Raw genomic sequence first — 72,089 nt, forward strand, 5'->3', positions numbered from 1 at the left:
ATTTGGAAAGCAGTATGGAGATTCCTGGGAAAGCTGGGAATGGAACCACCATTTGACCCAGCTATTGCCCTTCTCAGACTATTCCCTGAAGACCTTAAAAGAGCATACTACAGGGATACTGCTACATCGATGCTCATAGCAGCACAATTCACAATTGCTAGACTGTGGAACCAACCCAGATGCCCTTTAATAGATGAATGGATAAAAAAAATGTGGCATTTATACACCGTGGAGTATTATGCAGCACTAAAAAATGACAAAATCATGGAATTTGCAGGGAAATGGATGGCACTAGAGCAGATCATGCTTAGTGAAGCTAGCCAATCCCTAAATAACAAATACCAAATGTCTTCTTTGATATAATGAGAGCAACTAATAACAGAGCAGGGAGGAAGAGCAGGAAGAAAAGATCAACATTAAACAGATGCATGAGGTGGGAGGGAAAGGGAGAGAAAACGAAATTGCATGGTAATGGAGGGAGACCCTCATTGTAATACAAAATTACATATAAGAGGTTGTGAGGGGAATGGGAAAATAAACAAGGAGAGAAATGAATTACAGTAAGTGGGGTAGAGAGAGAAGATGGGAAGGGAGGGGAGGGGGGATAGTAGAGGATAGGAAAGGTAGCAGAATACAACAGTTACTAATAGGGCATTATGTAAAAATGTGGATGTGTAACTGATCTGATTCTGCAATCTGTATTTGGGGTAAAATTGGGAGTTCATAAACAACTTGAATCTAATGTATGAAATATGATATGTCAAGAGCTTTGTAATGTTTAGAACAACCAATAAAAAAAAAGGAATCAACTTTGGTAGAGAAAAGGGCTAACTGTAATTTGTCTCTCTGAGCAGTAGAGGGCAACAGAACATCAAAATGACAGCTTGAATAAGCATCGGTGGACCATGTTGTAGGCCTTTTTCTATAAAAGCAATTTATTCAACCAAGTGTTTTTTTTCCCCAGACTCAATAACATATTTAACTATGAATATACAAACTGCAGAAATTCATTCTGAATAAAATACATTCATGACTTGACAAAAACAACAATTTTGTGGGGCTGGGGTTGTAGCTCAGTGGTAGAACACTTGCCTAGCATGTGTGAGGCATCTGGCTCAACTCTCATCACCATATATAAATAAATAAAATAAAAGTTCATTGGCAACTAAAAAATATTTTTTAAAAATAATAATTTTAATTTATTCCTGTGGCATTTATCATTTTTTATATTTTTTCTCCATGTTATAAAATCATGAAAATTCATCATTCAAGAAAATACATTTAATCTGTTTTTTTTTCTCATAAGTATTGTAGATCACTTCTTTCTTATTGGTGTCTTCTCCAGATTAATTAATCAAACACCATGTGGGCACCAGCTGTGAGTTTTGACATAAGAATAAAAAAATATTCTTCAAATTACTTGTGAGTAGCATCTCTTTGCATCATAAAATTTGACAACCTTCATTTATGTCATCTCCTTTGACTATAATTCATATAAAAATATTCATGTGATCAAAGCTTTTTAAATTGCACTAAAGCATTTTATATTAATCCACAGTGTGTTTTCTATGAAAAAGAAGGGGAAATGGCTTTTCTTCATCATGTTTTAAGATTACTGTGGAAATGCTCCTCTAGGTACCAGTGAGTTAGTTAACTCTCATTTGGAAAGTTACCAGCTGGCAGTTATTTGTGGAGCTCCAGTACATGCTCAACTTATAAGTATTCACAGAAGAAGATGTTTTAAATTTGAGCTAGGGCAGTTTCCTAGGACTTCTGTAACAAATTACCAGAAACCTCATGACTCAAGACAATAGAAAATTACTCTGTCCTAGTTCAGGAGGCAGAAGATCAAAATAAAGGTGTTGGCAGAGTGTGTTCCTTCTAAAGGCTCAGAGGAGATTCTCTCCCTAGCCCCTTTTCTAACGTGTGGTGGCTGCCAGCAATCCTTAGTTTTCTTGGACTTTTAGCTGCATCACTTTAATCCCTGCCTTTGTCATAACAGGTATTCACCCTATACGTGTCTCTGGGTCTTCCCATGACCTTCTTACAAGGTCATCAATCATTGGATTTGAGGGCACATTCTAATCCTGTATGGCTTCATCTTAACTAATTACATTTGCAAAGACCTTATTTCTAAACAAGATCATATTCTGAGGTTCCAATGGACATGAATTTTGCAGATTCCTTTTTCAATCCACTACAAATAGTAATGATATTTTGTATGTCTTCAAAGAAATATTTAAAAGAAAGAAAAGTATTTTCTCTATGGAAATGAGTACCAAATATATTCTATCAAAATAGATACATACCAAAATTTACTCAACTAAATTTTTTTATTTACTTTATTTTCATATTCATGTTATTTATGTTATCTTGTACAGGAGTTTTGAAGTGTATAATAAAATAACCCATTTATTATACAATAAGTATAACATAAAATGTATGCTGATCATTGTCAACAAATAGTGTGTACATTTTATTAACCCTGTAGAATTAATAAATAAAGGAAGATATAGTAAAATTTTACTATAAGTAGAGTACAAAACGTTCTATTATGTAAGAATTATGGCCACATTATTGCAAGTTTAAAAAAAAACACAAATTTCTCAAGTAGATTTCCAGTTAATGTGTATTTTAATTTATGTTTACATTTATAAAATGTATAAGAAACAAATTATGTTAAAATTGTACCATATATTAAATTTAAAAAGCCTTAAATTACACAGAGCACTCTTCACCCTGCACACCTTTAGCCTGTCCCCATTTGAGAATTGCAGCTGGGTAAAGTATGAATTACCAACCCAGTTCTACCTCAATTTATATTATCTTCTTTTTTTTTTTTTAGTTGTAGATGGAGACAACACATTTATTTATTTATTTATTTATTTATTTATTTATTTATTTTTATGTGGTGCTGAGAATCAAACCCAGTGCCTCACATGTGCCAGGCAAGTTCTCTACCACTGAGCTACAACCACAGCCCTGAATTCACATGATCTTAGAGACACTTTTAGTGTTTTCAGAGAATAAAATCAAGACTAAAGAACTTTAAAAACATGATAAAGGGAAATGCCATCTTAGAGACACTTTTAGTGTTTTCAGAGAATAAAATCAAGACTAAAGAACTTTAAAAACATGATAAAGGGAAATGCCATCATGTTGCCTAATGACAGGGATGTATTTTAAAAAACAAATCCTTAGACAATGTTACCGAGTGAACACCAGAGTGCACATACACAAACCTAGGTGGCATAGCCCCACTACACACTAAGCTGTATCTTCTAGCTACCACGTATAAGGTTTGTCTTGTTGATCAAAGCATCTGCATTCAGCACATGACTCTACAATGAATTGTACAATTCTCATTATCAGAAAGGAGGGAATGCATCTGGGTTTTGAGAAAAGTCAAGTTTTTGTAGCAAAGAGTTGTTTGAAAAAATCTTTCTGAAAGATAAAGATAGCGGATAATGTCTCTTAAAAATTCCTAAAATAATCACAATAACAGGCTTAATAAGGGTACTATGTTGTGTTGTTTAAATGAAGGTCATAAAGCTAAATGACAACTCATTCAAAGCAGTTATGGCTAAGACTAGGCCAATGATTGTTCCAACTTATTTGAAGAATAGAGGTTAAATAATTGAAACAAATGTCCTCTAAACACATTTCAAATACCACCCTCCTGCTGGCCTTTTGGTAGGCAGAGAATGACAGACTCTTTGAGCCATGCTCCCTGATGAAAACCAAAAATTAGTAGTCTTAGCTGTTAGTTCTGAACATGCTTTAAAACAATTGAGCAGACAGAGAAGTGACCTTTTAAAGATAATATAGCCAAATCAAACTCTGGTTGAATACATGAAACATTCCTGCATGGAAACTTCTGGAGTTTCAAGACCCAGCAGAAGACTTCTTCCCTACCTTTCTAAAGCCTAATGATAAATGGGAATTTATTCAGAACACCAAGGAAAGCAGGAGGAGAATTGCCAGTGCAAGATGGAATATGCAGGAAGTGATTTTAGTGTAGGAGAGATAAGTGTCCATGGCAGAAACCCAAAGAAGCTTCAGGCTCAGTTTGCAGGTGCCTCTCAGGGCAGAGAGCTAAGAGGCAAAATGGAAGGATTGTTTGAAAGTGTGCCTAGCACATGATGGCACCAGATATCTGCCTACACTTCCTACCTTCCTCTGCCATTTTTAAATACATGAAATACCAACTAGCATTTCACCTCTGGGAAAAATAAAATAAGTTTTCTTCTTCTGAAAAACAGAATAAACTACGGAGAATTAGGTATGTTGAGGATGGACATCAATGTCCTCAGTAAAGCCCTCTACCCTTCTTTGGAGTTCCAAACCTCTCCCTGCAAAACTAAAAGTCATCAACATTCTAACCCCAAGATTAAGGCAACCAGTGGGTAAATCTGTTTATTGATGCTGTGGTTAGCTAGAGCTAGGGTTGTGGTTCAGTGGTAGCGCACATGTCAGGCATGTGTGAGGCACTGGGTTTGATCGTCAGTACCACATAAAAATCAACAAATTAATTAATTAAATAAAGGTATTTGTCCATCCACAATTTAAATATATATATATATTAAAAAGCTGTGGTTAGCTATGTAACAAGAACTTGACTTCCTCATTCCTTAACCTAATGCTTTTCTGGGAAGGGACTACCAGACTGGGTATTTCATTTTCTGGCCTCTCTTATATCCAAATGTAGCTATTTAACTACACAGAATGTGAGTAGAAGTGGTGTGTGTCACATTCAGGCCAGGGCTTTTAAGAAAGCAACTGCGGAGCTGGGATGTAGCACAATGGTACAGCACATGCTAAACACTTGTGAGGCCATGGGTTCTGTACCTAGTGGATGGTGGGGTGGTGGGGAGGAAGTGGGAAAGAAAGGAAGGAATAAAGAAAGAAAAAGTGCCTTTTCACATTCTCACTCACCCTGTGTCAGCCAGAAGCAGAAGCTACGAAGGTCAAAGATGGTTGTAGCATCAGTTGAAGGAGCCTGGGTCTCTGAGTCACTACATGAGGAAAATCCACCCATGAATCAGGAACATCTGAACTATGGTGCAGTTGAGAAACAAGCAAACATCATAGAAAACCAATGAAGTTTTAAGGCTTATTTTGGTAACCAGCATTACCATAATTAATTATCCTTCCCATGTACATGGAGCTCGCAGCACAGGCACTTAACTTGTAGGAGGAAAGACCTATATATTCAATAGTAAGAAACTCCAAAAAGCTATCTAGGACAGTTCCGTTCTTAAATATGATGGACAACTAAAGATCCACTTTAGTGGTAAAGTGTCCCTAGGTTCAATCCCCAGTAACTCCCCAAATAAAATTGAAGTGTTGAAAGACAAAGAAAATAAGCAGAATAAACAAACAAATCCAAGATTTACTAATCCAGAAAGAAGAACAGAGATTGTAGGCTTATAAAATAGAAAAAACTAAAATATTTGAATTTGTGTTCTTAGAGAAATTTGAAAATATAATTACTTCCAAAAAATTAGCCCTAGATAATCCTACTCCTCGCCCCCACACACATCAAAATAAAAATACAAAAGGAAAGTCTTGTAAACTAAGCATATGATTGCTAAAATTTTAAAAATCAATTGAAAGTTCATGGGACAGTGTGCCAGGTTTTGTGGCACATACGTGTAATCCCAGGGACTCAGGAGGCTCAGATAGGAGGATCACAAGTTTCGGACCACCTCCAGCAACTTAGTAAGACCATGTCTTAAAATAAAGACATAAAAAGGACTGGGTATGTAATTTAGTGGTAAAGTGCCCCTAGGTTCAATCCCCAGTAACCCCCCAAATAAAATTGAAGTGTTGAAAGACAAAGACTAGGACCTTTTCTAGAACATAAATCAAAAGATTAGAAAAAGAGAGCTTCAGAGAAGTTGAAACAAAGAAAATAAATCCTTAAGTTCCAACATCCAGCAAATAGAATAGAGAAAAAAAATAGCTGGGGATATAGCTCAGTTGGTAGAGGTGCTTGCCTCACATGCACAAGGCCCTGGCTTCAATCCCCAGCATCACACACACACACACACACACACACACACACACACACACACACACACAAAATGTTGGGCCTGGGGTTGTGGCGGTAGAGCGCTCGCCTAGCATGCACATGTGAGGCCCTGGATTTGATCCTCAGCACCACATAAGAATGAAATAAAGATAATGTGTCCAACTACAACTAAAAAATAATAAATACTTAAAAATTTTTTAAAAGAATAGAGAAAAAATAAAAATAAGGAAGAATGAAATGGTAAAAATTATAGAGAGATCTCCTCCAAAGTTAAAGACATAACTATTCTTAATAAGGGGGATAAATGAGTACCAAGGGAAAAAAAGACCATGTCATGTTACCATGAAATTTTAGAACACCAAATGATTAGAGAAAGTATTTTATTTTTATTTTTATATTTTACTGTAGTAAGAACATATAAGTTGAGGTCTACCTTTTTTACTACATTTTAAGTTTATGAAACAGTGTGTTCACTGCAAGCACAGTGTTGTACAGCAAATCTCTAGAACTTACTTATCCTGGTTACTGAAACTTTCTAGACTTGGAACAGCAACTGCCCATTCCCCCTCCCCCATTACCTGGCAGCCACCATTATATTTCTGCTTTTACAAATTTGTCTATTTTAGGAATCTCTTGGAAGCGGAATATTGCAGAATATGTCGTTCTGTCATGAACTCATTTCAATGAGCATAATGCCCTATACGCTCATCTCTGTTGTTGCAAATGGCAGGATTTTCTTCTTTTTATGCCTAAATAGAATCCCCATTGTGTACATACCACATTTTCTTGATCTATTCACCTCCTGATGGACATTTAGGTTGATTCCATATCTAGGCTATTGTGCACAGTGCTGCAATAAACATAGGAAAAGTAGATTTTTTTTTTTAATTGTTGGTCGTTCAAAACCTTACACAGTTCTTAATACATCATATTTCACAGTTTGATTCAAGCGGGTTATGAACTCCCAACTTTACCCCGTATACAGATTGCTGTATCACATCAGTTACCCTTCCATTGATTCACATATTGCCTTTCTAGTGTCTGATGTATTCTGCTGTCAGTCCTATTTTCTACTATCCCCCCTCCCCTCCCCTCCCCTCCCCTTTTCTCTCTACCCCTTCTACTGTAAATCATTTCTTCCATTTGTATTATCTTGTCTTACCCCTCCATTACATATTTCTTGATATATCATATTTCACATTTTGATTCAAGTGGGTTATGCACTCCCATATTGCCCCTTATACAGATTGCAGATTCACATCAGTTTCACTTCCATTGCTTTACATATTGCCATCCTAGTGTCTGTTGTATTCTGCTGCCTTTCCTATCCTCTACTATCCCCCCTCCCCTCCCCTCCCCTCCCCTCTTCTCTCTCTACCCCCACTACTGCAATTCATTCCTCCCCCTTGTATTATTTTTCCCTTTCCCCTCACTTCCTCTTGTATGTAATTTTGTATAAACCTGAGGGTCTCGTTCCATTTCCATGCTATTTCCCTTCTCTCTCCCTTTCCCTCCCACCTCTCAACCCTGTTTAATGATGGTCTTCTTCTTGTGCTCTTCTTCCCTAGTCTGTTCTTAATTACTCTCCTTATATTAAAGAAGACATTTGGCATTTGTTTTTTAGGGCTTGGCTCGCTTCACTGAGCATAATCTGCTCTAATGCCATCCATTTCCCTCCAAATTCTATGATTTTGTCATTTCTTAATGCAGAGTAATACTCCATTGTGTATAAATGCCACATTTTTTTTATCCATTCGTCTATTGAAGGGCATCTAGGTTGGTTCCACAGTCTTCCTATTGTGAATTGTGCTGCTATGAACATCGATGTAGCAGTGTCCCTGTAGCATGCTCTTTTTAGGTCTTTAGGGAATAGACCCAGAAGGGGGATAGCTGGGTCAAATGGTGGTTCCATTCCCAGCTTTCCAAGAAATCTCCATACTGCTTTCCAAATTGGCTGCACCAATTTGCAGCCAATTTTTTAAAAATTCTCTAGAGAAAAAGAGGAAAATGAGGTCACTTACCAAGAAATAATAATAAACTGGCATCAAATTTCTTATTAGGAACACTCTGTGCTAGAAGAGAATGAAACAATGTCTTCACCATTCTGAGGAGAGAAAAACTTTGAATATGCAATTTTGTGCTGCCCTTACTGTTCTTGGTTCCACTAGGGTGCCTCCTTCCCTTAGCAATTTACTTAACACCCTTTCCAGATTTTTGTAACAAAGACAATAAACAAACCAAGACAAAACAAGGCACAAACATACTGTATTAATCCTCTCCATTCTCTCAAAATGGCCATCCTTCCTCTCGTCCTATCTACTTCTAGGGATGAGCAGATTTGCTCCTGTCCTATCTCTAGGGAGGGCAGCTTTTCCTTGTCACTTACCCCCGAGTGTCCCAGGGCTCCCCATACAGGCCACCATCTGTTGAAGTCTGGCTGGGAAAAATAATGGGGGTGGGGTGGGGGGTGGATGGTTACAAGAAACTTGTGAAGGTTGATACATTGGGAGCCACCTTTATTATGGGACAGAGAAGTATATATACCCAACTAATTACACACAACTTAACTTAATAAACATAAACTCGATACAGCAGTCAACTAATAAGGAATCCTCATCATCTTAATGACTATACACAGCTTAACTTAATTAACTTCATTAGATACAGCAGTCAGTCATTAAGGAATCTGCATCATCTTAATGGCTTGCTGGTGTTACTTCTCAAACCACTCCCCCTGGCAAAGTGCCAGGTTCCATCTTGACTTGGTTGTGACTCTCAACATTGTGCTCTACCAAACTATAAAACAACATGAAGGCATATGAAAGACATTTTCAAATTGGCAAGTGCTCAGAAATTTCATCTCCCTTCTATGTGTTTCTTTGTTTCTGTTCAATATGCCTTTGGATATGTTCCAGAGAAGTGAGGTACAAACCAATAATGATGTAGAACATGAGGGAGTGGAACTAGGAGTGAAGTTTAATAAAAAACAATTCCAGGTTGAGAGTTGTGCATGGAGTTTGCTAAACAATCTAAATCAGAATAGGAAGCCAGTTGGCCCCCAAATACAATGTCTTCAAGAACAAAAAATGAAATGTGGTCTACATTAAAGATAGAATAATTATGGAAATGTGTGATATCCATGATGTAGTAAAGAAATGTTCTGTCAGTAAAAATAAAAGACAAATAGAAATTTCAGGAAACACAAACAACAAAAATTGTGTAAAATAAGTCATGATACAAATACAAAGCCCATAAAAATACAGCATCATCTTAAGTTATTTCTGAAATGACAAAAGAGAATTTATTTCATTTGGGCACTAGAACATTCTTCTCCAAGGATTCTAGAGATCATGACCTTAAACCTATATAAAGAAATGTAATTGTTGCACATTATTTGACTATGCAGTAAATGATAGTTAAAAAGACACAATAATATAAATTAGGGAAAGCACTAATTTTTAATTTTGAGGATCAACCTATAAGCAACATGTGAAAGATGGGTCTCAGGTAAAGAATGAATTTGGCATTGACCTTGAAATGCAAAAACAAAAATACAGCTGACAGAATATGTGAGGATTCAGGTACAAGCATGTGGAAGATGGAAGAAAGGAGAAAAGGTCCACTTGCCTCATCAAAGCATATCCAGAGGCTCAGGCAGGACTGCCTCTGAGGAGGCAGGAGGATTCTGGCCCTAGGGGGGCTGGCTGGGGGACAGCGGTGGGGGCTGCCAATGGGAGCCGGCATGATCGGCTCACCCCTGGAGCGCCATGGCAGGGCAGCCTCCACCTCACCCTCTTGGGCTGGGGAGCCGGCGCCCACAGGCTCCGAAGGGCAGAGGTGGGGGTCACTGGGGCCTCTGGCTAGAAGCCTGTCAGCTCCTGCTGTTGGGCCTCGACAGATGGTGTGAGGCCCCATGGGCTCAACTCCTACAGCGGCCCTGCCTGGGTCTCTGGCTCACAGGTCGAAAGCCTCCAGAAAAAGCAGCAGCTTTTTCCATGGTTTGGCTTGGATATTGATGGAACCCTTGTTAAGCTGGTTTATTTTGAACCCAAAGACATCACTGCTGAAGAAGAAGAGGAAGAAGTGGAGAGTCTTCAAAGCATTGGGAAGTACTTGACCTCCAATGTGGCTTATGGGTCCAGGGGCATTAGGGACTTGCACTTGGGCTGAAGGCCCTGATTCTGTGTGGATGCAAAGATAGGTGGTCTTCAGCTTTTCAAACTGCATGAACTAGACTGCTTAATCCAAGGAATTTTATGTATTGACTCAGTTGGTTTTAATGGACTATCACAGTGCTATTACTTTGAAAATCCTGCTGATTCTGAAAAATGTCAGAAGTTACCATTTGAGTTGAAAAACCCACATCCTCTGCTTCTGGTGAACATTGGCTCAGGGGTTAGCATTTTAGCAGTGTACTCCAAAGATAATTACAAGAGGGTCACAGGCACAAGTCTTAGAGGAGGAAATTTTTTTTACCAAAAAAATGTGTACCACACTTTTGAAGAAGCTCTTGAAATGGTATCTCGTGGAGGTAGCACCAAAGTGGATAAACTAGTGCAAGATATTTATGGAGGAGATTATAAGAGGTTTGGATTGCCAGGCTGTGCTGTAGCTTCGAGAACATTAACCAGGTCGTATTTGTTGGAAATTTCTTGAGAATTAATACCATCGCCATGCAGCTTTTGGCATATGCTTTGGATTATTGTTCCAAGAGACAGTTGAAAGCACTTTTTTTCAGAACATGAAGGTTATTTTGGAGCTGTTGGAACACTCCTGGAACTGTTGAAGATTCCCTGATTGTTACCTGGGAGGGTATCCTTAAATTTCTACAATGGGATCTGTAGAGTTTTGTTTTTTAAAAGACTTACTCAGTTTTATGATCATGCACTACCTGAATCAAGTTGATAAATGACATGTATTTTTCTAAGTCATCAAGATAAATCCTTAAAAAATTTCAGTCTAAACTAGCAACCAGTAAGGAAAGAAGCATTAAAAAACAAGTGGACCATGTTCAGGCAGCATGAGGATTGCTGTGTTTAAGTTGCCCTTCTAGTAGCACTGTTACACCTGTGGTGTTTTGGGAAATCTCAGCAGAACTCACTGCAGATGCCTTGGAAGAGCTGTACTGCCTTGAGCTGGCTGTGGTTGTGCATCCTGATTTAACTTGCTGTGTGCAGGACAGGCTGCTGTGTGTGATAATCTAGTCACTGTTTTCTCAGTACAGCCATAGAGATCACCTGTGCATTACTCTGGTTTGCATTTAGCCTTTGTGTGTATATATTGAAAAATGGTTTATTTTAAGCATCTGCAAACTTAATTGGGTGGGTTGATTCTGTTCCTGAACCTGAAAAAGCAACTTTTAGAAGGGAAGCTCTTGTGTTACTTCTCTAAATAATGGGAAGATCCATATGGAAGGAGAAAACTGCTGGCAGAATTCCCTAGGGTAAGGGGCATAATGACCTGACCAAAGTGGGTGAGCTAGTTGAAACAGCAGAGGCTGGCAGTGTGACACCAAAGAGCCTCTGGAATTGACAGTTCTTCAAGGAGCCATGTAGAGAGTATCATTTTAGACTGAGTAGTAATGGAGGATTTGAAGTGTCTGCTGATGAAACCTGGGAGCCTCTGGTGCTCATGGGTTTCAGGCTACTTGAGTGTCTTGCTAAGGGCTGGACCTTTTCTTTCTGCTGTGCAGAATAAGTTAAGAAGCCTCGCCTTGGAGACAGTGCAGCTTTTATATCTAATGTACCAACTGATGTGGGAATCACAGTTAAAGGCAAGAAAAGACCTGGTATAAAGCAGCCTTGTAACCAGAAGGAAGATCTTAAGACCTTCAATGTTCTGTGATCTCTACACGTAGCTCAGTTTCTTTCTGTGGTGGAAGAGAGGGGTGAGTAGATTGGGTGTTGGCTGTGTGATGGCAGCAGAGAGCCAGCTGCATGCAGGGCATCCCATAGCCTTTTCCCCGAGGAACACATGCCTTTATGCATGTGCCTTGACACATCCAGAGGGTGGGTCCAGCTGGGCTGGGGCCTCCTGCAGCAGAGTAAGAGGGATATTGCTGGGATGGCAGTCCACCCTTATTGCAGCCACTCATCTCTAGGCCTTCCACTCTCAGTTGTCTGTTGGCTGCACTTTCTCCTTGCTACCAAAAACACCACCACCATCTACCCACTTGTACTGGGACTAGAGGTAGGGATTTCTCAGCTCCTGTGCCCTTGGCTTTCCTGCTCCGCTGGGCAGATTATTCCCGTGAACTTCCATCTCATGGAGCACATGAGGTTATGACAGTGCTCCACATGAGCAGTCTTTTCAGTCCTGGCTATTCCTACAGTCTAGCCTAGAAGGAAATTGAAGCCCAGAAGAGCAAATATTCCCAAGGTCACACAGCTGCAAATGGGCAGAACTGGAATCAAGCCCAGATTTGTCTGGACCCAGAGCATGAATTGTGAATGTCTCGCTGGCCTTCCTTCAATCCACTGCTCTTCTCTTGAGAAGCTGTTTTTCCTCACTTTCTACCTTGTGTTCAGCCCACCCTGTCATTCCATGAGAGTGTTCTTGATAGGCCACCAGTGAACCTCAAGTTACAAATCTAATGGGTATTTCAGGATCTTAGCTGTGTCAGCTCTTAGCAGGCTCCTCTTGCTTCTCTGCCTTGTGGGATATTTTCATCTTTGCCAGCTTATTCTCTGATGACAGATGATGTCAGTTCTCAGACACAATCCTGGATCTCCTCAAGCCATCACCACAATCCTGGATCTTCTCAAGGCAGCACCCCACCCAGACATGGACCTTGAACTCGAGCCCTAGATGCTGTTTCCTCTCCACCTGTGGACTTCTAAGCTATCCCTGCAGATGTGCACATCCTCATCCAAGCTTCCTGCCATCTCACGACCTTCAGCCCATAAGGTGCACTCAGGATGGTCACCATGGCCAACACCCTGTCTGCTCTCAGTGGTTGTCCTAGTCTGCTTTCCATCTGGTGGCCTGAGTGTCTCACCTTATCCTACTCCCAGTAGAAGCAGTATGTGGGCTGTGCCTATGGTGCAGAGAAAAATATATGGAGGAAGGTGGCTGGTAATGGGTAGGAGGTGGCTGGGTGTAGGGAGATGAGGGCAGTAAGGGCACCTATGCTTGATTTTGGACTGTCAAATAGGCGGCTGAGTTTTTAAGACAGAGATACAGAGCTGGATAATGTTCATGCAGATGGGAAAAGCAAGGGATTTTGTGAATTCCAGAAGCATGAGAAAAATAATAATAATGAAATGGGCAGTGAAGGAATAAGAGACAAAACAAGCTATTCATAGGGGCCAGTGGCTCAGACTGAGTGTAGGTCTTCAGGCACCTGGTAGAGAATGGATGAGGCTGTCCAGATTCAACTACATGGTCATAGATGGCCTCACAACAAATTTTCCTGAAGCCATGGGACTGACACTGAGCTACAGATGTCCTAGTGAGGAGTGAGGAGTAGCACTGGCTTAGAGGACTTTGGACCAACACTTTTTCTCTTCAAGACAAATACTTTCAGGTCTGGGATATATAGCAAGAGGGTTGGTTTGGGGGTCATGAATCCTTGGGGTCATGTGGGCTGAACAGGGAAAAAGTCCAGTCCTGCTACTTCAGGCCACCCTGAGTTCACAGTTGGAGACTGTCAACATGCGCCTGTATAATTGAAGCCTAGGTATTTGGTAAGGCCTGGACTTCCACTGTAATCTCCATTTGAAGCCTAGCATTCTCATACTATGGCCTGTTACAGAAGTGGCTAAAGGCATCAGCACCTACCTCCTTTGCTTGAGCAGAACCTTTCCCTTTATATTTCCAAGTCTTGCTACCCAGGCAACTACTCTGAATTGAAATGCACACACTCAAACATTAAGTATTTTCAAAACCTGCTTTTTATTTACATGTGTTTCAGTTTTTAAACAAGTGATTAGCAAAAAAAAAATACATTAAAATTTCAAAATAGCAATTAAATATACAAAAATATACCTTACAAAAAAAGTATATCCAGAATGGGCTACTTCACTAACTCCAAGAGCCCTGCCTACTCAGAAGGAACCTCATCTTTCTGGGTTATTTAAGAGCTGCATGGTCAGTCCCCTGCCTCCACCAATGTCATCCTGCACCTATCAAAATGGAAGACACACACAGCCTTCTAAACACAGGTCAGACCATGTCAATTCTCTGCTCAAAACCTTGCAGTGGTTTTCCATTGAACTTAGAGTTAAAAAAAAATCCCTAAATTGATCCATGTGGCCCTCCACCATCTCACACTCCTGCTTTGAGGCTTTTGCTGTTGCCCCTGTCTGGAACTTTCTTCCAAAGATATTCACATGGAATACAGAAAGTGAATAGATAGTATTTTTCATGGTTTTGTTTTGTGTTCCTAGGGATAGAACCCAGGGTGTCCTGCATGCTAGGCAAGTACTTTACCACTGAGCTATACCCCTAGCCCTTATCTATTTTTATTTTGAGACACAGTCTCCCTACATTAGCCAGTCTGTTCCCAAACATGCAATCCTCCTTCCTCAACCTCCTGAATAGATGGGATTACAGATATTAACCACTGTACTCAGAAGACAGTAACTTTCAAATTGAGAAATAAAGAAATATCTGCAAAAGCATATTATTGAATGTCTGGAGGTCATTACCAGAATACTAAAAAGAAAAAAATAAATATTTTTTGCAGTACTGGCAATTAAAAAGTGGCCGCTGTTTCTACATATGTACAGTCATGTGCTGAATAACAGCAGTCCACAAACACAATGGTTGTCCTATTACGTGATATCTAGTGGTTATTGACATGGTAATTATTCCAGTTTGTATAAGTACATACTGTGGTGTCCATACAATGACAAATTGCCTAAAGATACATTTTTTCAGGACATAGCACAACCATAGGCAATGCATGACCGTATGTATGTTTGTGATGAGGTTAGAAATGAATTCTTGAAGGATATGCACCAGATAACTTGCAGATGTAACTTTTCAGGGATCAGTTGAAAGGAATACAGGGATAAAAATCAGTATTAAAGGTTTTAGTCTTTTTAACCTGCCAAAAAGGGGAGAATATTTGCCTGTGGCATGTGGGACTAGGAAAAAGGCAAAACACTTGTTTTTCTATAAAAACTCTCCAATAGTATTTTATTTTTACCTTGATGGAAATTAAAGAAAATCAATTTTAAAAAAGAAAAAGAATAAACAGTTCTTGGTTCAGTCTAGCACACACAATAATGTACACTAGAACCCCAAAGTACCATCACAACAGAGATGGTGCTAGATTTGGAAATTTTCAAAGTATTACCAGCTGCTCACTAATAAAATAAAATAACATGAAACATTTGGTTTTAAGCATTTTAACTTCTTGATATCAACCCACAAGGATTTCAAAATGTTCCTCTATTAACAACATAGTCACTATATGAACATCAGGCCCTCTTCTCTTATTCACCTGTCAGCTGCTGGGGAACTGGTCCAATATTTTAGAATTTGATTTTATTTTTCTCCCTCTGGATCACGTGGTTGGCTTGGCCAAATGCAAGTGTAACATGCCAAGCCAAACATCTGTCACTAGGCAGCAGGACATTTATTGGTCTTACCTAAAAGAGTGTTTTCTACACCACGAACACTGTAGTCATTAGGCAAAGATGAGGACCCAACCTTGGTGAATGGTGTGGCTGGACTTCAAGGTCTCAGGGAGCAGCCAGATTCTCTCCATGCTCACAGAGCCCTGGAGGGCCCAGCCTCTCCTTGTCAAGCAATGTCCAGAAAGAGAACAGGGAGGAAATTCTGATGAAGAAACAATAGGCAGGTCTACAAAGAGTTCTTTGAGTCACTTCTATAGCTTCTATCCAACTCAAGGGCTAAGACTGAAAGTGGCTTCTGCTGCTTATTCATGGGTCAGCCTTGGCATCTGATGCAAATGCTCTTCCAAACCCTAGCCGGCCAGGGGGGATAATAAACACAGTTTTGTCCAGACTCCAAGCAAAAGTAAAATTCTGGTCTCTACCCCTTATTTTATCCCAGACAGGAAGGGAAAAAAAAAACAAAGGTTCCTGTATCTCCTCAGCAGATCTTTAGCATGGGAATGAGTATGTTGCCCTGGTTACGAAGATCAATTGACTACAACATAGGTAAGTGCCAATACAAACTGGCCTGTGGTGCCATATGCCTGTAATCCCAGTGACTAGAGAGGCTGAGGCAGGAGAATAGCAAGTTGGGACCAACCTCAGCAACTTAGTGGGACCCTGTCTCAAAGAGAAAATGAAAAGTGCCGAGGAGGATATAGCTCAGTGGTAGAGATTTACCTAGCATATAGGAGGCTCTGTGTTCAATTCCCAGCACCAGGAAAAGGGGAGATAAGGGGTGGGGTGTGTGGGAGAAAAGCCATTTAAGGTGTTTAAGATAACAGGGCCCAAAAACTTTACCTGTGCATTTATGTGTGAACTTTTGAGAACAAAGGCCTGAAGTCTATATTACAGTCCACACAGGTAAATTTATTATGAAGTTTATTAAGTTTATAAGACATCTAACAATTACATTTTGGAAGTGGGTGTTTGGAGAGTAACATGTCGTTAGAGTGCATGATTAGAATGTACAATGCCCTAGAATTAGTCCCCAGCATCAAAAGATACAGTGTAAGTAAAATAAAAATTGGGAGAATGTATCAAATACGACATTCATTTTAGAATTATTAATATCATTCCATTTTTTCTGACAATGATATTACTCAAGAATTGATTGTCCTTTAAGATCGTTCTTGCTTCTTGAAAGAAAACCCCTATTATCACCTACTTACCTACTTCTCCCCCAATTCTCCAAAATAGTGGGCAGTGGTTTAGAAAGGAAACTTCCTTTTAGGGTACTTTTTTAAAAGTCTTCCCTCCAAGTACTAGGGATTAAAACCAGGGGCACTCTAACACTGAGCTACATCCTCAGTTCTTTTTTATTTTTATTTTGAGACAGGATCTCACTAAGATGCTGAGGCTGGCCTTGAACTTGCAATCCTCGTGCCTCAGCTTCTTCCACTGCTAGGATTATAGGCCTGAGCCACCTCATTCACCTCTCCCACTGCTTCTTGATTTCTTAGTTTTTAGGACTCTTAAGCATGATCCCAGGTATGCATTAAGACCAAGAGTTTTTTTGTTTACCTCATAACAAAAAATTTTTCTAAAATTGCTCCCTTCCCCCACCCTGTTCTTCTCATCTGAACATATTATTTTAATTTACAGCTTCTATCACAGGTTATAATCCTAAATTGTAACTATTTGCCAAAGTATTTCCACTTTCCTCATACAACTGAACTTTATTTCCTGATCTCACTTGCAGTTAGCTGCAGCCAGATGACTGTTCTAGCCAAGGGAATATAGGCAGCAAAAAGTAGCTTCCGGGTCTAGCTTGCAGAGTTCTGCCACATGTAATCCTCCATTCTCTTTTTCCATTCACTAATTTCATAGATAAGATTTAAAGACCCAGAGGAGTATAGAACTGCAAAGGAGAAGTAGGTTAGTGCTTATGGAGAAAGTCCAGGATCCTAAAGACATCAGCAGCAGCCTGGTTGGATCATTCCCTAACCAAAAGCAAGTTTTTATTGGATCTCACTAAGTTGCTGAAGGTCTTGCTAGATTGCTGACACTGGCCTTGAAATTTCATGCCTCCTGCCTCAGCCTCCCATGTCCCTGGAATTAAAGGTAAGCACCAGGGTACCCACAGGAGTTTTCTTCTTATAGAAGATTCTAGTTAATTAATTGAAGAAAAAATGATAGAATTAGATTACCACCATTTTAAACACTAATGAATTAATGAATCTAGACAATGATCATCAATGACTGTTATTATTGATGGAAAGAGGGATCTTTGAGATTATTCACAGAATACTAAGAACCCTTCATTGAGTTCTAGGGGTCTCTTTTCTATTTACATTCACTTCCAGATCATAATCAATCCCAGGTTTTTAATACATCTATACATTGATAACTTCCAAAATTATATCTCCTTCTCTAACAATCCAGCAAAGTTCTAGATTTCTATTTTGATCACCTTCTCAAAGTCTCTACTTGGCTGCTTACAAGGAATCTAAAGCATAACATGTCTTCCCCATTTGAGTAGATGAGTCTTGGCCACTATTGTCTATCACCCAGTGACAAGCTTCTAAGGGGCCCCCCTCTAGGAAGTTCTTCACACAACATCCAGAGCCAGTTACCTTTTGAAAAACACAAATCAGCGCTGTAGCAGGGCTTGCTGAGATCCTGGTAGAGAATCTCTCAGAGCTTCTGCCAGCAGCCCTAGGAGGCCATGGGGCCAGACTGGCAGCGTGTCCCAGGGGGTCCTACTCAATGGGCTCAATGTCAGTGTCACTTACTTCCCCACCTCCCAGCAGACACTGTTCCAGGACCAAAGTCCTTCCTGTACCGCTTGTGGTAGGCCCACTCCGACCTGGACTCAGACAAGGTGAGGGCCGCGCAGGACACCCCACAGAACAGCACTGCACCCTGGCAGCCACTGCTATCTCAGGGACCCCTGTCGCTGTGCCAGGGGCACCCCTTTGCCCATGCCTCCCGCCTCCAGTGGTGGAGGAGGAGGTCCCCCAGACCCCTGACTTGGCTGCACACCTACTTTTTCTCCCTGGACTCTGGCCCTGGGGTGAAAGGGGTGCCTATTTAATTGACAGGATCCCAGGGACTTTGGAGCTGTGTTGAACTCCTTGAGACATGGGAAGCTGGTCCTTAACAAAGACCTCGCTGAGGAAGAAGTGTGGGAAGAAGCAGAATTTTACAACATCACCTCACTCATAAAACTTGTAAAGGACAAAATTAGAGAAGGAGACAGCAAAACATCACAGGTGCCTGTGAAGCATGTATACCCTGTGTTCAGTGTCAGGAGGAGGGGCTCACACAGATGGTGTCCACCATGCCTGATGGCTGGAAATTGGAGCAGCTGGTCAGAATTGGCTCCTCTTACAACTATGAGAATGAAGACCAGGCCGAGCTCTTCTGTGTGGTTTCCAAGGAGCTGCCCAACACCCCATATGACACAACCAGTGAGCTCAGCGAGGAGGCCAAGATTTTACAAGAACGGGGCTCAAGGATGTGAGATGCCGCACTGACAGCCGAAGAAATGATATACTTTTGCCCAAGATTCAGTGAACCACCATGTCCAGGAAGTACATCTGTGAAAAGAAAACTGCTTTTGATCATTTCTCTAGAGATCTGGGTCTGCATCCTTTTTTGCCTCAGAGATGGCTGGTGAGAGACAGCCCAGCTGTCTAAGGCCAGGCATCCCCATAGACAGGAGGCACAGGGGCCAGGGGGGCTCTCTGGGAGCCTGCTCTGTTCTTTCCCAGTTCTGCATGGGACGGAGGCAGGGTGCTCCCAACTAGCCTGCGCAGTCCTGAAGACCATCTGAAGGGCAGGGCCTTGGTGCTACATTCACAGTCTGTGATAGCAGTTCAGGCCTCACCAGGAGGAAGGGGCAGCAGCCATGTGGATTGTCCATCACACCGTGGCTCAGGTCCAGATGCCTGGGTGATCACTGCTTAAGCACCTGAACATCATCCTCAGGTCAGAAAGGATGCTGTGCCTTAAGTGTGATCAGTTGACAGTTTCTCAACCTCGGCGAAGACCCCTGACAATGGTGGACTCCACATCATCACTACTTTCTGAGCACCTACCCTGAGGACCGGCCTCCTTCAGAGCCAGGCTCTTATTCCAGCCTGCACAGCCAGACAGTAAAGGCTTCTTGATTTGTCTTTTCCAGGAAAGAGATTTTTGTATTCCTTGTTTTAAGTGTGAATAGATTACCCAATGTTTATACTCTTTAGAAATGACTAAAAGTGTTGCTATGTTTTAGATGGATCTGTCAAATAGTTAAAAGAGAAGTAGAAGTTTTGCATCATGGGTTTCACCTGAGGGCTCATCGGGGAGCTGGTGCCCACCAGTACCTTTGTCACACCTGGGATGGAGGCTAGGTGGAGGCCTGTCCCCTAGATTCTGGAGCTGACACTCCTAGTCACATTGAAGAGTTGGGATATTTTTAGTGCATCATGTGTCTCTTCCACTCTGGCTCTGTTTTCTCTGTAAAACTATGCAGTCCTTCTTTCTAATACTCCTGGAGCATTTGAGACTTGACACAACTTACATGATCCAGCCCGTGTGCCATCCATGCTGCTGGGGTTACCGTAGAGGCTACCCCCTGCAGGCTCTAAGACTCTTGAGTGGGGGCTGGGGGCCTGACCCCAGTAAGCAAGCTTTGCCTCTTGAACTCTGCTTCCCAGTGGGGCTGTGCAGACTGACCACTGGAGTTGCCTGTGTGAGATCAGAAGCTCTGATGCTGTCCAATGTCAATGCTTCCAGAAACTTCTTGTCTAGGTCCTCTTTTTTTTCTTCTTTGCCAATAACCTGATTAACCAAGTTTTTCAGCATCTAGGATTTACCTCCTCCTTTTGTAAGGCCTCTTGTATGTTGTTGAAGTTTCAGCTTAAACAATTTATAAAACCTTTCTATAGGGCAGATTTAGTCACTGGCTGAACTAGTCCTCCCCAGCAGAATTCCAAGGGAAGGTGTTTCTGTTGGCCCTGGGGAGCTGCTGGGTACTTCACATTTTTGATTTTGACATTGACATAATTGGTAGGCTTGTGGATTGCTTTATTTTTGTAACTTAAATATATTAAGCCTAATTCATTAAAATTTATTCTAAGGTGATATTTATACTTTTGTACTTTTTTCAGTACCCATATTATATCTGCTTACCATTTAATGCCTAAGTTTCTCCTGAAAATAGCAAATAAAATTGTGTATTTATAAATGAAAAAAAAAACACAAATCAGATAATGCCACACCCTTATGCAGAATCCTCATACATTCTCCTTTCACACTCAATAAAATTCAAACTTTTTTTCATGGCCTCTTCCTTCCTGGATACCTCTCTGACTTAACTTTATACCACTCTCCTGATTTTTTACTCTTCTTTACTTTTGTGATTGTTCCTTGAAGGCAATAGCTTCTTCCTGCCTCTGGGCCTTTGTATCTGCTCTTCTTCTGCCTGGTATACTCTTCTACCATGTGTGCTCATGACTTTGTCACTCACATCATTCAGAAATTCTAAAGAAGCCTTTATGGACAATCTATCAAAAAATAGCACCTTAGCCAGGCACAGTGGTGCACATTTGTAATCATCAAAGTTTGCAAAGCTGAGGCACGAGAATCTAAAGTTCAAAGTCAGCCTCTGCAACTTAGCAAGACTTGTCTCATAATAAAAAATAAAAGACAAAGGGGGCTGGGGATGTAGCTCAGTGGTTAAGCAACCCTGGGTTCAATCCCTGATAATCCTCCCAAAATAGCATCTTGCCTCTCCCATGGCCACCACCCACTTTCACCATCTTCTTCCCCTGTTTACTCTTTTCCATTGCCCTATTACTACTGGATATTACATATTCGCTTGCATGTTATGTGTCCATTTAAAGCCTGAGGAAGTTCATGAGCACAGGAATTTTGTGTGCCTTGTCCACTGCTGTTTCTACGGTGCATAGAAGAAGTGCTCTCAATGCATAGGAATGCAATATATATATATATATATATATATATATATATATATATATATATATATGAACAAACAAATGTATTAATAGATTCTAAACAAATGTTCCAGTTTCACTCAATTAGAGTTGTGAATCTAATTTAGCAAACCCTATATATTGCTTACTGATTGGGTAATCTTAGGAGAGTTGTTTAATATCCCTGTGCCTCAATTTCTTCATCTGTGAAATCTAAGAAAATGTCACCTATTTCATTAAATATGAGGTTTGAATAAATGAATACATAAAGTGCTTATTCTGGAATAATACCTAATAATAATAAGTATTCTATTAGTGCTTGCTGATATTGTTGGGGTTTGTTTATTTATTTATTTATTTTTTGGGTGGTGCTTGGATTGAACCCAGGGCCTTGTGCATGTGAGGCAAGCACCCTACCAACTGAGCTATATCCAGCCTCCTGATATTGTTATTGTTACAGAAATCTAGATTTTCAAAGTTTAAATTAAGGAGGTAGAAGAAAGGGCCATTTTTCACATTATAAAGGATATTTGAAAATCATAACAAATGAATGTGTATTAGGATTTACAAAGAACAGGTTAAAAATAGTAGAGAAACTTGAAATAAAAGTCTTAGAAACTTCTGCCAATTAAAAATCAATCAGCAGCTGGGTGTGGTGGTACATGCCTGTAATCACAGCAGTTTAGGAGGCTGAGGCAGAAGCACCTCAAGTTCAAAGCCAGCCTCAGGAAAAGCAATGTGCTGAGCAACTCAGTGAGACCCTGTCCCTAAATAAAATACAAAAAAAAAAGCTGGGATGTGGCTCAGTGGTCAACTGTCCCTGAGATCAATCCCCAGTACTAAAAATAAAATAAAATCAGCAATAAAGACAAAGGAAATCTGAAACTATGATGGAGCAATTCAAATTTGATTAACAACCAAAAAAATTAGTTCATATACAACTTCACAGGATAACAATTGCAGTATATATCAAAGCACATCTGTATCTTTAAAACTAAATGCCACAATATCAGCAAAGAAGATAGAATCTTTTCCTACTATCTTTGTGTTCCTACACCACATAAGCACCATGTCTCTCTTTACTAACAGCTTTGATCTGGAGGAAGCAACATAATTTTTGCTCCAGCCCAGACTTATCACATTAGTGCAAATCCAATAAACTTGACCCACAAAAAGGGTTCTACAAATGAAGGTGATTGATTAGCTAAGTGTTAACTATCAATTGGGTAATAAAAAAGCCAAAAATTGAAGCAAAAATATAGATTTTTTTATAAAATTTGATTTTAAGCCAGTTGCTTATGCATTTATCTCACTTTCTTTTTCTACATGTAATTAGGGAAATAATGTTTTTTTTTCTATCTTTTTTGCTGTTGTTATCTGCATTGTTCCAGTGTTTTTACTTTGTATTAAAACCATCAGGATTCTGCTGTACTCTCCTTTGGCCAAACTGACTTGCCAAGCATGTAGCATTCTTCTGTTCTCACAAAACAACCTCCCACCTTTTCTCACAATTTCAAAATATGCCAATGAAAGGAAATTGTGCTTGGTGTCTCAACATACCTTGAGCCTCAGCCCTCCTGTCCCTCCAATAGCCAGACAAAAGAAGAGCTTCTCATAAAGACAGTTCTTAAGATTCGAGGGAGAACTGAAAATCAGTGAAGTTAACTATAGCACTATAAGTACCATTCTAGTTGAGTCTACCGCATAATCCTACTGTGATTTCAGATTGAAAATGCAAAGCCATAGATATGGAATAAAGTATTGCTTAGGACATTTTGTGTTATAAAATAACTCAAAAAATTTAAAAAATAAAAAAAATGACTCACTTGTAATAACAGATCTTCCCTCCCTATTTAGTACATTGTGAAGCAATTGGTTAAGCAATTATTATTATTATTATTATTATTATTATTATTATTATTATTATTATTATATCTTAACCAATTTGGAAATCTGAATACTCTTTCTCAGAGAGGTTGCCAACTGAGAAATTGTATTTCATTTCATGCCAGCAATTGTCTATGGGCTATTTATTTTAAATTTGTTAAGCATATCAGATTTAATCTGGAAAGTCCTTCATTTTAAGTGTTCAAAGAGCATGTGAGCTAAAAGCTTAAATCAAGTATTTCCAAGGATGGACACTTTTTGTTGTTGGTAAAATAAAGATCTTTTGTGCTATTTTAAGAATTCCCTTGGCTAAAGATTTTAAATGCAGTAAGAAAATCTATAGACCTCAGACACTTGGCTAACCATGAAGGTCAGCTTAAAGTTACAAGAAGAATTTTTTCAACTCTCAGTCTGAGAGAATAAATACACTTAAGTAATAAAGAAAATAGTATTAAATACAAGTAACCTGGACACTCATTACCTCAGTGCAAAATTTCAAGGTGTCCCCAGTGCCTTTCTCATTTTCATCATTGGCATCAGTTATATATATATATATATATATATATATATATATATATATATATATATATAGAGAGAGAGAGAGAGAGAGAGAGAGAGAGAGAGAGAGAGATGAATAGATGGATATAGATGCCTAAAATATATGTATTTTTTTTCTAAAATGTAGTTTGAATATATTTCTTTCTTACAAGAGCATATTTTCAACCTAAATCTGATTTCCCTCCTGCATTTCTTAAATTTTCTTGAAGTACCACCATCCTATGTATAATTATGAGAGTTGATTGATGGTTGTAGCAGGTTGATCATTATTTGTTAGTATTTTTATTGTAATTGAAATTACACATGGAAATAGAGTACAGTGATAATTGCTAGTAGTGTTGAGATTAAGAAGGATAGAAAACACAATTTGATGAGACCCTTTTGGTTTGAAGTTTTAACAGAGGCCGTTGAGTGAAGGTTGGCCATGAGTTTGAGGATGGCTTTTTCTAATCAGACTAGGTCTACCAGGGTTCATGAGAGTTTTTGACTCATAACAAGGTTAAGGTAGGGAACTGAGCAGTGAATAATAGTAGGGAGATAGCCTAATATTTTGGAAAATTTTGATGTGCTTGAGTACATTTTAGTTTTAAGATAGAGGGTTATTAAATTTAGTTCCATAGCAATTATAAATCCTAGAATGGTGATTAGTAGTGCTGAGATTTTTAGATACATAGGCATGGTTAGTACTGGAACATTTATAGGTGGGATGTGGTAGGAAAGGAGAAATCCTGCAAAGATACAGCTGATTAGAAAGTATTTAATTGAATTAAGTAGCTGGGGGTTGTTTTCATTGCTAGAGTTTAGTGTTGAAAATCGAGGCTGTCTTTTAAGAACATAGAAGATAATTCGTGTACTATATACAGCAGTTAGGGAAGTGGCAAGAAGTGTGATAGTAAGGGCTCAGGCATTGGTGGTATACGATGTGTTTGCAGACTCAATAATTAGGGCTTTGAAATAAAATCCAGTTAGATAAGGGGTCCCTGTTAGTGCTAGGCTTCCAATAATGAGTGAGGATGGAGTGAATGGAAGGGCTTTGAATAGGCCTCCTATTTTTCAAATATCTTGTTCATCATTTAGGTTATGAATTGATTGACCCAGAACATATAAATAGTATGGCTTTGAAGAATGCATGGGTGCAGATGTGGAGAAATGCTAAGTGGGGTTGGTTAATTCCAATAGTGACTATTATTAATCCTAGTTGGCTTACGGTAGAAAATGTGATAATTTTCTTAATATCATTTGGGGTGAGGGCACAGATGGCAGTGTATAAGGTGGTAATGTCTTCCAGGCAGAGAGTAAGTGTTTGGATAGTCTTACTCTGTTCTATTAGGGGATAAAAACAAATAAGAAGAAATACTCCTGCTACTACTCTAGTGCTGGAGTGAATTAGAGCTGATTAGGGAGTAGGGCCTTCCATGGCAGAGGGCAATCAGGGGTGTATGCCAAATTGGGCGGATCTTCCTGTTGCTGCTAAGAGTAAGCCTAGGAAGAGAAGTAGAGATACATCTATTATGAAGAGTTGTTTAGTTATCATGAGTTTGAGTTGAGTAGAAATCATGCTATGGCTGAAACAAATCCAATATCACCAATTCGGTTGTATAGAATAGCTTGGAGAGCTGCTGTATTAGCATCTGTGCGATCATATCATCAACCAATACATAAGAATGATATAATGCCTACTCCCTCTCAGCCAATGAACAGTTGGAATAGGTTGTTGGATGTGACTAAGATTATCATGGTAATGAGGAATATTAGTAGATATTTGAAAAAGAGGTTGATAAAGAAGTCTGAGTGTATATATCATATTGAGAATTCTATGATTGATCATTTAACAAATAGTACTTTAGGAATGAATAGCATAGAGAAGTAATCTAATTTGAAGCTTATGGAGGGAGTGAAAGTTTGAATTGTCATTCAGTGTCAGTTTGAAATAACAAGTTCATAATTTGAATTGATAAATATTAGGGTTGGAATTATACAAAATGAATATGCATAGATAACAGATGTTTTTACATAGTTTGTGTAGTTGCTGTGTTTATAGGAGTTGGTTATGGTAAGGAGAATGGGGAAAGTTAGTGTAACAAGTGACATAAGGATGAGTGAAGAAAATATATTAATTACTTTTATTTGGAGCAATTTTTTGCTCCTAAGACCAACAGATTACTTTTATCCTATATAAGTTAAGAAAGTCATGGGTGTAATCATGGAGAGCATGAATTAGCAGTTCTTGCATACTTTCTTGGTAAATAAGGGATTATGATTCTCTATTGTTAGATTCACAAGCTAAAGTTTTATTTAAACTATATTCACAGTATAAAAGTCCCTGGATGATAGTAGGATTTGCTGATAGAATGATAAGTGGGAAGAGGTGAAGTAACATGAGTGTGTTTTCTCACGTGAAAGAAGGATTAATGTTAGACGTGTGGTATGTAAATTTTCCCAGTTGTGTTGTGATTAATATATATATATATAGTGAGTAAAGTGCAGTGATTAATATATTAAGGCCAGTTAAAGTAATCGTAATATTTGATCAGGTGAATGATGATGTGATAATGAATAGTTCTCCAATCAAGTTAATTGTGGGGGGAAGAGCTAGATTAGTTAGACTAGCCAGAACTCATCATGTTGCCATAAGGGGAAGAATGGATTGTAAGCCTTTGGCTAGCCTTGTAGTTCGGCTATGAATTTACTCATAATTAGTGTTTGCGAGACAAAATAGTATGGAGGATGTTAATCCATGGTCAATTATTAGTGCTGTGGTTCCTATAAAGCTTCAGGGTGTTTGAATTACAATTGCTACAATAACTAATGCTAATGACTTACTGATGTGTAGACATGAGGATTTTAGGTCTTTTTGTTGTAAGCAGATTGAGCTTGTTATAATTATATTCCATAGCGATAACATAATAAAGAGATATGCCATATTACTTTCAATAGGGTGGAGTAGAGCTGAAATTTGGATTATTCTGTATCTGCCAAGTTTGAGTAGAATAGCTGCCAGGATCATGGAGCCAGCAACAGAGGCTTCAATATGGGCTTTGGGGAGTCAAAGGTGGAGACCATATAAGAGTATTTTTACTATAAAGGCTATAATACATGCTAGTCACAAGATATCACTAGTTCAGGAAGAAGAGAGTACAGATGACTGGTATATACAGATAATAAAGTTTATGGACCCAGTGGATTTTTTAACAGACTAATGCTACTAGAAGGGGAAGGGAGCCTACCAGAGCATAATATAGGAAGTACAGTACTGCATTTAGATGCTCACTTTGCTTTCCTAATCGAGTAATAATAATTAATGTGGGCATTAGTGTGGCTTTGAATAGAATATACAATATGATTAGTTTGGTGGCTGAAAAAGTTATAATTAAAAATGATTGGGGAGTCGGAAAAAGATGGCGGCGAAGGGAGTGCATCACCCCAGTGCGCTGCATCACTGAGCCAGTGAAAGAAGATATGAAACGGCTGAAGGATATCTTGTTGGGAATTTCCAGTGAAATTGAGGCGCTACAGAATCTAATAGACAGGTTTCCATTGTGCGAGGTTCGGCAGTGGGAGCTCCATTTCTCCGCACGGAGGGTCGCATAGCCTGATAGCTCCGCGGCGGGTTGTCTGCGGCTTGCGCTGGGGATCGGCAGGGAGCCGGAGCGGGAGAACAGCGAGGAGAGGGAGAACAGCGATACGGATTCGGAGGGCTCCTGCCAGCGATACATCGGCAGCGCTTGGTGCGGAGTTCCGGCTTGAGACAGAGGAGAGAAGCGGCGGTTCCAGTCACCGGTCTGACCACGGAGGACGGCGGCCTCCATCTTGGAGAGATGATGTAATCATCCCATTGTTCTGCTGATCTCAGCTCATTCAGCTACGGAACAGGTGAATTCAGGCTGGTATTTGCCTTCGTCTAGCAGACAGATTTCTTGCTCAGGATCGGGACTAGGGATCCTGTGGAGAATACTCTTGAAGGCTTGTGCCTGGCAAGGCGTGCGCCGGGCACTGAGCAGCGGGACTTGGGTTCCCAGGACTTGGGTTCCCAGGGCTAACCGGGCCCAGGTCTGAGGAATCTGTGGAGACTGCCTGTGAAGGCGAGCTCCGAGTGGAGCGTGCGCTGAGCTTGGGGCGACTGGGTTCTGACTCCCGAGACAGTTTTGGCCTGGGACTGGGGAACCCCGGGGGTCGCTCGCTGGGGCCAGCTCCCAGCGGAGAGAGTGTATCCGGATAGGAAAGGCGGGGTTCTTGCTACCTAAGCTGCTTTGGCCCAAGGCTAGGGAACCGGCGGTGACTGCTTCTCGGCCAGGGTCCTGCTGGGTGCTGTGGGGGCAGAGTGGAGCTTCCACCTGCGCCCAGAGCAGGCCAAGTGACCCGCCGGCGTGGTACCATGAAACCCCAAATGCAGCTGGTGCTGAAGAGAGAAGCCGCCCACGCTTAGAATAGGACCAGCGACCCACTGGCAAGACAGGCCAGGTAGCTTGCCAACGTGGTGGACACGTAACACTGAGGCAGTCGCGTCACACTGGTTGGAGTGGGGGTGGAGCAGGGTCGCCGCCCGGGTCCGGAGGGGGCTCAGCGACCCGTTGGAGAGGTAGTCAGGTACCCCCATTGGGAGTGGGGGCTGTGCAGAACTGCGACCCACCGGCCTAGAGGTCTGCCAGCGTGGTAGACACGTCACACCAATTGGAGTGGGGGCACAGCAGAGCCGCCACCCACATCCAGATCAGGACCAACGACCCCAGGGTGTGGTAGTTACGTTACCACAATTGGAGTGGGGTCAGAGCAGAACAGCCACCAGTGCCTGCAGTGGGGGCAGACCTGCGACCAATTAGCGTGGTAGACAGACCACCCTAATTAGGGGAGGAGCACAGCCACTACCCGCCCTGCAAGGGAGACTTCCCAACTATACAAGAGCAATATAAATAAATAGGAGGTAAATTTCAAAAACACAACAGTTGCACCAAGCAGGAAGAAACGCGAGCAGTATGAAAAGACAAGGAAAGAAAGGTCCACAAGCAATGCAGGTCAACTCAACTTTAGAAGAGGTAATAGCTGCAACAGACGGAATGTCAGATAAAGAGTACAGGATATATATGCTTCAGATGATCTGGAGTCTCAAGGAAGACATGAGACAGCAAAATCAGACAATGAAAGATCACATTGACAAACAAATCCAGGAAGTAAAAGATCAATTTCACAGGGAGATAGAGGTAATAAAAAACAAACAAATTGAAATCCTGGAAATGCAGGAATCATTAAACCAACTTAAAAATTCAATTGAGAATACTAACAGCAGATTAGATCACTTAGAAGAGAGAACATCAGACAATGAAGAGAAAGTATTTCAACTGGAAAAGAACATAGACAGCTCAGCAAGTCTGCTAAGAAACCATGAGCAGAACATCCAAGAATTATGGGACAATATCAAAAGACCAAATTTAAGAGTCATTGGGATACAGGAAGGCACAGAGCTCCAAACTAAAGGAATAAGCAGACTATTCAGTGAGATTATACAAGAAAACTTCCCAGACTTGAAGAATGAGACAGAACCACAAATCCTAGAAGCCTACAGGACTCCAAATGTGCAAAATCATAAGAGATCCACACCTAGACACATTATAATGAAGATGTCCAACATACAGAATAAGGAGAGAATTTTAAAAGCTGCAAGAGAAAGAAAGCAGATTACATTTAGGGGCAAACCAATCAGGATAACAGCTGATCTCTCAACACAGACCCTGAAAGCTAGAAGATCCTGGAATAACATATTTCAAACACTGAAAGAAAATGGGTTCCAACCAAGAATCGTGTATCCGGCGAAATTAAGCTTCAGGATAGAAGATGAAATTAAAACCTTCCATGATAAACAAAAGTTAAAAGAATTTGCAGCTAGAAAACCATCTCTTCAAAAAATCCTTGGCAAAACATTACAGGAAGAGGAAATGGAAAATAACACTGAAAACCAACAATGGGAGATAGGACAGTAAAGGGGGAAAAATAGTCAAAGAGGATAACAAATCAGGTTTAGAAACATCAATAAACAAATATGGCTAGAAGAACAAATCATATCTCAATAATAACCCTAAATGTTAATGGCTTAAATTCACCAATTAAGAGACACAGGCTAGTAGAATGGATCACAAAAGAAGACCCAACAATATGCTGCCTACAGGAGACGCATCTGATAGAAAAAGATATTCATAGACTGAAGGTGAAAGGTTGGGAAAAATCATACCACTCATATGGAATGCGGAAACAAGCAGGAGTGTCCATACTCATATCTAATAAAATAGATTTCAAACCAAAGTTGATCAAAAGGGATAAAGAAGGACACTTCATACTGCTCAAGGGAACCATACACCAACAAGACATAACAATCATAAATATATATGCCCCAAATAATGGTGCGGCTGTGTTTATCAAGCAAACTCTCCTCAAGTTCAAGAGTCTAATAGACCACCATACAATAATCATGGGAGACTTCAACACACCTCTCTCACCACTGGACAGATCTTACAAACAAAAGTTAAATAAAGAAACTATAGAACTCAATAACACAATTAACAACCTAGACTTAATTGACATATATAGACTATACCACCCCAAATCAAGTAGTTACACTTTTTTCTCAGCAGCACATGGAACCTTCTCAAAAATAGACCATATATTATGTCACAGGGCAACTCTTAGACAATATAAAGGGGTAGAGATAATACCATGCATCTTATCTGATCATAATGGAATAAAACTGAAAATCAACGATAAAAGAATGAAGGAAAAATCAAGCATCACTTGGAGAATGAACAATAGGTTGCTGAATGATCAATGGGTTTTAGAAGACATCAAGGAGGAAATTAAAAAATTCCTAGAGTCAAATGAAAACACAGACACAACATATCGGAATCTATGGGACACATTGAAAGCAGTTCTAAGAGGAAAATTCATTGCTTGGAGTTCATTCCTCAAAAAAAGAAAAAACCAACAAATAAATGATCTCATACTTCATCTCAAAATCCTAGAAAAAGAAGAGCAAAACAACAGCAAAAGAAGTAGAAGGCAAGAAATAATTAAAATCAGAGCTGAAATAAATGAAATTGAAACAAAAGAAACAATTGAAAAAATTGACAGGACTAAAAGTTGGTTCTTTGAAAAAATAAATAAAATTGACAGACCCTTAGCCATGCTAACGAAGAGAAGAAGAGAGAGAACTCAAATTACTAACATACGGGATGAAAAAGGTAATATCACAACAGACACTTCAGAAATACAGAAGATAATCAGAAATTATTTTGAATCCTTATACTCCAATAAAATAGAAGATAGTGAAGGCATAGATAAATTCCTTAAGTCTTATGACCTGCCCAGATTGAGTCAGGAGGATATAGACAACCTAAACAGACCAATAACAATAGAGGAAATAGAAGAAACCATCAAAAGATTACCAACTAAGAAAAGCCCAGGACCGGATGGGTATACAGCAGAGTTTTACAAAACCTTTAAAGAGGAACTAACACCAATACTTTTCAAGCTATTTCAGGAAATAGAAAAAGAGGGAGAACTTCCAAATTCATTCTACGAGGCCAACATCACCCTGATTCCGAAACCAGACAAAGACACTTCAAAGAAAGAAAACTACAGACCAATATCTCTAATGAACCTTGATGCAAAAATCCTCAATAAAATTCTGGCGAATCGGATTCAAATACACATCAAAAAAATTATACATCATGATCAAGTAGGATTCATCCCTGGGATGCAAGGCTGGTTCAATATACGGAAATCAATAAATGTTATTCACCACATCAATAGACTTAAAAATAAGAACCATATGATCATCTCGATAGATGCAGAAAAAGCATTCGACAAAGTACAGCATCCCTTTATGTTCAAAACTCTAGAAAAATTAGGGATAACTGGAACATACCTCAACATTGTAAAAGCAATCTACGATAAGCCACAGGCCAGCATCATTCTGAATGGAGAAAAATTGAAGGCATTCCCTCTAAGATCTGGTACAAGACAGGGATGCCCTCTCTCACCACTTCTGTTCAACATAGTCCTCGAAACACTGGCCAGAGCAATTAGACAGACAAAAGAAATTAAAGGCATAAAAATAGGAAAAGAAGAACTTAAATTATCACTATTTGCAGATGATATGATCCTATACCTAGCAGACCCAAAAGGGTCTACAAAGAAGCTATTAGAGCTAATAAATGAATTCAGCAAAGTGGCAGGATATAAGATCAACACGCATAAATCAAAGGCATTCCTGTATATCAGTGACAAATCCTCTGAAACGGAAATGAGGACAACTACTCCATTCACAATATCCCCCAAAAAAATAAAATACTTGGGAATCAACCTAACAAAAGAGGTGAAAGATTTATATAATGAAAATTATAGAACCCTAAAGAAAGATATAGAAGAAGACCTTAGAAGATGGAAAAATATACCCTGCTCATGGATAGGTAGAACTAACATCATCAAAATGGCGATATTACCAAAAGTTCTCTATAAGTTCAATGCAATGCCAATCAAAATCCCAATGGAACTTCTTGTAGAAATAGATAAAAGAATCATGAAATTCATATGGAATAATAAAAGACCCAGAATAGCAAAAACAATGCTAAGCAGGAAGAGTGAATCAGGCGGTATAGCGATACCAGACATCAAACTATACTACAGAGCAATAGTAACAAAAACAGCATGGTACTGGTACCAAAACAGGCGGGTGGACCAATGGTACAGAATAGAGGACACAGAAACCAATCCACAAAACTACAACTATCTTATATTTGATAAAGGGGCTAAAAGCATGCAATGGAGGAAGGATAGCATCTTCAACAAATGGTGCTGGGAAAACTGGAAATCCATTTGCATCAAAATGAATCTGAACCCCTATCTCTCGCCATGCACAAAAGTTAACTCAAAATGGATTAAGGAGCTTGATATTAAATCAGAGACATGGCATCTGATAGAAGAAAAAGTTGGTTATGATCTTCATACTGTGGGATCGGGCCCCCAATTCCTCAATAGGACACCCATAGCGCAAGAGTTAATAACAAGAATCAACAAATGGGACTTACTCAAACTAAAAAGTTTTTTCTCAGCAAAAGAAACAATAAGAGAGATAAACAGGGAGCCTACATCCTGGGAACAAATCTTTAATCCACACACTTCAGATAGAGCCCTAATAACCAGAATATACAAAGAACTCAAAAAATTAGACAATAAGATAACAAATAACCCAATCAATAAATGGGCCAAGGACCTGAACAGACAGTTCTCAGAGGAGGACATACAATCAATCAATAAGTACATGAAAAAATGCTCACCATCGCTAGCAGTTAGAGAAATGCAAATCAAAACTACCCTAAGATACCACCTCACTCCAGTAAGATTGGCAGCCATTAGGAAGTCAAACAACAATAAGTGCTGGAGAGGATGCGGGGAAAAGGGCACTCTTGTTCATTGCTGGTGGGACTGCAAATTGGTGCAGCCAATTTGGAAAGCAGTATGGAGATTTCTTGGAAAGCTGGGAATGGAACCACCATTTGACCCAGCTATTCCCCTTCTCGGTCTATTCCCTAAAGACCTAATAAGAGCATGTTACAGAGACACTGCTACAACGATTTTCATAGCAGCACAATTCACTATAGCAAGATTATGGAATCAGCCTAGATGCCCTTCAATAGATGAATGGATAAAAAAAAATGTGGCATTTATACACAATGGAGTATTACTCTGCATTAAGGAACGACAAAATCATAGAATTTGGAGGGAAATGGATGGCATTAGAGCAGATTATGCTAAGTGAAGCTAGTCAATCGTTAAAAAACAAATACCAAATGACCCCTTTGATATAAGGGGAGTAAACAAGGACAGGGTAAGGATGAAGAGCTTGAGAAGAAGATTTACATTAAACAGGGATGAGAAAAGGGGAGGGGAGGGGAGGGGAGGGGAGGGGGGATAGTAGAGAATAGGACAGACAGCAGAATACATCAGACACTAGAAAGGCAATATGTCAATCAATGGAAGGGTAACTGATGTGAAACAGCAATCTGTATATGGGGTAAAGTTGGGAGTTCATAACCCACTTGAATCAAACTGTGAAAGATGATGTATTAAGAACTGTGTAATGTTTTGAACGACCAACAATAAAAAAAAATAAATAAAAAATAAAAAATAAAAAATAAAAATGATTGGGCTGCGGATGTGGCTCAAGCGGTAGCATGCTCCTCTGGCATGCGCGTGCAATGCTGGGTTCCATCCTCGCACCACGTACAAATAAAGATGTTGTGTATGCAGAAAACTAAAAAATAAATATTTAAAAAATCTCTCTCTCTCTCTCTCTCTCTCTCTCTCTCTCTCTCTTTAAAAAAATGATTGAAAGGAAATTAGTATAATAATATAAAATTTTTTTAGGATCAGTGGCTCTCGGGCTAAGTGGTTTTGGCTTGCTAGAATTATAAGGGGAAGGAGTCATGGTGTTAAATCAGTAAAGGGGAAGATAGCAGATCTGAGAAGAAAGTTAGTGATAAAATTAGATCTGTGTTTGCTGTTTGATTTAATGTAAGGTGCACCATTAAGCTGATTATCAGACTATGGATTGAGGGGTTGATTCAAATTATTGAGGGGTTTGAGAATCATATAAGGGGGGAGAGTAGAATTGTAAGTATAATATTTTTTAACATTGAAGGATATTTATGTTCTGAACATAGTCTAGTCCATATGTGTTAGACACTATTACAAGGGGAGCTAGCCCTAAGGATGCTTCACACGCTGCAAACACTAGTAAGACAATAGGGATTATAAATGATAAGGAAAAGTGAAAGTTTAGAATTAGGAGGGAGCATAAGACAAATATAGATAATATTATGCCTTCTAGGCATAGGAATGATGATATTAAATGAGACAGGTAAAGATGTTGTATATGCTAGTATGATAATAGGCATTTTGATAATTATGGTAACCCATAGTCTAGTGAGTCAAAATCACTTCTTTTATCTTAAACTAATTATCATATTCAATTCATTCTAAGCCTTTTTGAACTCATTCATAGGCCAACCAAAGAATGAGAATTAGAACTAGAAAAAAGTTATAGTTAGTATAAGATTCAGATTGTTTGAGAGGCTCAGGGAAGGGGGAGAAGTAGAGAAATTTCTAAGTCAAATTAAAGGAATGTAATTGCAACAAGGAAAATTTTATTGAGAATGGTAGGTGGGTAGATCCTATGGGATCAAAACACATTCATAGGGACTTGGTTTTTAGGTGTATACATTTAGCTGGGGTAATCAAAATGCCACTGAGATTAGTAATAGTGCAATAGAAGAATTGATAAGTAGGGAGATTATAAGGTTTATTACTCTCTCCTGGGTTTTACCAAGGCTTATTGATTGGAAGTCAACTGTACTGATTAATACTAAGGGAGTATGAGCCTCATCAATAAATAGTTACATAAAGGAATAGTCATACAACATCTATAAAATGTCAGTATCATGAGGCTGCTTCAAATCCAAAATGGTGATTAGATGTAAAGTGGAAATTTAATTGATAGATAAGGCATACTAAGAGCAAGGTCGACCCAATAATAAGGTGGAGACCATGAAAGCCTGTAGCCATGAAAAATGTTGAGCCATATACACCATCTGAGATTGTGAAAGATGTTTCTAAGTATTCTGAGGCTTGAAGTAAGGTTAAATATAATCCTAGTTCAATCATGATGGATAATGCTTGAACTATGTTTTTTTTGGTCCCCTTCATTTAGACTGTGATAGGCCCAGGTAATTGAGACCTCTGAAGCTAAAAACATGGGGGTGTTGAGTAGTGGAACTTCTAGGGGTTTACGTGGGTTAATTCCCATTGGAAGTCATCAGCTGCCTAATTCTGGATTGAGAGCTAGGCTGGAGTGGTAAAATGCTCAGAAAAATTCAGAAAAGAAGAATACTTCTGAAATGATGAATAGGAGTATCCCATATCATAAGCCTTTTTGAACAATTGTTGTATAGTGCCCTTGAAATGTACCTTCATGTACAATATCTCATCATCATTAGTATATTGTAAGGATGATGGCTATTAGGCCTAACATGAGGAGATAAGAGGAATTAAAGTGGAATCATCTTACTAGAACGGATGTTAAGAGAAGGCGAGAAAGAACTCCTGTTAAAGATCAGGGGCTAGGATTAACTATATGATAGGCATGGGTTTGGTGGGTCAGTAAGTATTATCATGTAAATATAAACTTACTAGGAGGGTAAAGACATAGGCTTGAATTACTGCTACAGCAAATTCAAGTATTGTTAATATACTAGAATAATAAAAGTTAGGATAGCTGTGGGAGGGCTAATCGATGTTAATACTAGGGTGGATCCTCCAATTAAGTGTATAATAAAGTGGCCATCTGTAATATTAGCTGTTAGTCATTTGGCTAGTGCTATGGGTTGAATAAAAAGGCTAATTGTTTTGATAATAATTAATATTAGGATAAGGGGCATAGGGGTTCCTTGTGAAAGAAGATGGGCGAGGGATGCTTTAGTCTTGTGGTGGAAACCAGTAATTACTCCACCTTCTCATAGGGGAATGGTCATTCCTAAGTTCATTGAGAGCTGGGTTGTTGGTATAAAGGAGTGAGAGAGTAGACCTAGTAGATTTGTAGAGCCCATGAATATAATCAGTGAAATTAGTATTAGGGATCAGGTTGATCATTTTGGGTTATGTATGGCCATTGTTTGTTTTAGTAAAAGTTGAATTAATAACTGTTGGAATAATACTAGGTGGTTGTTGATAAGTTGGTTGGGTGAGGGAAAGATGATGTTGGGGAACATAATAATAAAGAAAACAATAGGAAGTCCTATTATTGTAGGGATAATGAAAGAGGCAAGTAAATTTTCGTTCATCTTTCTTCTCATATGGTTTTTTGTTCAGTTAAACTAATGTCTTTCAGGGAAGGGTTATATGAATACAGATGGTTTGAAATTTTAAGTTGAAATATGAAAAATAGGGCTAGGATCATTGATAAAATTGTAACAAATCATGCTGATGTGACTAATTGGGGCATCTCATTATGAGGAGATTTTGGCTCCTATTCTTCAACTTAAAAGTTTTATGCTGCTGTAGCTTCATAATGAATTTATAACATTGATGAGATCAACTTTCAAAATGTTTTAATCGGACCAGATCAAGGACGATTAGCATAAAGCTACAGATTTCAGAACATTGCCCATAGTAAAGCCCCAACCATGTTGATGTTAAGGTAGCCTGATTAAGTCAACCTAGAATTGCATCCATTTTTAAGCCAAGAGATGGGACCACTCAGGAGTGGAGCATGTCTTCAAATGAAATTAGTATTCACACAGGTAACTCTATTGGAAGTACTACTCAGTTATCTACTTCCAGAAATCGAGGATCTCCTGCAGCCAGATCCGAGGTTGGAATCATATAGGAGTCAAAACTAAGATCTTCGTAGTCTGTATATTCATAACTTCAATATCACTGATGGCCTATAGGTTTTACTATTAGAGATGGGTCATTAATTTTGTCTATTATGTATAGAATACAGAGTGAGGGAAGGGCAATTAAGATGAGAATAATAGCAGGAAGAATAGTTCAGATAGTTTCTACTTCTTGGGCGTCTATGGTACTTGTTTGGGTTAGTTTTGTAGTTAATATAAATGAGATAATGTAGAGGACAAGAGAGCTAATTAAGAACACAATTATAAGAGTGTGGTCATGGAAGTGTAGGAGCTCTTCTATAATAGGTGATGTGGCATCTTGAAATCCTAATTCAAGGGAGTATCCCATAGAGATATAAAGGAGTTTAACCTATAAGTTAACTTTTACAAAGTTATGTAATTATTTTACTAATATCTCATGAAGAAAGTCACAATGGTTATGGGGCTGGCTTGAAATTAGTTTTAGGAAGTTCAATTCTTCCCTTCCTTGGTCCAGGCTTTAATAAAAGTTGGTTCTTCAAATGTGTGATAAGGTGGAGGGCACTTGTGTAGTCATTATAAGTTATTGGGTGTTAACTCTATGGTAAGAACTTCTTGTTTTGATGCAAATACCTCTCAAATTATAAAAATTATAATTATGATAGCTGTGAGAAAAATAAATGAGCCCATCAATATACAGTGTTTCATGTATGCGTCTGGGTAGTGGGAGTATCCACATGGTATTCCTGATAATCCCAAGAAATGTGAGGGAAGAAAGTTAAATTTACCCCTACAAACATTACAAGTAAAGTAGATTTTAGCTCATATATTATTTAGCATATACCAGAAAAAAAGGGGAAATCAGTGAAGGAACCCCCCTATGATGGCAAATATTGCTCATATATATATATGACATATTGAAAGTGAGCTACAACATAATATGTAACATGTAAGACAATATCTAATGAAGAGTTAGCCAGAATGATTCCTGTTAGCAGGAATCTGCTAACCTCCAATGGTGAATAAGAAAATGAAGCCAAGGGCTCATTGTATTGCTGGTGACCATTTAATATTACCTCCATGTAAGGTTGCTTAGTCAATTGAAAACTTTACCCCTCTTGGAATAGCAATAATTATCATTGCAGATTTGAAGTAAGCTCGGGTATCATCGACATCTATCCCAACAGATAACATGTGGTACACTCATACAATGAATCCGAGAAAACCAATAGATATTATAGCTCATACTATTCCTATATAACCGAATGGTTTCTTTTACCTGACTATATTTTACAATATAGGAGATAATACCAAACCTTGGTAGAATAAGAATATAGATCTCAGGGTGCCCAAAGAATCAGAATAATTGTTGATAGAGAATAGGATCTCCACCTCCCATGGGGTCAAAGAATATACTACTTAGATTTCGATCTGTTAGAAGTATTGTAATCCCTGCTGCAAAGACTGGAAGAGATAAAAGAAGTAATACTTCTGTGATTAGTATGGATCATACGAACAGAGGGGTTTGATATTGGAATATAGCAGTGGGTTTTATGTTAATAATTGTAATAAAATTAATTGCTTTCAGAATTGATGATAATCCTGCTAAGTGAAGGCAGAAGATGGTTAATTCTACTGAGGCTCCTGCATTGCCAAGATTTCCAGCTAGTGGGGGATATACTGTTCAACCTGTTCCCGCACCTGCTTCAACTATAGAAGAAGCAAGCAAGAGGAGAAAGGAGGTGGGAAGGAGCCAGAAGCTCATGTTATTTATATGGGGAAATGGTATATCAGGGGCTCCGATTATAAGGGGTACTATTCAGTTCCCAAATCCGTCAATCATAATTGCCATGACTATAAAGAAATTTATAACAAATGCATTTGTAGTTACAATAACATTATAAATCTGATCATTGCCTAACAGGGCTCCGGAGGTTGGCCTAATTCACCCAAATTAATAGACTAAGTGCTGTTCCTTCTATATCAGCTCAAGCACCAAATAGGAGGTAAAGCATTCCGATATCTTTGTGATTAGTTGAGAAGAATCAACGGTTGATGAATATAGGTAGATGGTAAAATGGCCAAGTATTAGACTATAAATCTAAAGACAGAGATTGAGCTCTCTTTTACCAAGCCCAGAGGTGAATAATCACATTGAATTGCAAATTCAAAGTAGCAGCTTTAACTCTGCCAGGGCTTTTCTGGCCTTTTTACTTACCACATGAGAAGTAGATTGAAACCAGTTGAATTAGGCATTTAGCTGTTAACTTAAGTTTTGTGGGTTTAAATCCCATTTGTCTAGATGGAAAGGGCTTAGCTTAATTAATTGATTTGCATTCAGTTGATGTAGGGTAGAGTCTTGCAGTCCTTAACTCAGGAATTAAGTGTTGGAAACTTACTTAGGGCTTCAAAGGCCCTTGGTCTGGATTAACCTAAATTCCTAGATCAGAGATGATAGGAGAGGTGTAAGTGGTAGGGAGAGGGTAGAGATAATAATAAAATTTGGTAGAAGGTGAGTTAGTTTTGTATTTTTAAATTGTCACTTTATTTTAGTGTTGTTAAATGATGGAAATAGGGTTAGGGATGTAGAATAAATAAGTCATGTGTAGAAATATAAATTTAGGAGGGCTAGTATTGCTATTAGTATAGAGATGATAATATTGTTGTTTGAAATTAGTTACTTAATAATAATTCATTTTGGGGCAAATCCGGTTAGAGGAAATAATCCTCCTAGTGATATTAGTATGATTAGAATTGATGGGGTTAGTAGGAGGAATTTATTTCATAAATTTGATGAGGAGAAGGTAGAAATTCTTTTTTGTTGTATTGGAAAAGTATAAATATATTAATGGTAAGTGTAATATAAATGATTAAGTTAAATATTGTCAAAGTTGGATTATATGTAATAATTGCTATTATTCATCCTATATTCGTGATTGATGAATATGCTAAGAATTTTCATAGTTGAGTTTGGTTGAGTCCTTCTCAGCCTCCTAACATAATAGATAGGATTCCCATAAGTAATATAAGGGTGGAGTTTATGGAAGATGCAATTTGATATGCATGGAGATTGGGCCAATTTTTTGTCATGTTAGTAGGATGAGTCCTGATTTAAGTGAAATTCCTTGAGTGACCTCTGGTACTAAAAGGTGAAATGGGGCAAGTCTCATTTTTATTGAGTGTGCTATTGTGAATATAAATGATGAAATTTGATTGCATGAATTGGATAGGGTCCATTGGCCTAAGTTTGTAAAATTAATAATTGTGCCTATTATTAAGATTACTGATGCAGTGGCTTGAATTAGGAAATATTTGCATGCAGCTTCTATGGAATTATTCCATTAGGATAGGAATAATTGCCAGCATACTTATTTCTAAGCCTAATCAAATAAGTAGTCAGTGGGAGCTGAATAGTGTAATTGTTGTTCCAGAAAATAAGGTGAGGTAGATTGTGGAGGAGTTTAGGGGATTAATTAATACAGGAAGGATATAAACCAACATTTTCAGGGTATGGGCCCGATACCTTATTTAGCTGACCTTACTTTTTAGGACACAGTGTAAAGGTAGCATGAAGAATTTTGAATTCTTAGGATTAGGTTCAAGTCCTATGGTTCTAAAAATAAGAGGATTTAAACCTCTATTATTTACTCAATCAAAGTAACTCTTTTACCAGACATATTTCTTAGATTAGGGGTGGTATACATGCAGTGATAATGGGAAGGGAGATATGTCATATGCATAGTACCAGAGTGAGGCGCAGGAAGATTTTTCATAAAAGATGCATAAGTTGATCATAACGAAATCGTGGATAGAATGCTCAAATTCATAGAAGTTAAAATGAGGGTTTTTAGGGTGAAACTGAGTGTAAAAGTTTCGGGAAGGGAAGGGTTGAGTAATGTTCCTATTAAGAAGGTTGCTCTTAGGGCATTTATTATAATAATATTTGTGTATTCAGCTATAAAAAATAAGATGAAAGGGCATATTCGACGTTGAAGCCTGATACAAGTTCTGATTCTCCTTCTGTTAAGTCAAACGGAGTTCGGTTGGTCTCTGCCAGTGTTGAGATGAATCACATTATTGCTATGGGTCATGTTGGTAGTAGTAGTCATGTGAACTTTTGAGTAGTAATAAGGGTAGATAGAGTAAAGGAGCTATTTATTAGTAATACAGAGAGGAGAATAATGGTTAGGGTTACTTCATACGAGATTGTTTGTGCTATGACTCATAATGCTCCAATTAGAGCATATTTAGAGTTGAAGGCTCAGCCTGACCACAGGATTGCATATACAGCTAGGCTTGAGGTAGCAAGAATGAATAGTACGCCTATATTTATGTTGGTCAGGGGTTGGGGTATGGGTAGGGGGATTCACATGGTAAATGCCAGGGTTAGGGCTAGGGTAGGAGCAACAATAAATAGTATAATTGATGATTTCAAAGGTTATCTATCAGTGTTAACTATCAGTGAATTACTCAGTCTGATATAAACTTATGCAGGGAGAACTATCTTCTTGTTACTCATTTTAACATAATTTCTTCTATAAGAAAAATAGATTAGTCCAGTATTGGTTTAGGAGGTTATTGAGAGTTAGGTATTAAGTTTTGATGATTAGGTTAAGATTTAATGCTTTTTCAATTGAAGACTGCTTTTAGGCCAACTATGGAAATTAGCAGATTTACTCCCTAATTAAGGTTTATCCTTGATTCTAAAGAGCTGTCCCTCTTTAGATTAACATTTAAAATTACATTTGGCTTGCTTGTGCTTCAGGTAAATTTAAAGTAGATCTAAAATTCTAATCTGGACAACCAACTATCATCAAGCTGCCTAGGCTTTTCACCTCTACTTATAAGTCATTCCTCTGTTTTGCAACATAGACAGATGAGCTCTTATTAGCTGCTCCTAAGTAGCTCATCTGGTTTCGAGGTGCTTGGCTTAAATTTTTCTTGTCAAGGGTTTTCTGGTTAAATCATTATGCAAAAGGTAGAAGTTTTAGTCTTTGCTTTTTTACACTATAAAATGTTTTTTCATCTTTCCCTTACAGTGCTTTCTCTATAGCTCCTGGTAATAATTTCCATCTCCTCTACTTTTATTTAAGATAAATGTTTTATTTATTAAAATGAATCATATTTTAGTTGGAAGGGATTGTGGGCTAGCATTAGTTCAAAATGTTCACAGTGGGTGAAATCTCCCCGGTGTAGGCCGGGTGATTTAGTGAATAAGCTACATTTTGTTTATTTCAAACACACTTTCCAGTATGTCTACCTTGTTATGACTAATCTCTTCTCATACAGTCTAATCAAGTGGATTATGTATCAGGTTTTGTGTAATTATATTTGAAGAGGGTGACGGGTGGTGTGTGCATACTTTATTGCCCAATTCAGCTAAGCTCTCTATTCTTAACTTACTACTAAATCCGACTTGGGCTTTTAAGTTTTATAAAAGCTGTCGTGAAGATTTGTTCTAAGAAGTAGAAAATGTAGTCCATTACTTTCCACCTTATAGGCTACACCTTGACCTAACATATTAATGTAAAATTCTCTTGCTTACTATAAGAACTTGTTAGGGTTTGCTGAAGATGGCAGTATATATCAGTATATATGCGGCAGTCCGGCTGCAGCAAAATACCGGGGGTGGGGGGGGGTGGGGTGGGGGTGGGGGGGTGGGGGGATGGGGGTGATGAGAAACTTGCGTAGATTGATACAGCAGGAGTGGAAGCCATTTATTGTAGGACAGGAGCGGTATTTATACATTCCACACAGCGTATCTAATTAACATAAACTAGATACAGCAGTCAACCAATAAGGAATCTCCACATTTAATGGCTCACTGGCATTACTTCACAAACCACTCCCTCTGGCATTTTGCCAGGCGCCATCCTGACTTGTTTACAGATCCTAACATTTCTCTGGCAAAATGCCAGGTGCCATCCTGACTTGTTTACAGACTAACATATATAGGCTGATAAATGCTAAAGGTGGTGAGGTATATCAGGGTTTATCGATTATAGAACATGCTCCTCTAGAGGGATTTAAAACTCTGCCAAGTCCTTTGAGTTTTAGGCCATTGCTAGTAGTACTCTGGCGAACATTCTTGTTTGTTGAATGTTTATATTTAGGGCTAAGCAGAGTGGGTTATCTAATCCCAGTTTGGATTTTAGCTATCATGAATTACGAGAAAGCAGGTTTGGTGATAACCTTGAACTCTATGCTATAGTCCATCCATTTGGTCACCAAATCACCATTTCATTCTTTATTTTTAGCAAATAAATAATATGCTCATTCCCTCACCAAGTAAGATAACCTAAAATCCCACCCAGCCACTGCATTAAATTCAAAATACAGGATTCCCAGGTAACGCACTGGATTCTCTAGCTGGTCATGATATCTCTCCATATTATCCTGTGGACCAATAATTCTCAACCAGAGGTGGTTTTTGTGGAATGTCTGGAAATGTTTTGACTGACACAATTGGGGGAGGGAGGTGGATACAATTGGCAACTAGTGTGCAGAGGCCAGGAAGGCTGCTGAACATTATAAAATACACAGGACAGCCCCACAAAAAAAAAACTTTCCAGTCCAACATATCAGTAGTGCTGAGGGTGGGAAACTCTACTGCAACCCATGAACTGATATCTGTCTCAACCTGCACCCAGTATGTAACAATGCAGCAAATTTACTACAATCAACATGTCCAGGTAGGAAAGCAGGGAAAAGAAGACACTGGCCTATGCAAAGATGAGATTCTGCTAGGAGGCACTGTGAAGGACCTGAATGGGAAGTTCCACTACTAGACCCTGGTACCACTCTCAGTAGGGAACCCTCTTGTGCTTGGTCCTCTGTAGTAACTGGATCTGTGTTCTGGAAGTGCTTCCTCTAAGCCTGCATTTGAAATGGGTATTGAGAAGCATGACTTCTGTAGAGAGAGTACAGCTTTTAAAATAAGCTCTTAAGTGATTTTCTTAGCAGTACAATTTCTCTAACACTGAAAAGACTTTTGATCCATTTCCTTCCCTGTCAGTTCCATAAGCCAGTAAAAATGAAAGTTTCCTAGAGATAATTCTTGATTCTATTTCTTTGCTTTTTCATTCCTATGCCTCTTTTCCTCTGAATTTGAGGGAGCTACTTAGAGACCTCCAATGTGAGGCCATGCCTTAAATCTAATTTTTGCTGCATAACTGAAATTTCATTGATCTTTATTGCTCAAACGCCTTTTCAGATTTATTTCCTATTCTTTGAAGTATAGAATAGTCAGTTTTTTTCAACCCCTCAGGGCTCCTACGTTCTGAACTCTCTATATTTCTTTTTTTATCATGTTTGAAAACCTTTTCATTATTCCAGGAGCTCATCTTATTTTTCCAATATCTTTTTAAATACAGCCAGTAAATATAGCCTACCAGCATTTCATTTTCCAACCTCTTCTAGAGCTATGGGATTTAGAGGCATCTTATTGTCCTTTTAATTTACTGCAGTCAATTCTTACCAAATGCCTTGTATTATGGTTTCAATACCCAAAATTTGTACTGAAACTGAATCCATATGGGACACTAAGAGAAAGAACCTTTAGGAGTTGTTTAGAGCTCTTCCCTCATGAATGGATTACCTCATTTATGTGATTGATAGATTAACACATTAATAGGATAATGGATTGAGAGTGGGTTTGCTACAAAATGCAGTTCTCATGGTCCCTCTCTCCTGCCTTGTGTTGCCTTACACCACTTTGAGACTCTGCCAGCAAGAAGGCCATCACCAGATGCAGCCCTTTGACCTTGAAGCAGAACTATAAGCCAAAATAAACCACTCTTCATTGTAACCTATCCAAACTGTGGTGTTATGTTTTTATTAGGAGAAAAGATACCAAGACATTTTGCCATGGATTTCCATTTTCCAGTCTCTGGTAAGTTTTCTTGCTGTCTACAGCCTGATAAGTTTGAGATTTTTAAAATAGCATCCTGCTTCTGTAACAATTTTTGTATGAAGAAAATGCTAGTTGTTGTGGCAAATATACTTCAATGGGTCACAATAAATTTTTGTTTCTTGCTCACTTAACAGTTTAGTGTAAGCATTTCCTGGTAAAGGTATGGTGTGAGGGGAGTAACTCTTTCATTCATAATCACCTAGGGATTCAGGTTAGTAGAGGCTCTGTCATCCAATATGTGATATCCAATGTTTCCCTTGATGGCAAAAATCTGACCAGAAGATGCCAGAAATGAAGAGGATCACGTTAGGGCAGTCTCTATGGACCAGGCCTCAATTGGTATCATCACTCTGTTCACACTGTACATTCATTTAAATGAGATTTAAATAAAAGGGAGTGTGCATCTTCTAGGAAGTGTTCTTGAAAGGAGGGAGCATACTTTTCTTTCTACCATCTTCTTGCTGATTGAAACTGAGAAATGGTGGCTGGTGCAAAAGCAGCTTTCATCAACCATCTGGTCAGAACCACACATTAAAGAGGATGGCATAACAGTGCATGAGTTCCTGAGGGTCAAGGAGCTCCCATGGCAGAGCTTCAGGAGGTTTACCCACTCTCTTTAAGGAAACAATGAGCTCCTATGATATTTAAGCCAATGTAGTTTTAAGTTTTATTTGCAGTTGAATCTAACTTAACTTACAAGGTATTATCTAATTGTTTGGTATGGCTATTTTCTCTTTTGCCCACCTCCACTCCTTTGTATTGATGACTTCTGCTATTTCCTTCTCATAGTCTAGAGTACTTTCAGAACTCTCAAATCTTTAGCAGGGAGTAGTTTTAGCACTTATTTTACATCTCTATTATTTCACCTGAAAGATAAAACTTAGTATTGGTCCATAAACTTAGATTATTTCAAGAAATATTTTTTGACAACCACTAATGTCACGTCACAGACTGGATACAAAACATACAAAGATAATTAGCAAAACCACCCCTGCCCTTAAAAGCTTGCATTATGGGTACATTACTGGTACTCTTTCCAACTTCCACTCCACCCTCCTATTTGAAGAAGTTGAAAAGCTAAAAATGACATTTCTCAGAATCCCTTCCCACTTGAGTTCTAGGTACAAATAAGGTCTGCCAAAGAGATATACTTAGAAAAAAATGTACAAGTTAATGAAGGTTACCTTCCTGCATTTGCAGGTCACTTGTGAGGTGTGATGACATGTATGTGACATTCACACTCCCCTTGTGGTCTTCATGGTATAAGAGTCAGTGCTGACAGCAGCAATAGCAGTGTCTAATCCTAGGTACATTCCAGTCATAATAAGCCAGGCTTATTAGTAACAAATGATGTAGGGGGCCTGGCGTTGTGGCTCAGTGGTAGAGCACTCCTCTAGCACTTGCAAACCATGGGTTCAATCCTCAGCACCACATAAAAATAAATAAATAAATAAAATAAAGGTACCAGGTTTAACTATAATTAAAAATTAAAAATAAAATATTACAAAAAATAACAAATTATTCCCCAAATCTCAAATTTCTTCAATGACCCATTGGTTGTTGGGGAACACGCTGAAGAATTCCCATGCTTTGTAACTGTCCAGGTGTTCCCCCTGCTATGGATTCCATTCTTATTAAATTTATGGAGATTTATTTTGAGAATACATGGAGAATATGTCGTGTGCTGTTGAGAAGGATGTTTGTTCTGAAGTGGTTGGGTGGGATGGTCTGTAAATGTCTACTCTGTACATGGCCCTCTCTCCCTGCAAGCAGTTCAGATAAAGTCTCATTATTTCTCCATTTCCAACCTGTCCTCCTCCTGCTTCCAGTACTCAGTTCACCCAGTTGTCTAAGTGAGAAACTTCAAAGTCCCCCAACTCTTCTCACTGTTTTTTCCCCCCTCTGTCATGCTTGGCAAGAAGTTTTACCCATTCTCACATTTTACACTCTGTTTCTGGGTCTTTATTTTTCCTATTTCTTTTACCAAGAACACTTTCCCCTCACTTTATCTCAAATCTTTTGCATTATTTGAAATTCAGGAAACTGGTCAATTTCAATTCATTGCTTCTTCCTTTAACTTCTACCTAAATGAATTCTGTTTGTCTGCTTGTGGATTTGTTTGATTGTTTGTTTTTGCAGTTCAGGGGTTTGTACCCAGGACATTGCACACATGCTAGTTAAGCACTCTACCACTGAGCTATAGATCCCCCACAGTTGTTAAAATTTTTTTTTTTAATTTTTTAATATTTATTTTTTAGTTCTCGGCGGACACAACATCTTTGTTGGTATGTGGTGCTGAGGATCGAACCCAGGCCACAAGCATGCCAGGCGAGCACACTACCGCCTGAGCCACATCCCCAGCCCCAGTTGTTAAAATTTTGAGGCAGGGTTTTGGTTTCCCAGGCTGAGCTGCCACTTGTGATCCTCCTACCTCAGCCTCAGAGCCGCTGGGCTTGATGGGTAGCTGAGCCAAGTAGACTCCTAGGCACCTAGCTTGATGCCATGTCTTTTAATGTTGGATCTAAACAGGTATGCAACAGTAAAGAGTAAAATTCTTAGTTTTTTTTCTTTTTTTTAAATCATTGGGACTAGCTTGTGATTGACATTTTATGCAATTAAAATATTTTATATGAATGAATGAATAAATGAATTAACTGGGAAAGATAATCTTCTCAATTACACCCTTTCAGAGGTTACTGCAAGAGAGTCCTTGAGATTAAAGGATAAAAATCTCAGTTGAAAAACCTGAACTTTATGTAAACAAGTGAACATACACTTTAACAAGATATTGCATGTGCTTATACAGAAAGGTAATTGCTATGCAAGTACAAAGATTTTTTTTTTTTTAAGCTTATCCTGCAGACTTTGATTTTAAGCATTTTCAGTTCTGAGTATGGGCAAATTTTAAAAGGAAAGGTGTAATTTTAACTCTTTCTATGCTCTTTTTTACCCTGGGTGACAGGCATTAGATAAAAGAAAAAAGAAAAAAAAAATACCTGTATCAGTACAGGGCTGGGCACTTGCTAGACCCTTAACACAATTTAATCCCTTTCCTTTTTCCTCTTCTTTATTTCATATTTGAAGGTTCGCGAATATTGAGTATTTAAAAGAAGTTTTAGTTTTTGGACTTCAATTTGACTAAAACAACGTCATATTCTGACATTCCCTATTAACTGTGAAACCCAAGGGAAAGAAATAGCTGGAAGGGGAGGGGGAGAAAAGAGGCGGTGCAAAAACTGAAAGCAAAGGCGCCCAGAAAGCTGTAGAAAGAAGCTTTTTTGGCTGCTGCTGCTGCTGCTGCTGCTGCTGCTGCTGCTGTTGTTGTTTTTAACCCCAGAGAGTCGTGATGGCGCTAACAGCCATTGAGGTTTAGTTTCCCCCGCAAGGCGTCAGCCCACTATGAATCTCCCCGCCCTCCTGGTGCCTCCCGCTTCCGCCCAGTAGTGCGCTGCAGATCGCGGCCACTGGGGGCGCCCCAGCCCGAGTCGCTGAGGTGGAGACAACGACTGTACTCTGAGCTCCGCTTCTCCAAGCTTTCTGAAGGATGGCGACAGCGGCGAGGTGCGCACCTAAGGGAGCCCTTCCCTGGGCCAGCTGCAGCACAACCGCTCGTGGAGGTCAGCCGAGTTTGGTGCCGCAGCCGCGTTAGGCTGGGCTACCGCGCGAGAGAGCGCGGAGGCATTGCCGCCACAGCCCCTGGAGCCCCCTGCCTCGCCCCTGCGAGCAGCTGGAGGCCCCAGCCCTGGATCTGGGCGGATCGGGGGCTTAGTGGAGCTAAGGGGGCGGCACCCGCCTGTGTTGCCCGCTTGCTGGCGCCTGGATCTCACAATGTTAAAGAAGTGTAAGTTTAAGGTGGACTTCAAGCTGGAGGAGCTCTCTTCTGTACCCTAAGTCAATGGGGTCTTCTTCTGCAAGATGAGGCTGCTGGACAGCAGCAGCTTCACCTCGGAGTCCTCCAGGTAAGGCGTCCTCCGGGCCTCCCGCTCCTCCTGAGCTGCCACGCCCCGTGCGCAGCCTTGGCTGGTTCATGGACAGCATCCCTTCCTTTGGCCCCTTCATTCCAGCCAGGCAGCCAGCCTCCTGAGCTCGCTGTCCTCCAGGGACTGGTCTGAAACCAGTCAGGAATGTATCCATCAGCACAAAGTGCTTCACAAATGGGTTTATCTAGGCTGGCCTTGACTTCTGCATTCCTGGCTCCAAATGGTTCCTGGTGACAGCTCTTTCCTCCCAATTCTCTAGGAATGGGAGAGATGGCCAAAGGGAGAGAGGATGCTTCTTGTTTTCCTTAAGAAGCATTAAGTGTTTCTTACAAAGTGGAATTGGAGCTTTTTTTTTTTTTTTTTAATGACCCCAGCTGCTCAAGTTCCAAGAATCTACTCTGAACAGCCTGTGTTTGGTGTCACTCTTCTTTCTGGTGGGCTAGGAGGGATTTTGCATGCCCAGATTGAGGCTGAGGTAGGCCAGGTCAGCCTTAATTTAAGGCAAGTGTTCCTAGCAGATGAGGCAACAGTCCATGAGACTATACATTGCACCTCCAGCTCCAAGCTAATGCTCATCAAATTACCTGTCTTGAAGTGACCACTGTGAGTCTCAATGTGGGAGACTTAGAACCAGGTGGGAAGCCCAAACTCTGTGCTCATTTTGAAATGAGCCTCTCCCTGTGTGCCCTGTGCACTCCCTAGGAGAGACATTAGTAGGTCCCAGAATGCAGCCAAGTGTGGCAATGTTCCTTGAGTAATTTCAGGGTTATTCCCAGATTGATAGATTTGTCCTAGGGTGTTTTTTTTTTTTTCTTTTCAAGAAAATAGAAAACAACAAAAAAAAGTTTATAACTGAATTTTTGAGTTCTTGAGGTTAAGGAGAAGGATTAATAATCTTTGTTTAACCACATTTAGTGGTCACAAACTATTTTTACACTAAAACTATTGTACTTTCTTTTCTTATCTGTCATCTCATTAAAATTGTAAAGGAAATAATGTCAATGGATTATGGAATTGGAGCCAGAAAATTGTCCATTGTGTCAATGTTGAAATCTATGTGAGCCCGATAATGTCTGGTTGGATAAACCAAAGGATGTGTAAAGCATTATTGATTCTCAAAATTAATAAATAGTCCACTGAGGATAATTTTAAAAATTAAATTTTGGTAACAAATCTGATGATATTCAGCTAATTAATTTTAGTAAATAATTTTCAGCACACCTATAAGAGAATACTGAAATATTATAATATTTCAAATAATATATGTGTGTGTGTGTGTGTGTGTGTGTGTGTGTGTGTGTGTGTGTGTGTGTAATACCAGCTCCCAAGATAGGAACTGCAGTAATTTCATACCTAGAACTTGGTGGGAAAAAGTTACAAGCTAGAAAAGTATAATATTTTAAGACCTTCAAGAGTGATGAGGATATTAAAGTTTCAAATAAACCCAAGATTTTTATTTATATTTAAAATTTGTTAAGTCGATAGTGAAATAGCAACTTATTCGAGGGATGAAAATACTTACAAATCCCATAACCCATAGGGTTTAATATCCAGAGTTGGGCTGGGTTTGTGGCTCAGTGGTAGGGCACTTGCCTAGCATGTGTGAGGCACTGGGTTGGATTTTCAGTACCACATAGAAAAATAAATAAAATAAAGTTATTATGTCCAATTATAACTAAAAATATTTTTCAAAAAATACCCAAAGTAATGGGCTGGGGTTGTAGCTCAGCAGTAGAGTGCTTTCCTAGCATGTGTGAGGCCCTTCATCATATAAAAATAAATAAGTAAAATTAAAGTATATGTCAAACTACAACTAAAAAATATTTTTTTAAAAAAATCCAAAGTAAATAAATAACTCCTTCAACTCAACAACAATAAAATTTGATTAAAAAATGGGCAAAGGATTTCTCCAAAGAAGTTGCACAAATGACCAGTAAGCACAAGATGTACAGCATCATTTATCATTAGGGAAATGAAAATCAAAACTACAATTAGGAACCACCTAACACAATTATGATTGGCTACTATTCAATAATAATAATAATAACAAGTGTTGACAAGTGAATGGAAAAATAGAAACCCTCTTGTGTTGTTGGTCAGGTAATGTAAAATAGTGCAGCCACTATGGAAAACAGTATGGCAGTTGCTGAAGAAACTTAATAAGCAATTTCACTTTGGGGTATAAGTCCCCAAAAGAATTGATAACAAAAACCAAACAAATATTTGGACATCCATGCTCAAAGCATTATTTGCAGTAGCCAAAGGTGTAAGCATTTTAAGTGTCCATCAAAGGTTGAATGTATAAACAAAATTTGGCATACACACATATAGTAGAATACTATTCATCCTTAAAAAGGAAGGGAATTCTGATACATCATTAATGACATTTAAGGATATGATGCTATGTGAACTAAGGACAAATACTGTATAATTCTACTTAACATTAGTTAATCTGACCCAGAGTAGTAAGATTCATAGAGAAAGAAAGTTAGATTGGTGATTGCCAGGGAATGAATAGTGGAATATGGAGTTGCTAAATGTAAATGGAGTTTTGGTTTTGTAAGATAAAGAGTTCTGAAGTTTGGGCACACAACTGCATGACTGTAATTAAGCCACTGATCTGAACTGTACACTTAAAAATGGTTGTGATGGTGAGTGGTATGTGTATTCTACCATTAATTTAAAAAATGTGTAAATATTTTGACCAAGTCCCATATTTTTATAAGGCTAAGCTAATTACTTATGTGTTATTATATTCAAGTAAAGTACACGAGTGTTAAAAAGAATTTTTTTTAATACTCAATTTTTGATGAGTCCAGTCAGTCACTCTACTAACTAATATGATTTAATAGACATGTAGCTTAAGATTATACCGTGATTAATTTTTATTTGACACTTTTGGAAAGTTCCTCCATCATAGTATAACTGTTTAACTCTGAGGCATTGCCAAGTTGTTTTTCAAGAGCCTGCACTAGGAAATGCTTTCTTGACAGAAAGCATCAGTGCAAGCAAGTGTGCTTCAGGTTAGCTGGGTTATGGGGGCTCAGGGTTCTACAAAATTTAGATTTCAATCCAAGGTCATGGTAAAACATGTGAAGTTCAATGCCAGGACTGTGATGGTACAAGAGGAGAACATGGAAGTGCCCACAGGACCCTCAACAGAATCCTCACCATGGATTGGCACTGAGGACATGAAGCTATAGTGGTGCTGTGATGTGCCTGGCCTCCTGTGAAGGCAGGGAAACTGGGAAAGTGTGAAATTGCTGGTGGATCTGCAAAGTGAAAATGGCTCCAAAAATCCGGGGACTGGAACCCAGGAGCATTCTACCTCTGAACTGCATCCCCAGCCCTTTTTACAAACTTTATTTTGAGATAGGGACTTGCTAAGCTGCCCAGGTTGCCCTCAAATTTGCAATCCTCATGCCTCATCTTCCTGAGTAGTTGGGATTATAGGAAGGTCAAGGTCAAGGTAAATTTCTGTTTTTTTTATGTTTTTTGTTTTGTTTTGTTTTGTTTTTACAGTACTCAGGATTGAACTCAGGTGTGCTCAAACACCAAGTCTCATGCCCAGCCTTCTTTTTTTTTTTTGTATTTTATTTAGAGAGAGGGTCTCACTGAGTTGCTTAGCCCCTTACTTTTGCTGAGGCTGGATTTGAATTTGCAATCCTCCTGCCTCAGCCTTCCAGGCTAGTGGGATTACAGGTATGCACCACAGCACCAGGTGGAACGTCAATTTCTTGATGTGAAATAATCAGGCAGATCTGTGGCAGGACTGCTTAAGCCTGTTGATAGAGATCCATATGTTTAGTTTTTGTCTCCACCTCTTTTTTCCCCCTATTTTCTGTTACCTGTCCTTACAATACACTCAATCATGTATGTGCAGCAAGGCCTGTAAATATAGACACCACCCATTAGTCAATGGTGGACCTCTCTTACTAAGTGAAAACTAAACAGTCCAAAAGTACTCTAGGAGTAGAGTGGAGGTTGCCAGGGACTGGGAGTTATCTTTATTAAGGGTGAAAAGTTGCAATTTGCCAAGATGGAAATGTTCTGAAGATGGTTGTTGGTGATGGTTGTACAAATGTGAATGTACTCAAAGCCATGAAACTGTAGAGTTCTAGTTAAATATTAAATTTTGTCAGTATTTTATATATATATATATATTAAATAAGTCTGATTCAGAAAGTCAAGGTTGAATGATTTCTCTCATAGAAGGAAGCTTGACCAAAGAAAGGGGAAAAAGTGGGGGAGGAATCTTGTGAAAATAGAAGGGAGATCAGTGGAGCAACGGATGGGGAGGGAGGAGGAATGGGAAAGGAGAGGAACAATGGATTGAAATTGACCAAATTATGCTATGTACATGTGAATGCACTATAGTGAATTTGACCTTTATGTTTATATATAAAGAACAAAATTTTAAAATTATAAATAAATAGAAGGAAGACCATTAGAGTAGAAAGGAAATAGGAGGAGGGAGAAGGAGAGGAAAAGGGGAAGTACTGGGGACTGAAGTGGAGAAAATTTTATTCCATGATATATAATTATGTCAAAATGAGCCCCACTATTATGTATAACTATAATATACAAATAAAACATTCAAAAGTAAAAACATATGCTGTGTTGATGAAGATTTACTACTGATATACCACTCTTTAAAATGCCTTTTTTAATTGATTTTTTATATGACAGCGGAATCCATTACAATTTGTTTTACACTTACAGAGCACAGCTTTCATATCTCTTGTTGTATATAAAATATATTTACACCAATTTGTGTTTTCATACATGTACTGTGGATAATGATATGCAAACATAAGTCAAATGTTATTCAAGTCAAAATGTCTGACTTTCTGTCATCTCATTTTCCCTTTTCTGTTTGAATCCTATCACTCCTATTTCAAAACTTAGCTCACATATCACTTTTACTAAGTAATCTTTTCTAATTTCTCAGCCAGAATTAACAGTTCCATTGTTTTCTTTGAACTTACCCTTAACCAGTAAGCGGAAAGAGCATATGCCCCAGTAAGTCCCAAAGGTGTATATGCTAGAGAAATGAAAATAATATGTTCACATAGAAACTTGCACATGAATTTCATATGGCATTATTCATAAGAGCCAAAAATATGTAAATGACCCCAGGACCTGTCAACTGAATAAAATGTGGTGTATCCATAAAAGGGAATATTTGGCAATAAAAAGAAATGAACTACTGATACATGCTGCACGGTAGGTGAAACCTGAAAACATCATGTTAAGAAGCCAATCACAAAAGACCACATATTGTATGATTCCATTTATATGAAATATCTGGAGAGTCGTGGGAGGGGGCGGCAGCAAAGGAGGGGAGAGAACTGAAGAAGAAGAGGACGGGGAGCAGGAGGTGGACTTGCCATGATCCTGATCCCAGAGAACTAAGAGCAAGCAAGCAGGACCACCTGTACTAGGAGTGCTACAGGGACATGTCGGGGAGGAGAGGATCTCCAACTGCATCCTCACAAATGCCTACCGCCTTGGCATCCTGCCGAACTGGGCAGCTCTGCAAGGCAAGACCTTGTTGGAGGTGGGCGCAGGCACCGGCATTTTGAGCATATTCTGTGCCCAGGCTGATAGTGCCATTTGGCAAGAGGCCCGAGAGGTAGGGCGGCTCAATGGGCTGGAGGACTAAGTGCATGTCCTGCAGTGTCCAGTGGTGATGGTGGAGTTGCCAGAGCAGGTGGATGCCATCGTGAGCGAGTGAATGGGCTATGGACTTCTGCATGAGTCCATGCTGAGCTCTGTGCTGCACCTGCAGACCCAGTGGCTGAGGGAGGTCGGTGTTCTCCTACTGGTTTTCACTGAGCTCTTTGTAGCCCCCATCAGCGACCAGATGCTGGAGTGGAGCCGAGGCTTTTGGAGCCAGGTGAAGCACCACTAAGGCATGGACATGAGTTGCCTAGAGAGTTTCGCCACAAGCTGCCTCATGAGCCACTCGGAGATCTTGGTGCAGGGTCTGTCCGGCCAGGATGTGTTGGCCTGGCTGCAGCACTTTGCTCAGCTCCAGCTGACCTGCGCACCTGGAGCTGGAGCTGGACTCAAGGTGGGTGGGCACTTCCGCTACAGCTGTTATGGCTGGGCGCTCATGCATGGTTTGGCGTTTTGGTTCCAGGTGACCTTCCCTGGAGGAAATTCGAAGAAACCCCTGGTGCTGTCCATCTTGCCTTTTCACCGGGCCACACTCTGGAAGCAGGCACTCCTCTTCCTAAAGGAGACGGTACAAGTGGAGCAAGGCAGGGTCATTTCAGCAGAGATCACGCTGCTGCCCTCCCAGGACAGTCCTCTTCACCTGCGCTTTCTGTTTCGATACAAAATGGAGGACCAGGAGGAAAAGACCAAAGACTTTGCCATGGGGAACTGAGCGTTGCTTTTTCTCACAGCCACCTCCCAAGGCAGCCTGGCCTGTTTGGGAGAGGAATAGGGAGGTCGGAGGAGAAAGGGAGATTTCATGTGCAAGTAGGGGACTATCTCTCTTTTCCTTCATGGTTATTGGGGAGAGAGAGTGACTTCAGTCTCCATTAGCGGAGATTCTTCTGGCAATTTATAAAGTGATCTCCTCAATCACGGATACAACATGCTTATTGATAGGCTTTTAAGCCTTAAAAGCATGTGATAACAAGCACTTGTATTTCCATTTCTTTTCTTTCATGGAAGAAAAAAAAAAGAGATGGATAAAATGTCAGTTTATGGTGGGTCCCATGCACAAACTAAACACCTCACACGTTATCTAAGTCTGCAGCTGGGAAAAGGGTATAAGAGTTCAGTTTCACTCCAGAAGTTTCCACTATGACTTAACCTCTCCAGAGCCTTAATTTCTGTGTCTGAATTCCCTCCATTGCTAGATGCCTGTAGGCTATGGTACTTGTTCCTCATTGTTCCCTAAATAAAACTCATTACTGGTAATTAAGGGGTGTAGATGAGGAAGTAGTTAATATGGCCCAGTTCCTACTACTTTTATTGGGTGCTAAAGTTTATGAACACATGGAAATGGACTTTATATAATTATATAGCATACCTAAGAATTTCAAAATCCACATTTAGGAAAAAAAGTCTGAAAAATTGCGAAGTAGCATGGATTTTAAAAATTCTTATTACTATTAAAACTGAACCAAGAAAACGTCTTATTGTGTTCCATAATATAGGAGTAATTATGAAACAGGCTGATAGAGAAGGTTTCTGGACCTAAACCCAGGCCTTATTCATTACCATGGGTACATTATTTAAGCTCACTAAAATAAGGAAAATGCATTCTCAGCTAGAAAAGTGTAGTCAATTTAAACATGTGGAGGGATTAAATGACTTGGCCTATTTACATCTAGTGAAAGTTCATTTCTTTTCTTTTTTTTTTTTTAAGATCACCCAAATATGAAAGTTGTAAATTTGGAAAAATGGCTTGTAATGAAGTGTGAGTCATGTTGTCCAATTCATTCCACTGATGTTTCCCTCCTTATCTCCATGGCAAATAAAACATTTGCATTCGTATTATTTTTAGAGATTAAGTAAGATTTGTGTGCTGTTTATGAGTTATAATGCTTTTTGCCTTTTTAATGCCAGTTCTTAAGTGTTACAAACCCTTCAGAACATAGCTTCAGGGCAATTCAAAGGACTAAAGGTGTGGTTTGTGCATATTAGAAGCTTTTATATGCTAATAGAAAAAGTGTAGAAGTTGTGTTCTTAAGTACTCTAGCATTTTATTTATTGTAACTTGCATTTTCTTTTCTTCATTGCATATTAAAGTATTTAAGTCTAAAAATAAAAATAAAAGAAATATCTGGAAAAATCAAAATCTTAGAAACAAATGGTAGATATATTGTTGTCACTTGAGTCTGAGGGGTGGGAGGGAGGGAGGTATAGAATGACTACTAATGAGTGCAAGCTTTCTTTTGGAGGTAACAAAAATGTTCTAAAATTGATTATGGTGATTTCACATACTGAATATACTAAAAACCATTAAAAACATCTTTTAAATAGATAAATTGAATATTATGTGAATTATATCAAAAAATTTGTTTTAAAAAACAACTGTTTTCTGATTAGTTCCCAACAGGCACAATTTAATTCCTTGGACAAGTGCATTCTTTTATTTAACAAATACCTGTTGAATATCTACTAGATACTATTTCAGGAATTAAACTACTTGTTATTTTTTGCTTATTTAAATACTATTAAATTATTTTTCTTAGTGTTTATTATCTTATCTGTACAATGTATAAAGATTTTATTATTCTGATTTATCTTGATTTCCATAATCTGTATAGTGGCTTTTATTTTTATTACGATTAGTTTTTTAGGATCAGATTATGTATCTAAATTCTATTAGAAATTTTTAACTTGTATGGCAGTTTATACTCAAGAGCAAATGTTATCATGTGTCATGTTAGCCAGTGAGTTTTATGTTTATTATTCCTACCAATATATCCATTATGGATTGAATAAAAGAATTTCATATTTTCTTAGGTGATTCTGAATATTGTCCTCCAGCCTCTGTCTTAGGGTTTAGGGAACAAAGTTCTTCAAGGTTGACATTTCCCACTTTTGACAGATTTGCTAAGACATGGACAGAACCATGAAGGGATGTTGAAAACATAGTGTCCAGCAAGAGAGCAGAGAATGTTTTGGGATATAGTGAGGGACAACAATGCAAAGTGTACTGAGTGTTAGATTTTGTCTGAATGCCAACATAAAAATTGGGACTTACTTCTATTAGGTGCAGGACAGGCTGAGTAAGCTGTCTGCAGGGCATGCCAAACAAAGTTAGCTGAAGGATGACCTGGCCTCTCAAACCCTCTGTCTGGTTCTTTATCACCTGTTTGCTTCAAGCCCAAATGCCCAAGCCCCCACTCAAGCCTGAGCACTTTGCCCCCCTGCTCAAGGCTGAACACTCAGCCCACCACTCAAGGCCGAACACTTAACCCCCTTGTGCCAACAAGGCAGCTTGCAGACCCAGAGACCCCATTAAATTTGGGCTATAAAAACTCCCTCCTGCTGGGCCCCTCTCTGTCTCTTGCTATCTCTCTTGCTTTCTCTGTCTCTCTCTCTCTTGTTCTCTCTCTCTCTCTCTCTCTCTCTCTCTCTCTCTCTCTCTCTCTCTCTCTTTCTTTCTTTTCTCCTCTGTTGCACTTCTGTAATAAAGATCTCTTGGTTTATCTGAGTGTTGTGATCAATTTCCTTTCATTGGTGTCGAATTCTGGGAGAGGGTTAAAACCCACTTTTGGGTCCCTTTTATTTCAGAAGTGCCACACACTGGACAGCCTGAACCCATTTTCTGGACCACCAGAACTCCATCCACCACCGGCCTTAAATTGGTGTTTCCCCTTCCTGGATTCCTAAACTCAATGGAGGTGGCAGGAGAATTTGACCATTGACAATCCAGCAAACCTCTTTGTCCACCTGAGGGGAGGAAAACACCCCACCACAGCCTTTAAGTCCACAGTGGCCCTCAGGGACTCTTTCCTTGGGCAGATTAGACTCTTGGGTTCAAAATTATTCCCCTTCCCAGCTGGTAGTTTACCAGCATAGGCTTTGTAGGTCTCCCTCAAAGGACTGTGTAACCTCCAGGGACACATAACAGAGAATCAAACATCACACCCCACCCAGACCTTCATGGTTTCTGTGGCTCTCATAAAGTCCTAGTCCTCACCTTCAAGACTCAGGTACTAGAGAGATGCTTACTCTCTCCTTCCTCTCTCTTCCCCTGTCTCTCACTTTTTCCTCTTTATAAACCTGGGATTATCCAGCCTCTCCAGGAGGGGTCCCAAAAAGCCTTGGCCAAGGTCTCCCTCGGCTCTGGCTCCATCCAGGAGGAGAGCTTCCACTTTCAGGATTTGGTCATGACCAATATCTGCAGCTCGTACCTGCCACTAAGGCACTCCTAATTTTTGGCTCTAGTGGGGATGCCCCTTTTGCCAATAAATCAGTTTCCTCCTTCTCTTTTATACCATCTTTGTATCTTCTTCCCTCTCCCTTATATTATGTTTGTGTCTCCTTTCTTCTCCCCTATACTACTTTGCGTCCTCTTTCCTTCTCCTTATACTACGTTTGTGACATGGATAATGTGTCCTCTCTGCCGGTCGACTGTCCCCTACAATGCCTCTTGGATAACCTCAAAATCCTCTCCTTAACACCATATATCAAACCCAAAAAACTGATCGAATATAGCACCCAGCCTTGGCCCACTTATCCTTTAAACAACCAAAGCAGAAGGCTCCCTTTTGGGTCCCTGGATCCCTCCATTTTAAGGGATCTCTACAATTACTGTGAGTGTTCAAAAAAATAGTTAAAGATCACTTTCTTCTTCCTCTGTTCAAATTATGCTTTCTGCACCTCTTGCAAACATCTACAAATTCTTCCAGCTTGCAAATAAACTCCCCCAACCATGGATCCCCAACTTTCTCCTCATCCACACTCATCCACTACTTTTGACCCTGCTAAAGAACCTCCATCCTATAGCCTGGCTCGAGTAAGTCCTCACCCTCAGCCATCTGACCCAGACTCTCTGCCTTCACTCCCACCTAAGTAACCTGCTTTCTCCTCTCCAAATACTAGATCAAAAATGTAAATCACCACTCTTCCTTAGACTCTTGCCCCCTTGCTGAGGTAGCAGTTACTGAAGGAATCCCTCCACCCACTCACTCCTCTCTTCTCCTGTCAGTGCCCACAGTCAGTCCCACCAGGTCCTCTTACCAGCTAACCCAAAGCTCAAACCAGCTGAGGAGAGCCCTCAGACCTCTATTCAAGATCTGGTGAAAATGGCCTTTAAAGTTGCTTTGTCATCATTAAAAACAGGTTACTAAGAATTAAAGTCCCTTACAGGCTTTTTGAGATATTCACTCCCATTTTCCCTGCTCTACCTGTTCTACTGCTCAAGTTTTCCTTGCTAGGGAAAATCCCAAACCCCTTTCCCATTATTCTTTTACATCTTCTTCTTTATTCTTAGATCCACCCCAGAGCTGCTCTCAGCACCGCCTCCCTGTCTTCCCCCTTTCTACCCAGGCCCACAGAAAAGTCTTAACTGACCTTCTCCAGCAAATATTCACCATAGCTAATTTTAGGACTTTCAGCAAAAGAATCTCTACAAAACAGTTCAGTGTAGATAAACTTCCTATTTTCATGTTGCACTGTTTTACTTGGCTACTGTCTGGGAAAAATCAGCACTCCAGGTGCTGGAAACCTCCTTACTAGTTTTTCACAAGTGCTGACTACATTTCTAAGATAAGGGAGTTACTAACTGGGCTCCATAATAACAGCTGACAGGGGGAGGAAAGAAAGGGAAAAAAAAGCTTTCCCCCTCCCAGGTGTCCTTGAAGGGTTAACTTTCCCAGAACAGAAAAGAAAAAAAAAAAAAACTGCGTTTTTGAACTTCTGCAGACTGTGAACTTCTGAGCTCCTTCCCTTACATGCTGGGAGCAAAATTCTAAAACTACCTAAACTAAGTTCAGGGGATTAATTTATTACAGCAGAAGCTGTGCTCTCTGAATCTGGCTGCAATCAAATAAAACTGTTTCCCTATCTTCGCTGCTATCTTATGTACCTTGTCTTGTTTGTCCCTAGAACAATATAATTATATACATTTAAACATTGTTTATTGTTGGGAGCCCAAGACCGCACCCTGAAAATGGGGCTGGCCTTCTGCTTCTGATGACTTAGAGGTTAGAGTTGTTAGAAGTAAACAACTCCTTGTAAGGCTGTGGGGCACAGTGCTAGTTCATTGGCGAGGCTGGGTACTTAAACTAGGGCAGACCCACCGCTCGTGCTCTTTCCTTGTTTGTTCCTGTTTTCTCATCATGATTCAAAGGTCCTGAGTAAACTGCTGAAAGAAGAATCCTGCCTCTTGTTTCCTTTGCCGGCGAGGGGTTGCAACAGTTTATGTTTTCATGAAATGGTAAACAGATGTGATTAATTGTGTACTGCAAATAACAAAATATCTCTTATTAAATTGGAATAATTTGCCTAAATTCAGAAATTTACAAGGATTATTTCAAAGTGTGAATAAAGAAAGAGTTAACAGATGGGAAAGAGAAATTTAAAGGTTCTAAGTATGGATTTAATAGAAGTAAAATGTGTTTCTGGATAAGAGAGTCTATTACGTAAATAAGAGGGTTTAAGCAAATGATAAAGAAGGTCTGTGTACATTGGCTATATAAGTATAAGCAAGTGATAAAGAAGGTCTATGTACACTGGTTATGTATGTAAGTTTTTTGAGCAAGTAATCTTGAAAGAATTCAGGATTATACAACTATGGTTACACAACAACTGTTATTTTGCAATATTGTAATATGTTATTTCTTTAAGAGCTAAACTTGATTAATATGAAAACATCAATGTAATTGTGGTACTATTACTCTTCTTTGTATAATAAATGTGTTCATATTTTCCAGGTATATAAGTCTTTAAGATAGGAGCTTTAAAAAAATTATATCAAGCTGATTGTCTCCAAAAGGTTGAATCGTAAACTTAGGCTTATAAAAATAACATATTGGAGATGTATTTATATCATTTAATGTTCTATAACTGGACCTGTTATGAATAAGATTATTATAAAGTTCTATACACTGGGTACAATTTAAATGTAATATCATATTGTGTTAGCTAATATTCATGTGACATCAAGCAACAATATATGTAAACTTTATAAAATGATATATTAAAAAAAAAGATCAACTTCAATACTAGAACACTTTACCTAAGATTTATAAAGAGCCCTGGCTTACCTGAGATAAGGCTATGCCTTCCATCTTACTACATGTCAGAATGACTCCAAAGTAGGCCAAACTTCAGCTAAAGCCCAATACTCTTAATTTAAGGTGAAACTAACATTGCTGGATGTTTATGATCAAGACTTAAACTTAAATTAAAATCGCCAAGAAAACCAATATTTGGCACTTGCCCTCTGAGTCAGTCTGAAATCTAGGGAACAGGGAATTTTTCTAAAGTGCTTTGCAACTCTAGGTCACATAACCTCCTCATCAGGGAGACTATTGAGACCACTGGAGAATGAAAAGCCAATCAGTGCATTTGCTATGAAGAGGAGGTTCATTAGAGACAAGAGACATCCCTGATGCTTCCAAGGGAAGCCACATGGTCAAGCAAGACCTGGACCCATCCTAGCACAAATGGCACTAGCAGAACTAAGAAGCTGTTCTCAAGTTTCCCCACGAGTGACCCCTATGGGAACTCAGCTGACTCTTCACAATAAAAAGAAGCAAAGTCAATTTTGTTCAGCTTGATCTTAAACACCTACCAAATAGTTAAGCCAAAACACAGAAATTCCTAGGAGTAATGAAGGACAAGAACAGCTATAAAAGAGGAGACAACAACCAAGCCAACAGTCTCCATGGGGAATGTTCAGTCAAATATGGTGTTGGCTCCTCTCCCTCGCAGGACCCCTATTAGTTCTCTTTATGTTTCTCCTAATAGGACCATGACTATTGAATTGCCTACAGAAGTTCCTGCAAGATCAGATACATAAATTCACCAACCAGTCAGTCAATCAACTACCAGCCCCTGACTCCCAAGACAGAGACCTGGGACTCATTGAAGCCAGATTTAAAGTTAGGTAGTTAGTGTAGTTAGGTAAATCGGGTTAATGTTTTTTTGATAAGTTCTATTTTTGATCAACTGGAGTTTTTTTTAAACATTGCAATGAGATTTCACCTGAGAAAGCTGCAAGGCTTTTTACTATTGGGTTATGTGTTACACTTGTGTTACGTGTTGTATGTCGGTATGTCTGTGTGTATGTCCATATATCATGCAGTGATATGACAATTGACAGATGAGGAGCGCTCATGAAAAAAAATGGATCTAAATATCTTTGGTTCATGTGATTCAAATGGCTCAATTTAAATTAAGTAAAGATGTCCTTAAAATTAAGCTTATAAAAGCTTTCAGCCTTTCTTTAATTCATGTTTTAGATGTGATATTATGTTGTGTTAGCTAATATTCATATGAACTTGAGCACCAATTTATGTAGGCTTTGTAAAATGATGTCTAAAAAGCAAAGATCAGCTTCAGAACTATAGTATTTAAGACTTATGAAGAGCCCCACCTTACTTGAGATAAGGCTCTATGTCCCATCTCACTGCATGTGAAAGTGACTATGAAAGAAGTAGGCCAGATTTCAGTACATTTAAAGTTGTGTCCAAAAGTTGGTTTTTGTCACGATTGCCAGGATCTCAAACAGGGGATTATAATGTATAACTCTGCCAGAATTCAAGGTAGCTATTATATGAACTAAATGTTTTTACTCTTGATAATTTTATCTTGTAGTTTTCTTATAAATGGCTTAAAAAATTAAAGATTTCTCTATTAGACACAGGTCATACTAGTAAAAGGATTTTGCAAGATCAGATGACATTAAATTATTAAACTACATTTTAAGGGAAAGGACATCTGTAACCCTAAAAGTTAAATGTTGTGTTTAAATCCCTGACATTTCTGGCAATGTGACAAATATCCTTAAAGGTCTACATGCTCAGATAGAAGCCATGTCCTCGGCAACTTTGTCATGGAAACAATATCTTAGCTCCTGGTTCTTGGTACTTCCTGCTGGAAAATATTGTTAGTCTTTGTCTTTGCCATCATACTCATTGGCATATTCCTGTGCTATGGGATTTATTGCTGCATCAATCTGGTTCCAGTACTAATGAATTCTTGTTTCTCTTATAGACCACCCATAACTCAAATGGCCCTCTAGTCTATTACTTCTTATGGACTTCTATCATGGACCACTCGATATACCCGATTTTAAAAGGGGACTCCAAACTGCTTGCCCCAACATCGCCCCTTTTGTCAGCCTGAAGAAGCCAGAAAGATCTTCTTTGCCCCCTTTCCTTATAGCAGTAAGGAGTTCCCAAATTAGAGGGGGGAATGAAGCCAGATTTAAAGTTAGGTAGTTAGTGTAGTTAGGTAAATCGGGTCTAATATCCAGTGAAATCTAAAATGAAGGCCATGCTGGGAATGACTCAGGGAAACTTAGGACAACTCATGGAATGTGAATGAAGTTCTTGAAAAGGCCCTAGGCCAAAGTCCATCCCAAAGAAGTGATAATGAAGTCCTTCCTGACCAGATTACTTCTTTGGCCCACCTGTGTTCCACCCCTCGGGCCTTCCAACCTACTTTCCATCACCAAAACTATAAAAAGGGGAAACAACTTCACTTCCACGGATTCCACCTCTTGGGTCCCCTTCTTCCTCCAGGAGAAGTCTTTTCTGCTGTCCTTTAATAAACTTCTAATTTCTACTCTGACCTTGCCTCGGCATGCTTCTTTGGTGTTATTCTTTAACATTGGGTTAGCAAGAACTCGTCACCGGTCAACAGCGGTAACATCATGACCAACTCCTCTAACTCCAGAGACTCTGTGTTTATCTAAAACTCTCTCTAACCCCTTTTTCCAGTTTTCACAACCCCTCTTTCACATCCTAGGAATGATAACTACTGTCCAGCAGTTCCACTCTGCTTGTTAAGTCTCCTCTACAGTATCCCCACAAGGAAGTAACAAACCTAAACTCCCCACACGTCAGATGAGGAGCCACTAGCCATGCAAAGACTGGTAGATCAACTTCACTCACATGCCTAGGCACAAATAGCTTCACTACCTACTTACTTTGGTTGATACTTTTTCAGGTTGTATAGATGCCTTTTCTACATCCAGGGAAATTGCTGACACTTGCCTCCATCCTCATTGAGAGGATCATTCCCAGGTTAAGACTTCCCACCTCCATCCAGTCAGACAACAGTCCCACCTTCACTTCTCAAGTTTTTCAACTAGTCTCCAAAGGCCTCAACATCACTTAGAGGCTCCACATCCCTCACCAACCCCAGTCCTTGGGTAAAGTTGAGAGGCCTAAGAGCATTCTCAAGGATCATCTCACTAAACTTGCTTGAACTCAGGCTCTTCTGGCCCAATTTCCTATTGTTGGCCCTCACCTGAATTCAGATAGCCCCAAGAGCCCCCTCAGGCCTTAGCCCCTTTGATAAACTATATGGGTGCCCTTTCTTAACTACTCAAAGCTTTCCAATCACTCCTCCTCCCCTTGTGTCCTACATGTCCTATCTCACACTTCTACACAAACTCCTAAGGGAACATGCAGACCAGTGCCTTCCTGTGCCATTCATTGCCTCAATCCCAACACAACCACAAACTGAATTGGACCCTCTTCAACTGGGTGACTCAGTCTTACTTCAGGAACTGCATTCTCAATAATTGGAGCCTTAATGGACGGGACCCCATACGGTCATACTTACTATCCCAATGGTGGCCAAGCTATTGGGCCACTCCCCCCTGGTACCATGTCTCCCACCTTAAAAGGCATCTGTTCCAAATGTCCAGTCCTGGACTTCCACCATACCCACCAAACTCAAAATTTCTCACCAACCCTCTTCTTCTTTTACTAATCATTATTCTCTCTCAAGTTTTTATCTCAAACCACAGATGCTGCTTCTACAACCAAGCCAACAGGATGACACCACCCACTCTTACTTTATGGGTCAAGGCAATTGCTCTTCCATGGGCTGCAATCAGGCTGTCACCATTAACATTACTGAATTCAATCAAGCCACTTCAATACTTCCTAGAGTCCCTACAACAAGACCAATGACTGATACCAAAGATTTCCTCTGATCAGAAATGGTTTGATGCCATTGACAACTTATGGCTTCAAAGAACTTTTATGGACTTTAACCCTACCAAAGTAGTTATCTATAGCCACTGAGTGTTATTTTTTGTTGAGAGCCACAGCCTAGTCGGAATGGCCCCTGGTATTTTGCCAGAAGTATTGGTTGAGAGTCAAGCCATTAAGATGATGCTGGATTGAAACAGGTTGTGTATTCAATTGTATATAGACCCCTGCTGTCCGCCTAGGAAACCTGCTACTTTGAAGTTCTCCTGGGGATTCCTGGGGAGTTCGCCTTGGTTGGTAAAGTTCTGTTGGTGGGAGTTCCGGTTGGTGTGTGGTGTGCCTAGAAGGACTGCGTGGGTGACGCGTTCTGTTCTCAGGAGTTCGGAAAATAAATAAAGTTTGTTCCTGCTTGAATAGCTTGTGATTTGTGCCCAGCCAGACTGCAGCAATTTTTGGTTGCCCTGGTGTTCTCTGACCTGTCCCAGCCCCCAACATTTCTCCACTTCCCCTTCTAGGCTCAACTCCACCCACCATTAAGCAGGAAGTAGCCAGAGGACATTACACCATCCCCCATGTCACTTAGAAAAGCAAAAAGGGAGGGATGTTAGGTGTAGGACAGGCTGAGTAAGCTGTCTGCAGGGCATGCCAAACAAAGGTAGCTGCAGGATGACCTTGTCTCTCAAACCCTCTGTCTGGTTATTTATCACCTGTTTGCTTCATGCCCAAATGCCCAAGCCCCCGCTCAAGGCTGAGCACTTTGCCCACCCTACTCAAGGCTGAACACTCAGCCTTCCACTCAAGGCCAAACACTTAAACCCCTTGTGCCAACAAGGCAGCTTGCAGACCCAGAGGCCCCATTAGATTCTGGCTATAAAAACTCTCTACTGCCGCCCCCCCACTCTCTCTCTTGCTCTCTCTTGTTTTCTATGTCTCTCTCTTGTGTTCTCTCTCTCTCTCTCTCTCTCTCTCTCTCTCTCTCTCTCTCTGTCTCTTTCTTTCTCTCTTCTCTTTCTATCTTTTCTCCTCTGTTGCACTGCTGTAATAAAGATCTCTTGGTTTCTCTGAGTATTGTGGTCACTTTCCTTTCAACTTCTGTAGCCAATATGAACTTTAAATTTTTTTTTTTAGATGTAGATGGACACAATACCTCAATTTTATTTATTTATTTATCTGTTGTGCTGAGGATCTTAACCCAGTGCCTTTCACATGCTAGGCAAGCACTCTCCACCATTGAGCCATAATCCATCCCAGCAATATGATGTTGAACTCACTTTTCTACTGAGTCTAAAATTATAACAAGATCAGTATAGAAAATTTGGAAAATGCATAAAATTACCAAGAAGGAAAAATGTTACCCATCAGTGGTTATCACTATTAACATTTTGGAGTATAGCTTTCTAGTTTCCTCTGATTCATTTCTTTACATAGTTGAAACTAAATTGCATACACGTATTTTAACTTGTTTTGTTTAAAACTGACATTATAAAATAAGCATTTTCCATGTTGTTAAGAACTTTAGCATATGTTATTTTAATAGTGCCATACATAATATTCTTTCAGGATTTCAGTGTAATTAAGGGTTGTTTGTTTTAGATATCCCTATTGTTTACAATTTACTGCCTTTATATTTTATACATATTTCTTTTGGATCTCTTAATGTAAGGTGCAAGTAAGGTGTATGAAGGTATGTAGATGGTTGAGGGATAGCAAATAAAACAATACCCAAGGGCCAGAGGATGGAATTTTGGTAGAAAGAGACCTGTTTCAGGAAAATGAGGGGCATGATACACAAATAAAAATATGAAAAATAAAATGGCTCTGGAACTGTGTTGATACATGGGGTGGGGTTAGAGCTGATGCCTTTATTTGACAATATATTATCAAGCTCTGAAGGAGACCTTTCATTGAGTCCTAGGAGCAAAAACCAGGTTTCCAGGACCAAGTGAGTGAGCAAGTGGTGAAGCTCAGAAGCATGGAGTGTAACTGTATTTTTGGGAGGTTTGTTGATGAAGAGAAGGAGAAAAATGGAATGAGGTAAAAGGGGGAAAACAAGAACAAGTAGCATTTTCATTTTATGTGTTTATTTTTAAAGATAGAGACTGGAACATTGTTAGGGCAAAGGTATAGCATAAGAGAAAATAGGGGGTTGAGATTGTGGCTCAGCGATAGCGCACTTGCCTGGAATGTGTGAGGCACTGGGTTTTATTCTTAGTATCACATACAAATAAATAAGTAAGGGACTATTAATAACTCAAAAAAGAAGAGAGAGAGAGAGAGAGAAAATAGGGATACGAGTATTAAAAATAAACTAAAGATTGGAAGTTCATCTGCTATTATACTTTTTTTTTTCTTTTTTGTCTTAACCCTGGTAGTTAGTTTCAGAAGAAATTTTCAGACTACTCATAATTATTTGGTATTTCCATGCATTGTGGCTTAGAACATAACCTACACACGAGACCTATTTTAGCCTAATAAAATGTGGAACTACACATAATGTTGATTTTAGACTTTGCATGTTTGTTTTGGTTTCATATGTGTCATAGTATCATAGCATTAGAATAAGCTAATTTAGTAACATCCTCTCTGAAATTTTATATATTTTATATATTTAAATATATACAATATATAAAATTATATATAATTTTATATATTTCCTTGTCCACAGACTGCAACCACATTTCAATAGCAGTTTCTGGGTATTCTCTAGTGCTGATATTTAAACAAATTATTAACATTTTATCTCCTATTGTTAAACTTTTTTGACCTGTTCAGGTTCCCAGTATGTTTTCTATTTTTAAAATATCACCTTTATGTCTCCTCTGTGCATTTTGGTCATTCCTTATTGTTAATAAATGACTTCTAGCAAGCTCACCTGACTATCTTGCTTGGACTGTTCTTATCAAATAAAGACAGCAGCTCTAACACCACCCAATGTATCCACAAAGTGCCAGAGCCATTTTATTTTCCATACAAAAGATTGTTCATAGAGCTTGCAAAAGAAGGTAATTGGTCGTAAAATTTTGCTTTAGACTAAATTAATAAAGAATCTTTTATAAGCAACTGTAAATGAGCCACTATAAATGACACTTACAATTTCTACTAATGGAAAAATAATCATTAGGCTAATAATACAGATAATATGTGTTTGCAATTAAACAAATTAAGAATTGTAAATTCATTATACTAATAAAGTGCCAGGCTTTCTTCAGCAACCAGGAACTTAGAAATAACTGCAACATTAGCACTTAGCATTTCCTCATTTGAGAAAACTAATGTATCAGCTAGTAACAAGTCAAAATGAATTTGAAAACTCTTTTTGCTACTCTAACTTGTATAAAACCTAGCTGCTATATAACTCTCTGCTGTATTATATTGCCTTCAAAGAAACATTTGTTTAGCATTCAAAATAATTAAGAAGATGTTTTAATTTTTTTTTTTGCAGTTTCTCTAACTCAGCTACCTGTTCATTCTAGGTTTTTTAGATGTGAGAGGTGGTGTCAGACAGGTCAAGTAATGCAATGTAATGCATAAATATGAAGCTTATTTATACCAATTGTGATCATTATCAGCAGGAAATTCCACAGTAAAACTGTGCCATCATTGCACCAGAAACAATGCAACTCCAAGAAAAAAATATAGGATCAACATTCTAGCATACAGGCATAGAAAATGACTTTCTCAATAGGACCCCAAAAGCTCAAGAAATAATGCTAAGAGTTAATAAATGAGATGGCACCAAATTAAAAGGCTTCTGCACAGCAAAGGCAATAATTAAGAATGGAAATAGAGAACCTAAAGAATGGGAGAATATCTTTGCCTAGCTACTCTGTTGAGTGAGGATTAATATCTAGAATATATAAAGAACTCAAAAAAATCAAGTGACCCAATTAATAAATATAAACATACTAATGTATTAAACAGACACTTCTTAAAAGAAAAAATAAAAATGGCCACAAATATATGAAAAAATGTTCAACATCATTAGCAATTAGGGAAATGCAAATCTCACAACAGTCAAAATGGAAGTCATTAATAATATTAATAATAATAAATGCTGGAGTGCATGTGGAGAGAAAGGGACACTTTTACACTGTTGGTGGGATTGTACATTAGTACAAGCACTATAAAAATCAGTATGGAGGTTTCTTAAATTGAACCACTATATGACTCAGCTATACCAATCCTCAGTGTTTATCCTGAAGAATTAAAGTCATCATATTATAAGGTTACATGTATATCCATGTTCATAGCAAAACAATTCACAATAACCAATCTATGGAAGTAGATCTATATATGGTGTCCATTGACAGATTAATGGCTTTTAAAAAAATGTGGTGTACATACACGATGCAACTTTATTGAGCCATAAATAAAAATAAAATCATGTCACTTGAAAGAAAATGAATTATTATGTTAAGCAAAATAAATCGAAGTCAGAAGATCAAGTGTTGTTATGTTTTTCTCTGATATGTAGAGGCTAGAGAGAAAAAGGAAAACAAAAGTTGGGGTGGATCTCCTAAAAATCAGTGGAAGGTCAAAAAGAGGAAAGGAACCAGTGAGTGGGAGAAGGGGAGTGAGGGAACAGTACTAAGGAATGATATTGGCCAAATTATATTCTTATAATGTGTGCATGTATGAATATGTAACAAAAAATCCCATCAATGTGTATAACTATGATACACCAATAAAAATATTGAAAATAAAATTCATGACACAAAAAGGAAAAGAAAAACTATTCCACTAAAGAAATACCCCAGCATGTATGCTCAGTACAGGCCTTTTATATACAGCCGCCATGGAATCTCATCCTTTCACAGATGTGTAGATACAGCCCTTCCAGGATCCTCCCCAGACCTTTCTTCAAAGTAAAGCTAGCTACTAGTGTTGCTGTTTCTTTGATGGTAATTTACTTCAGCTGCAGGAGTTTGTATGCTTGTGATATCATTATTGTAAGGATAACCCAGAAAGCCAGAATGGAGCTTCACACTAAAGTTTGCAGCATTTTTTGTGCTGTTTTGTCATGCTCCAACTGTGTCATATTTGCTCTTTCATTTTAATCTCAACAATGTAAACATTTTGCATTCTTCTCCTTAACTGTCTCTCCAAGAATGTCTTGGTGGCCTATACAGGCTTTTCTCACTCCACTACTTAATAGTCCTGTTACAGAAAAACCTCATAAATTTTACTCCTCTAGAATTATGTATTTCTCTTTTGTAAGAACTTTTGTGGTAATACCAGCAAAATACTTTCATAATACATTTCAAAATTACATTAAACTCTTATCCCTTGCTCTTGTATCTTTTCTTTACAATGAAACTACTACAGACCTACATGTAGAAGACTCCAGGAGTTTAGCAGAACAAGAAAAATATGTTAAGCAGGGACATAAGAAAAGCTTTGGAGTGAAGTCTTAAATCATAACATTTTGTGGTTTATGTGATGCTTTATGTGTATCTAAAAAAACAGTAAATATTCCTTCTTATAGTTTTATTTTTAATAAGAAACTATTCACATATGTTTATGGGGTATCATGTGATGTTTCAGATAAATTAGCATATTCATCACCTCAGTATTTGTCATTCCTTTGTGATGAGAGCATTTAAAAATTCTGTTTTAGCTATTTTGAAACACACATTATTGCTAATTATAGCCCTCCTCCTATCTAACTTAACCTCATGCCTGTTTACCAAAGTCTCCCCTTTTCCCCATCTACCCTCCTGGCTGCCTCCTGCCTCCCTGCCACACACATGAGACTTGGTAAACACCATTGTACTCTCCACTTATATGATATTGACTCTTAGATTCCACATGTTAAGTGAGAGCATAGGTTTTTTTCTCCCACTACTTGGCTTATTTCACTTAACATAATCTCCTCACTTAACATACTGTCATCCATATTGTTATAAATGCAGAATTTCCTATTTCCGTAGGGTGAATAGTATTTCATTGTGGATGTATACCACCATATCACCTTTTTAAAGAATCCCTTCTTGTGTGGGGGGACACAGGTTATTTCTGTATCTTGGCTATTGCAAGCAATGCCTCAGTCAATACAGTGGTATATACACTAAGAGCCACAAGTTTCTTGAGGAAACTGCCAATAA

At 39.0% G+C, this 72,089-nt stretch overlaps 1 long non-coding RNA gene and 2 pseudogenes across 1 annotated transcript; all 3 read left to right on the plus strand.

Moving 5' to 3' along the window:
* The first annotated feature begins 8,928 nt into the window (after nucleotides 1–8,928).
* On the plus strand, nucleotides 8,929–10,263 carry LOC144367619 (pantothenate kinase 2, mitochondrial pseudogene; annotated as a pseudogene).
* A 286-nt stretch (nucleotides 10,264–10,549) lies between these two features.
* On the plus strand, nucleotides 10,550–19,123 carry LOC101955189 (BTB/POZ domain-containing protein KCTD5-like; annotated as a pseudogene).
* Nucleotides 19,124–48,888: 29,765 nt separating this feature from the next.
* Nucleotides 48,889–56,613, plus strand: LOC144367046 (uncharacterized). Its single transcript, XR_013426255.1, has 2 exons — nucleotides 48,889–49,315; nucleotides 55,482–56,613. It is a non-coding gene; the product is annotated as an uncharacterized LOC144367046 (long non-coding RNA).
* The last annotated feature ends 15,476 nt before the right edge of the window (nucleotides 56,614–72,089 follow it).

This window comes from Ictidomys tridecemlineatus, chromosome 10, assembly GCF_052094955.1.
Source record: "Ictidomys tridecemlineatus isolate mIctTri1 chromosome 10, mIctTri1.hap1, whole genome shotgun sequence".
Classification (NCBI taxonomy): Eukaryota; Metazoa; Chordata; class Mammalia; order Rodentia; family Sciuridae; genus Ictidomys; species Ictidomys tridecemlineatus.